At 37.1% G+C, this 54,389-nt stretch overlaps 1 protein-coding gene across 7 annotated transcripts; it reads left to right on the top strand.

The window, feature by feature from the left end:
• Window positions 1-5,720: 5,720 nt before the first annotated feature.
• LOC18442667 (putative ubiquitin-like-specific protease 2A) lies at window positions 5,721-54,140 on the top strand. Of its 7 annotated transcripts, none has more exons than XR_016046791.1 (17): window positions 5,721-5,839; window positions 6,006-6,182; window positions 11,995-12,350; window positions 12,415-12,526; window positions 12,643-12,695; window positions 17,962-18,159; window positions 18,318-18,396; window positions 18,676-18,784; window positions 27,281-27,364; window positions 32,029-32,160; window positions 42,343-42,543; window positions 42,658-42,713; window positions 42,796-42,880; window positions 44,247-44,346; window positions 48,644-48,763; window positions 52,139-52,927; window positions 53,111-54,140. XR_016046791.1 is itself a non-coding variant. In XM_088854822.1 (17 exons), the coding sequence occupies exons 1-17, from the start codon at window positions 5,788-5,790 to the stop codon at window positions 53,801-53,803; spliced, it is 3,045 nt and encodes a 1,014-aa protein (XP_088710948.1). In that variant the 5' UTR covers window positions 5,721-5,787; the 3' UTR covers window positions 53,804-54,140. The 7 variants fall into 7 exon arrangements, 4 of the variants coding, with proteins under 4 accessions (XP_088710948.1, XP_088710947.1, XP_088710950.1 ...); XR_016046792.1 differs by having other exon boundaries at window positions 42,796-42,933; window positions 52,139-52,597; XM_088854822.1 differs by having other exon boundaries at window positions 12,436-12,526; window positions 52,139-52,597.
• The last annotated feature ends 249 nt before the right edge of the window (window positions 54,141-54,389 follow it).

Genomic DNA, 54,389 nt, shown 5'->3' with positions numbered 1-54,389 from the left:
ACAACTCTTTTTGTGAATGACGTTTTCTTATTTACGTGAAGAGTAATGATCATATAGGACCCTCCCCTACCTATGTGTGTAAGACCCCAAATGATCATCATTAAAGTTGATACGGATCTCTAAAAAAATTATTACATGGGTGTGAGACTTGACTTTTCTATAGATCTGTGTCAAATTTAATGGTGATCCTTTAGGGTCCTATACACATGGGTGAGAGAGGGTCCTATATGATCATTTCTCTTACATGAAAGGTAGCAAATGCAACCGCGAAAACTATTTATAAACCCATAAAACTCATTTTCACCCAAAAAGAAAGGGATTTGGAGCTGTTGAAATGGTATATCCAACTTAGGGTATGTTGAAATTAAACGTCCATATTGCGTGTTGATCTGGCTTTCAAGATGGAGCACCGGTAGAAAATCCTTTAAAATTAAGTGCCTATATCCCCAACAAACAAACTTTCTCGATATTTAGACTTTGGTCGACCCATGAATTTACTTCTTGAAGATTTTATAGAATAATTACCTCATTCACTTGATTGACCCCTTAATATGTGAACTTCTCGTTCTGGATCTCTAAAATATCTTTTTTTTTTGGAGTTTATGGGCAAGAAACGTGCTACACACTGCCCCAAGTCAAGTGACTCCTCTTTGGTGCAACATAAATTTGTCACTATACTATTATAACATTTCGGCAAAGTACATAACAACATTACTGCCTTGTCCTCGTCTTTCATTTTTAAATTAATATTTTCAAGTTCATAAATAATATTGTTGAAAATGTTTAAATGATCAAAAACTTTTGTCGCCTCTTTCATCATTAAACTAAACAATTTTGTCTTTAATATAATAGAATGTTTAAAAGATATGTTTTGGTAACACTCTCTACTTTTTCCTACTAATAGTTTTTCGTCTATTCTCTCATTGTATTGAGTAAGAAGTTATTCACTAAACACAATCGGATTGTAACCATAATCCTAAGGTTTATTTCCTCGCAATCTTTGTTACTCATGGGTCCAGGCTTCTTTTACTTTCCGAACATCAATTTGTATAGTCATCGTTGGACCAAAAGATCATGAAATTGAGTTTTATATATCTCAAAATCATTTTTGCCGATCAAATTTCTTCACCTCAAATGGATTACTCACTATTCTCCCCAAAATATTGCACAAAACATGATGCTCTAGTACCACTTGTTGAGAATATGAATACTCGAAACCCCAAAAACGTTGGTCACCAAATATCACTCACTCAAACCTCAAGTAACACAAATAAGAGATGGAATAAAACAAAATCATAAACTGAAATCACGAACCATAATACAAACTTTATGTGGTGTACCTTATGGGGCTACGTCCACAGGTGATGCGGCCAGTGAGTATTCCACTATCAAAGTGAAATTTACAAGAGATATACAATGTTACCTCGATAGAGACAACTAGTGAAAAACTCATCACCAAAACCCTTTCTTGAACTCTCCCAAATGCACAATTGAAATATTATCTTTCATCCCTTGATTTTCCACCATGATTCTCAGCTTTGGATGCCAAAAAGAGTGCAATTTCGATATGTTAGGTCAATAATTTAAGAAAATAGAAAGATTGAGAAAGATGTCGCACATAGAATTAGAGCTGGCAGGCGAAGTGGAGATGTACAACTAGAGTTTTATGTGATCTTTGCATATCAATTAAGCTGAATGGCAAGTTCTATAGAACAATAGTGAGATCAACTTTGCTTTATGGGGAGGAATGTTGGGCGGTCAAAAAACAACAGACCACAGAATGAGTGCAGCTGAGATGATGATGTTAAGATAGAGGAGTGGCAAGACAATAAGAGATATAATTCAAAATGAATACATTCCAGAGAATTTTCGCACCGATAGACGATAAGATGAGAGAAAGTAAACTTAGGTGAGATGGCCACATGTGACGTAGACTTAGAATATCATATGTTAGGAGGTGCGAGTTCGTTCAAGTGGAAGGCTAAAAACAGTCAAAGGGTAGGCCTAAAATGACATAGTTGGAAGTAGTGAGATGACACGGGGACTTATGACTTCACTGAGGGTATGACCCTTAATAGAGTAAAATGACGGTTCATTCATGTAGTCGATTAGTTGGTAAAAAGCTTTGACGATGATAGTGATTCTCATATTTGGATGAGTCAAGAATGAAAGCAATCTCAGCATAAGGAGGGACACCACTTACCTAATTCACACCTTCCCCTTTCACTTTTACTACAAAGAAACCCTACATTTTTAGAAAGAGAAAAATTACAAACAAGAAAAATGAGGATGGCCTGGTACATCTTTTATATTATTCATCTTTGGGTAGTGACAAAAAAAAGCCCCGAAAGATATACAAAGACACATACCCCCCCCCTTATACAGGTGATTTTTATGACCATTGACAATCAACAGTACAACATCTAAGCTCGATTCCAAAAGAAAAAAAAAAAATCCAAATGGAACAATGGGATTTTCCAAATGAAACAATGGGATTTATGTATTTTTTACGTGAAATATGTCATCTTGTTTAGAAATAACACAATATTGGGAAGTAAGCTATCCTGCCACTCAAGGTTTTACTAATACAACTTGTCTTCAACGGTGCAACCCAAACAAGGTCCAATAATAACCGAAGTTTTCAATTATGCCACCCCATGCTATCCACCGTGTTGGGTGAGTTACTAAAAACATTGCCCCAAAATAATCTCAAATCTCGATATTTTTTTTCTCCTGAGTAAAGGGAAGGGCTTCGGTTTTTCATAGACTTTGTTTTTTTAATTAAGAAAACAAAAATATGTATAACTGGGCACTTTTATACAAAAAATTATATAGAGGTATATCTCAAAACTATAAATAATTTTAGTTATATTTTTTAAAAAAATTTGTACATTTCATGGCTGATGAAGATGATATGATAACGGTGGCTCAAACTTCATGCACAAAATAAACCCAATTTATAAACTACAGAAAATACTAAAAAGAAATAAGATGAAATTTTTAGAAGTATACTGTATGAGAAGGGCGACGATCTTAAACTTTTCCTTAAATCGTCCTAAGCCTGGGTGAAGGAGGTCGGTAGCCTTAGGTAAGTAGCTAATGTAGAACTTTGCCAAAACATTATGTGAATCCTAAATCTACCCTTGCTAGAGTAGAATGATGGACGAGGATTCGGATAGCCAACCCCAAAAAGTTAGGGATCATATTTGATGATGATGTTGGCAAGTATATATATATGGAAAAGTACACAAAGAGGCCGTTTATTTTTTGTACAAGGATAACACAATCACTCTTGTTCTTTGGATTTCAAATTGAGTGTTTATCGGTGTCATTGAAAAATCTCAACATGATATCTGGTGAGTAGGTGTGATTATGACCTCCTTGTAATAAAGATAAATGGTCTCATTATATACAATCCCTATATATCTCTAATAGAGTAATTTACGGTAATATCCCTTGAAATTATTGTTATTGAAAATCCCTTCGAAAATTTGAATTACCGTCTTGTTTTTTTCTCCAAAAAATGCCCTAACTTCGGAACATAAAACTCTGATTTATTTTTTTGCAAAAGTTGCATCTATTTTTTTTCCTCCTTTTTGAAAGCATCCACAGGGAACTTCAAATTTTTTAACATCCAACGCTCATCAAGATAATTTTGGATTTTGAGATTCTGAGGTGCTATTTGGAATCTATTGGAATGCACCAAGCATGTATGGTTACTGCATCCATAGGGAATTTCATATTTTCACAATACGAATACAAGAGCTTCAGATTTTGAGGTTTAAGAACTTTTCAAAAAACGGGATAAAATAACTTTAGAGATTTTGGTTATGAAGTTAAGGCACTTCTAGAAAAAAAAGAAAAGAAAAAAGAAAAGAAAAAAGATATGAATGTAATACCCAAATTTTCATGGAGATTTTTAATCACTGCAATTTAAAAGGATATTACAGCAAGTACCTCTATAATATAACCATAGAGAGTAAAGTATTGTTTTGCTCTAGAGATGTCAGTGTCAATGTTGTCAAACTCGCTTCCGGATCTTCTTCGGTCGGGTAAGAAAAATGAAACAATTCGGTATTTTGGTTGATTCAGGGAAGATTTCGGATTTTTTATTTTTAATTTTATATAAATAAATTAGATATTTATATATATTTTATATATAAAAATAATAAAAAAATTTAAAATATTTTTATATAGATATTTATTTGTTTGGGCACGGCAACACCGATATATGAAAATAATAGAAAAAATAAAAATTATTTTTTTTTAAAAAAAATACTTTTATATAAATATTTATTTGTTTGGGCAAAAGAGGCGGAAGTTTCGGGCAAATCTGCTGAATCTTCGCTTAAAAAAAATTCAACCATTTACTTTTCCACTCTAAAACTCGTCAGAGGAACTTACCAAAGCTACTTCTCCCTTCACTGTAGGCCCTACTCTCTATCTTCGTGAGCCATAATAAGCCATAATAACTTATTCTATCTCTTTAAGCCTATATGTGATATCTACGTCTCTCTTTACTGTAAACCCTACTATCTATCTTCTTGAGCCATAATAACTTATTCTCTCTCTTTAAGCCTATAGGTGATATCTTTAAAGCTGGTTTTCATAAAGTGCTCTATCTCAAACCCCTTTATTTCATTATGACTTATTCTTGCTAATCCCTTTTTCTTATCTGGACTTTTTCCTTTCAGCTGCTAACCTGAAGAGAGAAGCAGGAGAGTCGTAAGCCCTAATCCCTATCTGTCTAAACACTTATGTCTTTTTAATCTCTTCTAATGCCTCAAAATTTTGTACTGCAATTACCAAACCTTCTAGTTTACTAATCAAACTTCTTCTCATTTTTTAACTTGTAACATAAAAATTTTGAAATTTGTATCATAAATTTATTGCTTATTTTAAACTATATAGAGACATTTGAAAGACTTCTATAAAAAATAAATAAAAACAAAGCTTATAAAAATAAAAATATGTTATTTCAATTATATTATTCCGATGACTTATCATGTTGAAACCAAAGTCTAATCATGTTAGAAGACATGTGATTCCATGTAAGTACCAAACGAATGCAAAATAAGTAGGAAATGCTGTGACGATGATTTTAAAATGGTACAAGTTATTATTAAATTATTATTTTTAAATAGTGATAATGTTATTATTAAAAAATATTTTTGGAATGGTGGGATGATTACTTTAATTCTGCATTTCAATAGAATTTTGTGATAAAAAAGAAAGAAATAATAGGTTATAGGCAAGTGAGGGTAAATTATTGATACTGCATTTCTCATATTTCTTCAAGACATTAGCCAAACAATAATAATATATTTACTAGGTTGCATCTAAATACTATTCAAACATTAACCATCTAGTTGCATGTAATGTATTACGCGAGTAACATATTTAACATATAATATATTTCAAATTAAATGAGTTGGGGTGTGTTATGTCTAAATTGGATGACTCGGGGCCTTGATATGTCATGGAGTTCAATTCTTTTTTTTGGAACTTTGAGTTCCGGTCAATATCACACTTTGAACTACTGAATTTAAAATTTGAAGGAATTTAAAATTGGAGGGATATGAGTTATCTTGAAACTTGAAAGCAAATGATCTAATTTTCCTTTATTAGGGTACATATAAAAGGCGTTTTTTTTAAGACGTCATTGAAGACCAGGACTATGCCGGGACAGGTAAAGTTGAATTGTGTGATTCGAGAGTGATGGAAGCGTGAATTTGAGAGACAGAGAGAGAGAGAGTTGATGAGAGAGAAAGATTAGGGAGAAAGGTGATGCGAGGGGAAAGTTTCGTTTCGAGTTTCCCACAGCGCCAGAGTTCACCAGGTCCAAGCTTCTCTCTAAACCCTCTCTGCAACGCATATGACTCGAACTCCGGTGTAGTAAACCCTAATATCGGCATATTTCTTCCCTTTTGGCACCAAATCAGTTCCGGTTCGCGTTGATTAACGATTTTATTGTCCATTTACGGGAATCGCTCACTTAATTGCATTCCATGCCCTATTCATGAAGAGGCGCGGTCTATCTCTGGAGAAGGATTACTCTGTTTTCGAGTTCAATGACGAGGCTGTAGAGCAGCAATCGATCAAAGTCATGGGGAAATACGCTTCTCATCATAACCCTAAGGTCGATGAATCTGGTGTCACCAAGTACCAGTTCCTAGAATGTTGTAAGTTTCTTTTTCCTCTGAATTTACTCTTTTTTTTAGCTTTCCATTTTTTTTTTTTTTGCATTATTTTCTTTTCAACAGTATCTGATTCAAGCATTTTGTTTTCTGGAAGCGAATAAATTGAGCCATTCATCGTATATAGGATAAATTAGTTGGGTCATTCTTCGCTAAATTTTAGCCTTGCAATCAAAATGTCCCTCAAACTAGGTTCTATTTTTTGTTGGATAAAGTAATTAATTGGTTAAAATAGATATTATTGGTTTGTAGCTTTAAGTTGTCAGTAGGTGTTATAAATCTATTATTGTTTTATTGTTGTTGTGCATCTTTTTTCTTCTTCTAATTCATGTTTTTGTTGTTATTATTGTCCTTAATTCAAGGTTTCAAAAGACACTAGGTGGCCCCTAGGTGGCCGGCTTGGTGCCTAGCACCTAAATGGGCGCCTAGAACCTTCGACGCCGTGTGGTGAAAATTGTGCAGAACTGCAGATAGATGCATATATGTTCGTTCCAAACGCACATACATGCGTATATTTATGTAAATTTTGCAATTTTTTGCATTTATGTGTTGTAACTAACACCTTTTTCATACAAACATATCGCATCCTAAGAATAAACATGTTCAAAACTTCAAATCATAAAAAAATTAGTGAATTTTTTTTAAAAAGTCCAAAGTGTATTACAGTATGAGTCTCCAACTTTCCATATTCTATAATGACATGGACTCGAAGTCTTCAACAACTTTACAAGAGTTCCAAACCACTATTCTAGATTTTTCTTGCAATGTCAGATTTTTTTTTCCCAATTCATAGAGATCTCAAAATCAATAGATTTGGTGCTTAGATTCCGAATTTTTTTGACTTGGGGGTTTAGTATACTCCCAAAGGGCTCTAAAGAAAAAAACGTGGGTAAAAACTAACCCCAAATGTACCCTAGGGGCACTTTATTCACAAAAAAGGCGCATCCCGCCTATGCCACCTAGGCGGGTGCCCAGGCCTGGGTGTGAACCTTGGGGCCTACCAGCGCCTACCGTAATTTGAAACATTGTCGCTATGGTCTATTCTACATATGTTAAGCCACAATTAAGGGTAGTGACCCAATTTCATTCAACTTTTTTAGGATCCCATGGCGAGGGATTAGACGTTAGGGTAGGGTGCTTATTGAGGCGCCTTACAAAGTGGGAGCTTAAGATATTCTATACCCTATGCGGATGTGGGCAGATTATAGGAGTCGTCATAATTGAAGTTCATAATTTTCACTTTTGTAATTGGGATATATTCATGAGAATAGTTTTAATGGGATGAAAACCTCACTTTGCTTTATGCTTTTTTGTTAGACATTATGACACACACTTATGATTTTTTCATACCATTTTAAATCTATGCAAAAATTTCTATTTCACTCATGTATAACTTTGCTTTGTAATTGTATTTTGCATTGATATAATGGATGAATGCATTCCATGTATTCTCACAAATTTTGAAGATTATAACTTGACTAGAAACCTAATTTGTAATCTCAACATTTAGGAATTTGTTTTTGGAAAAAGAGTACACTTACCAAAAATGTGCATTGCACATACCTCTTGCTGGTCGTTGTTGCTGTTGTTGTTATTGCTATTCACGATTCATCACACATTTAAGATTTGTAGGCATTGGCTTGGCTGGTTTGATTGATGCATGATCCTATGATCACTTTGTTGAGTGCTATGACCTTAGCTTCTTTTGCATGTCTGGAAGAGCTCAAACTTTATTCGTAATCATTGACAATTATGATAAAGATACCTCTTATGTTTAGATATGAGTAGATAGATTGCCCTTTTGCGAAAATCAATGGTTTAAAGCTCGTATTTGTGCAGTTTCTCGAAAAAAGAAGAAGCTCATATTCGTGTAGGGAACTGAATAGAGACTAAGCCCGAGCTAACCGGTCTGACTCATCTGAGTCTCAATAGGACTCTGTTAAGTCTATGAAAAAATAATATTGTATGCTTGCGAACTGGTAAGACTTGGGTGGTTCCTGAGGTTTTTTTTAGCGGGACTTGGTGCAAATTACAACAACACTTTACAAACATATATGTTGACAATACCCCTGTGATATCAACTATAGATGGATCACGTGCACTGATAGGGGTTGGGGCATTTTTGTTATTTGTTTGTATATAAATTTTTTTATGGGGCCTAAGTCTAGTGAACCTCTTCCAAGTTTCATCTCAGAAGGATTTGTTAAAAATCAGAAAATGAGAAGTGATCATATACACTACTTGGTGAATGCGCCCAAATTGAATTTGAGCCATTTGGCCAATACCATTGAATTGGCTCGCCACCTCATTTTGTCTCTTATGTGTGTGTGTGTGTGTGTGAGGAGTGATTTTATGCAACAGTTTCATGGTAATTTTATAAGACTGCACCTTAAAAAAACTGTTAGGGGCATTTTCTTTGACCCCAAAATTTAAAATACATCATTTCCATCTTAGCGAACCATCTCTATTTTTTTTTAGAAAAATGCATTATAGTTTCTCAAATCTCTCACTGAAGGTCGCGATTCCAATTCCAAACCTTGATTTGGCAAATACTGATTAAAAATCTTCATGGAACCCTTTTCTGTGAAGTCTAGAATCCCGATTCCTTATTTTAGGAATCTAGATTCCAACACTTATAGAATCTCGTTGCAATATATATTGATTCTCAATTCCGCAATTGGTGAATCTCGATTCTATACTTGTTGAAACTGGTTTCCACATTTACCAAAATTCTCTTCTTTTTTGAGAAGTGCTATTTAGAAGTTTTCAAGGTATCGAACTACTCGAGCTCTACCTAGACACTCAATACTATGTTACAAGGTGTAGTCATCTTTTTTGGTATGAAATTACCAATAGAAACCAAAGTGGTGGTCCAAGTTCTCCATTTAATTCTTTAAGTATGCATTGTATTGATCCAATGGAGAGATTGCAACTCCAAGATGTTAGAAATAACGTAAACATGCATGTTAGTCAATGATTGACATTTAGACATGTATTCTTTCCCTCTCAGTTCTCTTTAGATTCCTAAGATGTCAAAATTTTGATTCTATAAATGAAGGAATCTTCGCTTCCAACTAGGTCGGAAACTCAATTCCAAAGTGCTAGGAATCTTGATTCCATCTATGTAGAGATGTCGATTATATTTTTGTTGAATCTCGATTCCTGAAAATAGGAATCTCGCCCCACAATTCCTCTTGTATGGACGTCGATTATGAAAACAGGAATCTTCGAGCCATCGACGATTCTTAAATTGATTCAGTTTCCGAATCGCTTCGGATAACTATGAAATGCACCCTTAAAAGTATTTATTTAAAGACAATAAATGTAGGCCCTCCATTTTGATGGGACAGTAAGATCTCGGCTTTAGGTAGACTCATTTTATTCCAAATTTTATTTATGGTTGTTTCATCACTGGATGAATAATTTTAAAAAAGAAAAAATTGGTTTTGAGTTCTTAAAGACCTATATCTCAATGTGTACCAAATGGACAGTCTAAAGTCATTGTTGGATTGAAATTCAATTTGACCTTTTATATGGTGGAAATTGATTTTTTTTTTTTTGGAGTTGATTGTTATGATGAATATATTGTATGTGTGTTTGCAAAATTTTGAAATACACCGATGCCCTTAACATGGTTTTTTTGAAGGAGCGATATGTTTAAACTTTACCCTAATTTCTTTAGGTGCCCTTATCATTAGCAGCCAATGAACAATTGAAATAAAAGAAATTAATTTTTAGTACTCAAAGGTTTATATCTAAAATGAACTGATGATATCCAACAAATTTTCTATCTCCTAAAGAATTATTTTTTCCTATTTATTTTTAATTGTTCATTGTTTTCAACAAAGTGTATGTGCAAAGTGCACGGTCAAACAAGTCCCCTGGATGTGTTTAAGGGACATGTTTTTTAGGATTTGTTGGGAAGTGAGCTAATATTGTTGAAATGAGCTCATGGATGTATTCCAGTCTTCCCCTTCAAATGACACAGGTTTGTATATGTTCTTAGCAATTGAGTTTCATACAATTTGTTAGCAACTCCGTGTTGTCGAAGAGAGAGAATTAGGTGGAGAGAAAATAATAAAATGACAACTAACTTATTCAATATTATACACAATTGGTCCTGTAAAATTCAAATTGTGCCCACCAATTATTATTTATTCCTTGCGTATTCATATATTGAAACTGATATAACAATTTTTAGAAGTACTAAAAGGTTTGTATAAGAGAATAGTGTCCTACATTACTTTAATATAAAATTTCATATGCAATCCAAGGTACAATGCAATGGAAATGAGACAATTACTTTCCATTGAGGAGAGTATGACAATATTTCTATATTTTGCATGGGAAAGCATGTGACATTGAACTTGGGGGTAGCATGCATAAGACAAATAGGCCAGGTGGAAAAGGAATGCTAAAAATCCTGGCTGAGAATAAGTGGGCCAAGTAATTGGCTGGCTTCACCAGCTAACTTGGTCGTGTCAACTTGAGTGTTTCTGGGTTGACTCAGGAAAGTTTTGACTGCAATCTTAATAACCACCTCCCTAATGACCCCGGTGTATAAATAAGTGACAATTTGCTTACTAAGTAGTCATGCATAGGATAAGTGACAGGGAAGACATGAATGGAAATTTGATCCTTCGAAAGAACATAAGGGTGAGAAAAAGTAACTGTTCGCCAAATTATCTCGGAAAGTGATGCTCCATTTCAATATGTCTGGTTCTATCGTGGAAAACTAAATTGGAAGAAATAATGATGCCGCTGGTATTCTCCCTATGCAGTGGATCGTGAATTGTAACTTGAAATGGCAAGATCCAAAAGCAACATCCTAAGCTACATAATCTCATCAGAAGCTGGTGATTTTCGTATTCCCCAATCACACCCTTAGCTTAGAAATCACATCGTGTTTCTTAAGCACAAATAATAAGCTTATCTCCCACGAAAACACTTTATCTTTTGGTAGGTCGATGAGTATCATGAGAATAAACTTAATTTGATTCTACAGAGCTATCAACTGACGGTCTGATTGGATAACCACAAATAATCTACTTTCTATATGGAGGGAATATATCTGATAAACCTCTGGAGCTGCAACCATGTGGCTCTATGATATTGAGCAAACTAGTTTACAGCTTGAACGACATGGGGTATTTCTGGTCTGGAAACAGCAGTGTAGAATAATCTCTGATAAATGTAGAGTGATCCTCAACTGATTGTGTTTGTGGTGTAAGATCTGCAAAGGTCACTTACCACCATGCATTGAAGATTTGATGGAGTTGGTATTTTAGTCTAAGGCAAAATTAAAATGGACCAGCATATTGGCCTCTATGTCATACAATTCTTTGTCCATTAATTTATTTTTCATGTCAAACAAATGGTTGTTTTGCACCTTGCGCTCCCAGAATATTATCAATCTGACATGTTAATGGGGCAGATTTTGGGCTTTAATAGAGTACCTTCTGAAGTTCATTATTGCTATTTTCGATATTTGTGGACTTCGGTTGTCTTCCCTTGGGTTGTTATGCCAATTATACATGTACTTATTCTGTCTTAGATGGATATGATGTGCATCCCCTTACTTTCTGCCAAGGCTTTCCTCAAGTATTCAATACTTGTTCTGTAGTATTTCTGTGATTAATAGTAGTGTTTCTTTCCATTATGTGCTCGATGTTTCCATTCTTTTTTGTTTTGTTGATGTCCACCATATTTGCATGCTTGAATTTGAAGATCACTTGCAATAATATTGTGTCTGCATTTTTTTCTCTCTCTAATTTTCTTGTATTTGTTTGTTTGGTAGTTTCCAAAACAAACAATGCTCCACAAGCAGGGGTGCATGATGGATGTTGCTTAGATTTCATGCCAACTGGTATTAGTGAAAAGTCTGGTCCTTCAGTTGTCTATCAGAATCATGAACTGTATACTGTGAACAAGTCGGGATTGAATGGTACATGTGAAGAAGCATCTCTCGGGTTGAAGGACATATTAGTAACTTCCTCTCAAGATATCAACGAGGCAGCTAGACATACTATTCAAGGAAATTACGAATCCGGAGTCTTTATGTCTCGAGCAGATTCTCTTCCATCGGAGTTCTTAGGCCTTGAAGTTCCTTGCAAGTATCCCAACCAAGTGAAGGATACACCACTACAAGCAGAGGTACTTAACTTTCCCGAGAAACTTATTTCTAGTCTTATTCCTTATTTGAGTGCTTTGTTGTCAGGTCTCTCTGGAATCTTTGCAGGAAAATTTGGTTGATGTGGCTTCAGATGGTGAAGGAAGCTTAATGAAAAGTTCTGTTTCAACTTCTGATTCCAATCTTTCGGGAGATGAAGGTTCTTGGATGCTTTTATGCTTTTCGATAATTAGGTTCTTGCATGTCTTGTTGCTTGTTTAAGAGTAAGTAGTTTGAATTACAATTTCCTTAACAATTTTCATCTTTTAATATCAGGAGTCATGGAACCTTCAACTTCAGATCATTGTTCGAGTGGTTATTGTGATAAGGTGAGCATTCTCGCTGGCTCTTCTTTTTTTGAGAAATATTGAATTTTGTATTTTTAGTAAAGAATAGTAGTATTTGTTCAAAATTGAATGGGGGCAAAAATAAAAATACGTATGAAAGAATAAAAAGATGTTGTAATGATCTGAGGCTTATTAACTAACCATCCTAGCATCGCCTTCCTTTGCTAAGGCATCAGAAACCACATTTGCCTTATGCCATGTATGCTTGAAAGAGACCTGTAATTGCTATGATTCGTAATTACTTACTCAAACAGCTATTCTAAATGCCAAGGATGGGTGCTTCTCTTGAGGTGCACCTAATAACATTCATTGAGTTCCATTCCCTTCAATGGAGGGGCCCCAATGGCAACCATATAGTTTTAGGTCCTCCAACACTGTTGTAGTGTTAGTTGGGGCCTACCTAATAATATTTCGATGAGTCCCCTTGCACCTCAATGGAGGGACCCCAACTACAATTATAAAGTTTGAGGCTGCCTCTGCCTTTGTGGAGTAAGTTGTCCTAATAGAACCAGAGAAAGAAAGTGAAAGGTCACCCAAATTGGTTCTGTAAATACCTCGAACTCTTGCAGGGCCTTGCGTTGCTGAAAAAGCACCCATAGAAGTTGAGTTAAATGGCTCCCGGTGGTTGTGAGCGACCATGGTTTTAAAATGCGGCCGCATAATGCGTTATCACTTATGCTCCGGCAACCACATTGCATGAGGCCGCATATGTGCTCTGGAGGGATGCGCTCGCATATGCCATGCATCCCTCCGCATATGCTGCCACATCCTGCATAGCTCGCATGGGGCGCATATTGGCCAGTGAGTGATGTGAGAAAAAGCCACTCGAGAAGGGGTATTTTTGACTTTTTAATCCCTGAAACAGGGGGGAAAGGGTTTTCGATAACCCCCCCCAAACTACCAAAAGCAGCCACATCCGTGGCCTTTAAATTGATCAAAAAAAAAAGTGGCTGAAATTTATTTTTTTGAAATTCTTAGATTTTCGTCTTGGTTGATCTTTGGTTGTTGATTTTGTTTTTTTGGGTGTTGATTTGAGGAGATTCTAGCAAAGTTTTAACAACAGATCTTCATGATCTGTCAAGGGATAGTGGATACATAGTTACTCTTTAATCTTCATAGACTTTTAGTTTGTATTTTGTAACGTTGAAGATTGTGGTTGGAAATTTGTGATTATGGTTGAATGATTTATGTAGCTAGTTTCAAGTTTCTAGGTTCTACTTTCTAATGTCTTCTATGATCTATCAGGGGTTAGTGGATACAGAATCCTGACAACTGATACTTTTGGAGTTAATGAATAAATTAAATACTTGCTATCAAATAAATTATCTCCATATTTTTTCCATGCATTAATTATGTTTTTAGATTTTTTAGAGTTTTTTTTAATATTTATTGGCCGCATCAGGGTGATGCACCCGCATCTGGACCGCATCGAGCCTCATTGCCGCATCGGCTCCCCCAACGCATTGGGCCACATCCCGCATTTTAAAGCACTGGTGGCGACCACTTATTGTATCTCGGAACATCCATAAGCCTTGTGCCTTGGTGATGCCCTAGTTTTCTATAAAATCCAATGTAGACCAACCAACAAATCCTTTGCTCGGCCCCAAAGATAACAATGTCTTTAATCTGGTCCTCACCCAATGCTTGCAAAGATTCATGAGTTAGCTCAAGCTAGAAGAACCGAACGGAAGTTAGAAAAGCGGCTCACTGAAATAGAGTGAGAATAGTTGCCAGACATTTTCTGGTCACACTCACTCCCATTCAAAGAGAAACAAGACAACAGCCATACCTAGGCAGCAATAGGGCCAGGATGAACAAGTGGTCCATTATTTCCTTCTCTTCTTTACACAATGTTTTGGTTGGGTAACGGGATACCTTTCCTCTTCATCTGGTCTACGGTGAGATCTTTCTTAGATATGTCTAGCCAATTGAAAGCCTGGATCTATTGGGGTGTTGGGGGGGGGAGGGGGGGGGGGGGTGTGCTCCAAACCTTGTTAGATGTCAGAGTTGGCGGGGGGGCGCTCCAAGCCTTGTTAGATGTCGGAGTTCGAAAATAGGTGTAATTCAACTTGTTGCACATATGGGAAGCCAAGAAAATACCCAAGGAGAGTGGGCCTCAAAGTATTTTGTCCATGCTCACCTCCAGGATGAATTGATTTTAGAGCAAATTACGTATGGACACTTTTGGGGGGAGTCAATTATCAAATGGGCAGTCATTTGCCCGAAATTATGAGCATCACCTTCTGTGCAGTATTTTTTTTTCCTAAGTTGCCCTCTGGTCCGGAAATTCAAATATCGGATAGAGGGAGTGCTAATTTTTGAAGTAAAAAAGCTGTCCGGCATTTCAATTGCCGGACAACTTTCCTCATTTAAGTTTTTTAGTTGTTCGTAGAAGCAATGGTTTTTTTCGATTGGAGGTTGGGATTTTGAGGGCTAGGTTTTGGACGAGGATCTTGACGAAGGGCATGGGTCCACGGTGTTTTTCAGCTATTTTTGGATAAAATTTGGAGAGAGGAATGGAAAGAAACTAGAATTAGTGGCTGGTTTTCTACGAGTTGGGGAAAAGAATTGGGTTAACGAGATTAGGGTTTTTTTCTCTGGAAAGTATTGCAAAGGCCTAGATAGAAGCTAGGATTTACTTGTTCACTTTGAATAAAGCTCAAAAATAGAGTTTCACTCAAGTTGTATTAAGAATTGAGATCTTCTTTAATGGCCAAATAAGTTGCAGAGGAAAGACACATAGCCTTCTTGTCTGGTTCCTTTCACGGAAAAAGTTGCAGAGGCCTTGGAATAAACACTACTTATTGCAGAAAAGTACCCCATGTGGCTTCAAGGCAATTGAAAGTTGCCGGAAAGTTGCTGAGGAGGTTAATTTCCGGTGAACACTCTGCTGGAAAAGTCACCGGTGAGCGAGGTTTGTTGTAGCATAGGGCTTATGAAGACTAGATCGTTAATAAGAAGGGTTGCAGTGAGCAAGGTTTGTCTGGTCGCTCCTTTGCCTTTGCACTTTCTCTTGCCTTCTCCACTACTGTTTCTCTCACTACTTTTGCTAGAGTGAGAAGAGGAGGGAGAAGAAGAGGGAGAATTTTTGTTGGTGCTGATTTTGTTGGAATGGCTGGTTGGGTTTTGGTTAGAGGGAGAGGCCATTTGCAGGGAGCAGAGAAAGGAGGTCTTTTTGTGAAATGAGGGTGCCTCGTTCTGAGAGAAGAGTAGAGTTGTCTCTCTATGGAGAGAAAGGGCGGTGGTCATTGGGGGTAAAGCTGTACGGCAATTGAAATGCCGGACAGCTCTTTTTCTTTTAAAATTAGCTCTCTCCCTGTCCGGTATTTGAATTGCCGGACAAGAGGGTAACTTAGGGAAAAATTGCCGCGCAGGGGAGGGGGTGATGCTCGTAATTTCGGGCATGACTGCCCTGTCCGTTTGGTAATTGACCCCCTCAAAAGTGTTTGTACGTAATTTGCTCTTGATTTTATTGAGTAGCTCCAAAAGCACTGTCATGTCCTGGATCTCCATAATCATGAAGGTTTTTTCTAAAACTCGGTGGCCAAAGCACTCCCCCAAGCTTTACATAAGATTGTGCTATTGTGTCATTGAGGTGAATCAATCAGCTAGGAAACATGTGTCTACATGCTGTCCCTTGCCCATAGGCCTCACACTATCTAATTTGTTCCCCTGATTTTGTCACGAATTAAGTTCTACATATAAATACTCTTTGAGCAGTGGCTATGCTCCTCCAGGTGGTGAGGCTTGAGCATTTGTCTGACCCTTAGATAACCAACCCAACTTATCTAGCCGAAGTTTTCCCTGAATAACCTCCTTTCACGGATGACCTTATTAACTGCAAGTTGCTGCTACGACTTACAAAGAAGGGCAGGATTGCACTCATTGAGGGTTTTTGTTTTAATTTTTATGTTGATTCCTAACCTGCCATTCCTCTTAGGTTTACAAAGCAGTTTTCAACTCGTGAATAAATTTTTTGTGTTCCCTCAGAGCCAGACCATAGGAAATCTTTCAATAGGTGCTCTAGTCTTTCAAGAATAGACATAGGTAACCTGAAGATAGACATTTTGGCTTTGATAAAGAATCCTGCCCCCTAGTGATAAGAATCTAGTTTTCCACGTTCTCAACCTCCTCTGTGACTTTTTGACCATTGCACTGGATTGTGCCTTCCTCATTTATACGTAGTGGCAAATTGAGGTCTTGTTTGGTTAGGGATTCAATCTGGCACCCCAGCTTGTTTGACATCATGACAAACTCACAGCCCATCATTTATTCTCGGTCAGATTTATCTTAGAACCCTATAGACATATCGAACGACCTAAGAAACAAGTGAAGGTTGTCCACTTGCTGATGTTCCCTGTTGCAAAAAACCAGGGTATCATCAACATACTGGAGGTGGGATATTATGGAGCCACTGCTAGAAGAGGGGAAGCCTAAAAAAAGGTTTTGGCTGTAGAGGTTGGAAATGGACTTGCAGAAGATTTCCTGCACCATGGCATAGGGAATAGGGGAGAGGGGAGGTGCCTTGGTGGAGACCCCTAATCGAAGGGAAGAATCCTGGGGGGACGCCATTAATAAGTTCTGAGAGGTGCTGGGAGCCAGGTTATCCATTCCCACCCATTAACAAGTACTGAGAGGTGCCGGGACCCAATGCACCCTGAAATCCTGTTTCTCCATTGCCACCGAACCCTGTACGCTCTAAGACCCAAGCGAGGAAATCCCACTGTACATGGTTTTAGGCTGTAGCTTATTCTTGCGTTTTTAGAATTCTCCATTTCAATTGTTGTTGTTCGCTTTGCTGTAACCCTCGAAAATCTCGTTGGTTAGTTTCTTCACCTTTCTGTTTTGAATGCATCGGCAGATGTATATTGGGTTTACTGATCACTCAGAGATGGATCAGTTGCTGTCATAGAACTGCAAATTACAGAAATCCCTTTCAATTTTAATTTGATCCATTTGCTGAAGTATTTTGGTTCTTGAAACAAAAAACCATCGACAATGTACTATGAAATGAACAACGGCAACTTTTTCTACTTCTTGGCATGTATTCTTCCCCTATTCTGGTGTTCCATACATTTGGAGCCCAATGTTGTTATTTGCAATTTCTAACTTCTCTTTTGTTTCCCTAAGCTAGAATGTAACACATGCTTTTCTATAGTTGATAATTTGTCTGTGGCTTATTGATTATTTTCTTGATTAAATTTTGGTTATTCTGTGCCTTGACTGGTCTTCCTGGTGTAATTGACAGGGGACTGAATGTTCAGAGGTTGCCTTTACATCTGATTTTGTGTTTTGTGGGAAGAGACACTACCAAGATCCACGGTTGACTTTCTTTTCTGAGTGTATTAAACTTGAGGTTCCTTTTGCTAATGGAAATGATGCAACTCTTAGCTGGAAATGGGGGCTTCTTGATATTTTCTCAATTGAGTATAACTGGGTCGAAAGTGTAGGTTACACTGTCCCGTATTGTCCTGTGTGACTTGGATTTGTTCTATAGAATTTTGTTTCTGAGTTAGAATTTTGTTTTTCTTTTTTGGTTAGAATGAGAAACCCTTGGATGGATTGAATAGTGGAAATTTCATTTCTTACATGTTGGTTTGTCAGGTTTCAGCTACTTGGCTCAGACTTCACTTAAGCCCCACAGCTATGACGGATGGGGAGAGTGTATGGGATGCTTCTGGTGGTGTGTTTTCTTTTTCTCTTGGTTGCTGTTGAGGCTAGTTAAATAATTGTATTTCATTTGCAGTTTGATAGTAATAAGTGGAATGCTTCTGTTGGTGTATTTTGTATTTCTGTTCTTTTAATAGCTTAAGGTGAATAATGGATTTTATTTATGCCGTTTGAATGTTATTAGTTGCAGAGCTGTTCTGTCAGTTATTATCCGTTGTTTGCTTCCCTGCTTCTAGTTCCATGTTAATTGTGTTGTGAGAAAGCTAGTGACCTGTCAATTTTTTTGACTTAGGTGTTGTCAAATTGATATTCGCGGTGAATGATCCAAATTGGTTAGAGAAAGTGCACATGATTACTTTTCTATCTGACAGATACAAAGATATTTGCAATGCTCCTTATGAGTAAGTTTTCGGAATTTGATCACCATTTCTTGTTTCCTGATGCTTCATTATGCAGTTTGTATATCTTCTACAAAGTTGTGCTGGTCGGGTCACTTCGAGTATTTTTCACTTTACAATTGGATTATTTTGTAACATCGCATGTACAAGAATACAATGTTACAAGAATACAATGTTACAAGTATTAGTATTTTTTTATGAGAGACTAATTAATGTTTTGGAAACAAAATTGTAAACCACATAATTTTAATACGAGGAACTTTTATGGAATTTTGATATAGGGAAATCAGTTCTGCGTGTTCCCACGTAAGTGTCATGATCATAGTTTCATGCATAGATCAACCAGGGCAATGGCATTCTGTAGTTTATTTGTTGTACCAGTTATTCTGTGGAAGCTGTCGTTCTTTTAATAGTATTCCTGAAACTTGATTTTCTGTTAGCGCTGTTTTCTCAACTCTATTCAGTTTCCATGTGAGCAAATGTGTGTCCAGGTTTGATTATTGATGGTTAAACTTTCTCATTGGCTCTGATGGTGCATATTGTTTTTCTCTTTATCCCTTTACAAATTCTATCTTTATTACGATGCTTTTAATGTTAATATTTTTGGCTCCCTGATGTTCTTGAATCTGGGTATGCTTTAGTAGGTCTTTAATATCCATATGAATATGCATACTTTCTGTGCTTTATGCCTTATATTGATATGAGACCAGAGATAGATCTCAGCGTTGATGAATACCATTGATAGATTTTGGTGGTTTAAGGATAAAATACTTTTCCAAGTTTAAATTCTGTTCCCATTCTTGTCATAGCCCTACTATCCCAATTATATTTTGGGAAAATGTCTTTATAATGGTTAAACCATGCAAAAAACCAATGAGGTGGTTAAATCAACAAATTTACCAACAAAATGGTTACTTTAGGTACCCCACATGACTTTCGGGAGAAGATGCTCAAGTTGCTCTTGTTCAAGTAAGGACATTTTGGTATATGACAAATCACTTGGGCCAAATTACCTAAATACCATTACTGGTTCTGAGTTCCAAACCCATAACGTGTTTTCATTAAAAAATTTTTTTCCGGTTTTGGTAAGCACAATAGGGGGGGCATTTTGGTAATTTAGCTCCACTTAAGTCACTCGAGCCTTGATATATAAATAACCCTACTTGTTTTGGGTTCTAAACTTGAAACAAAATTTTTTAATGAAAAAAACATGTGTCGAGTTTGGAACCGAGACAAATAAGGGTATTTAGGTCATTTGGCTTGAGTAGCATAAGTGGCCTTATTACCAATATGCCCTTACTTGTCCAGGATTACAAGCTTAGGACAAATGTAGTTGGGAATTTTCTAATAATGCCCTCACTTGTCTGGAGTTCCAAACCTAGGATAGAGGTAGATAGGCATTTCTAACAAAATAATTGAGGAGGTTCCTAAGTGAAATGATTTTAAAAAGAGACCACTTTATTGGCCAATTAGTTGATTTAACCACTATATTGTTTTTTTGATGTGGTTTAACCATTTCATTGATATCTCCCCCTTTATGTATTTTTTCTGGGACTCCCTTACTATTGAAATCCTATGGTGCATGTGTATATAGTAAAAAAAAAAAGTCGTTTGTTTGTTTAGTTATTGAGATTTCTTCTAATTTCACCCTATTTTATAATGAACATATATATGTAAGGGTCTATTTTATAGCACCCTAATATCCTTATATCTTTGGATATTATAGAATCAAATATATTTTAGATCTGAGAAGTTTATGAGCCCCGTTTGATATAATTAAATCATATCCTTTAAAATTCAGATTATATAATGCCGGTTTAACCATTTCATTGATATTTCCCCCTTTATTTATTTTTTCTGGGACTCCCTTACTATTGAAATCTTGTGGTGCATGTGTATATAGTAAAAAAAAAAAAAGTCGTTTGTTTGTTTAGTTATTGAGATTTCTTCTAATTTCACCCTATTTTATACTGAACATATATGTAAGGGTCTATTTGATAGCACCCTAATATCCTTATATCTTTGGATATTATATAATCAAATATATTTTAGATCTGAGAAGTTCATGAACCCCATTTGATATAATCAAATCATATCCTTTAAAATTCAGAATATAATGTATCAGGGGGCATTCCATTTCTCCATTCTAATATTTGTCTACACCCTCTCTACTTCTTTATCCCCCAGCCTCCTTCCCAACAATCTCTCTCTTGACATTCCCATTGTCGTCTCCATGTCTTTGGTGACCTTTATCTCACCATTGTCATCTCTCTCTCTCTGGTCTTGACCTCCCAACCCCTTCTCTCCAAATTGTGTGAACCTAGAGGAAGAAGAGGAGAAAAGATGAGGGTATGGATCCCAAAAACACAACACCTTTCGCCCTATCTCAAGTGGGGTCTCTCTCTCTACAAGAAATGCATTGTGTACCAACCTTTCTCTTTCCCAAACCCTGCTTTCTCCTCTTTTCAAGAAGATGGTGAGTGATAGGATAAAGGGAGATATCAAGTGAAGATTTCTAAGGCTTGAAGATGCCGAAAGAAACTGGAAGAGCGAGGTCGCGATATTCCAGTAGACCTATTTCATGTGAAGCTGTTACGGTCCGTACTCCAGATTCTATCATCACTGCCCATATAGCCAATTTGCAGGTTAAATATGTATGCAAAGCATGCTATTAATTGTTCTTTTCTTCACAGCACTGCTCCATTATCAATCAAACCTAACACCATTGGTAATACTTGTATGGTTATTGGCCATACGAGGATGATCCCACATGCTTTTGGTGTCCCTTAACCTCCAACGTGCTTGACAACCATTATTAAAATGGCTATAAGAAACCAAGATTCTAAACTTATTGAGTAGACATGCTTGGTAACATGGCCACGGCTAGAGAGTTGTTAAATGAAACGCCTCAGAAATTTAGTTCATGTAAATGCAGGTTTTATCAAACTCAATAAAATTTTTGAAATAGGGGTCGATAGTCAAATAGAGATAATAAAACTTATATCAAGATAATAAGTAATTAAAAAATGTGGAAAGCTAGTTGTGCCTTTTATTCATATTTTCAAAAATTCAAAGATAAAAATTCAGTTTTGTCAAACATACCCTAATGTATATAATATATTCTGATCAGTGATTAAAAAATCGGTGATTGGGAATCGTCCAAGACCATTCTGGTTCTTGGGCTGAATCAGTCTTTTATAGTAAATAATTTGTTATATGAATTGATTTTACTTAAAAATTAAGTGAGTGTTAGTGGTTAGCATGGGCCTCAAATGAAATGTCCGAAGTTTGAACCCTGGGATGTGCCCCTTTCTTTAATATAAATAACTTTTTTTTTTAAAAAAACACAGATGTTCTAGGGATCAAACCTTGACCTTTCGGTAATCACCCACAAGCTAAAACCAATACAATGTTGCAATCTTTTTGGTTATGACATGCATTGCATGCTATCTTAGCTTTTTGGTTTTGTCGGATCCCTGATCCGGATCGGGATCGGTGCGTGGGGGATCCACCCCACATATCTTTTTTTTTTTTTGTCAACATTGATTACGATATATGATATCATAGGGAACTCACATATTCTCCCGTAATGTGAAGTTGCTACACAACAAAGCCCCTTTCTGAATTGGCTCTATTACCAAATGACTTTATTTTTCTCATGGGCCCCCAAACATGCTTTTACAAAGTAGTTTTAGACGAAAATGCCCCTACGCTCTTGTTTTCAAAGTAGTTTTAGATGAAAATGCCCCTACGCTCTTGTTTTCTCTCTATCTTCTCAAAACCTCTAGTGATTCTATCTCTAGAAGCCTAACTCCAGCACTAAAGTCAGCAGAAAATCCCCCAGTCAATCCTCTCTCTTCTCTCTTTATCTATTCTCTCTCTCATCTTTCCCCAAGATTCTCAAGTGAAACATGCTGTCGAAAAATCATATGGCCAGTTGTGTTCCCTTCCTTTCATTGGAGATGTATCATTCCTATCAAAGTGCCTATTGCTCTCCTCACTGTTTCCAAAAGCGAACCTCCCAGCGCCTAGGCCTAGGCGGATATCCTTGGGCGCCTGCTCGAACCCGCCTAGGCAGCTGCCCAGGGCCTGCGCCCCACCCAGAGGTGGAAATGTAGCTCCTTGAGGGTATTTTTGGGTCATTTTTTTAATACTTAAAGGGGTAAAATTGTGGGTTTTAGGTTCGTTTGAAACCTAAAACCCATTAGAGGCTATTTTAGAGAGATAAAACCCCCAAAAAAAAAAAAAACATTTCTACTAGGCCGCCCAGGTTCTAGGCGGCCGCCTGGGTGCTAAGCGACCTGGACCCCATGACTGCCTAGGTGCCGCCTAGCACTTTTTTATACACTGACTCTCCTTATGTGTCTTAGGCCCTAGGGTGACTTCTAAGAGAGAAAGATGGCCTTTGATGGGGTGGTTTTCGAGGTAGGGAAGAGAGAGAAACTAGAGTTCTTGCATCTTTTGTAGGGTGCTAGGATTTCCAAGCTAGAGCTTGGTGCTGCAATTAAAAGGAGGGGTGCCGAGGGCTTATGTGTACAGAGGGATCCGGTAGCAGGTGTGGTGGCTCCATGAAAGCCCCTGCAAAGGCATTTTGTGATCTGCAAAATCAAGCTAAAACGCCTCAATTTTCAGGTGCCATCATCATCAAGCAATTGGATGTGTTCTTTCTCGCTCTCTTCCCCCTTATTTCTTTATCTATTTGGGTTGTTGCTACTCTCTTTCATTCTCTCGAGTGGGTGTGGTGTTATTAGGATTGGGGTGAGTGGCAGTGTTTTAAAAAACGGTCTGCCCAGTGCCTAGGGCCGTAGGCCCCTTATCGCTTCTTTAAGTCGCCCAAAAGGGCAAAGGAGGTCATTTTAACCCCCAATATTGTATAAATATATGATGGGGTCCCCAAAGTGAAAAAAACGCCCTCGATCTCTATGCTAAATGTATTTATGAGAATCTAAAGTAATTTATGAGAATCGAAAGTATTTTTTTTGGATTGAAAAAGTTTCCTTTTCTCATTGAAATTATTTTTAGGGTGTTATTGGAGGTTTTATGGTTTATTTTGTGGTATGGAATATGGAGAATATGAGAGTTGGAGACCTTACATTGTGTATTAGACTTTTAAATGTTTTGTACGTTTTGAAATTTTGAACAAGCTTATTCTCAACCTGCGATATGTCATATGTTTGTATATAAAAATATATGTTGCAATATTTTCAAATGCAATAAATTACAAATTGACACAAATATATGCATAAATGTGTGTTTGGACAGCAAATACACGTATATATCTTAAAAATTTGTACTACAGGACGCCCGAGGTTTTGGGTGCCAGTCCGGTCGCCCTAGCGTTTTTTGAAACCTTGGTGAGTGGGGAGTCAAAGGCATGGTAGTGAGCTTTTAAGAGAGGAGGTAATGAGGTTAGATTGTAGAGGGATAGAGAGAGATAAGTAGGACATGTTGGTTTGTGCAAAAATCAAAGCTTGAGTTGGAGGACAGAGGAGGATTGGGAAAACAATGGAGATTGGGAATGTAAACAAAAGTCTCCCCTCTCTCTAAAGATTGCTGCACTGCTTGGCACGGTGTAAGAGAGAGAGGGGAGGAAATAGAGAAAGAAGAAAGAGAGAGAGGTAAAAGGAAGGAACATGGAGAAGGAATGGGGTCGTGCAAAATGAGAAACAAAATGTATGGAGGCCGAATCTGCCTATCCCATATATTTACTGGTGGAGATGAAGAGACTGAAGAGAGATCTGCACTGTGAGGGAGATGAAAATTTTGGGGGCAGAGAAGTTCTTTTACATTACAGGGAGGTGGGAATTGATTATCTGTTTTGGTGGGTGTTTGAGAGGGCCTAGCCAAGAGTGAGAGAAGACAAAAAGAGAGTAGAGGATGCTAGAGATATAAAATGGGAGAGTACAAGGGAGAGGCTAAAGAATTGGAGAGCAGAGACATTTTTGTCTAGAAGTACTTGAAAAAAGCATGTGGGGGGTTCATGCTGGAAAAAAATAAATAGTAATACGGTATTTGGTGATAATTTGGTAGTGCTTATTCATTAAGGGGTTTGTTGTTGAGTACCTTTATCTTGGGAGTATAGTGTAACTTCTGCCATATATATTTATATATATAGATATATATGAAGAGACTACAAAACACTAATGGGCAAAATGAATAGTATTTCGCCTATAGGCACGGTGCTGTCCGATTTTTTCGGACGGCGTGGATTAAAGACCGTCACGGACATAGCATGTCCGTGGCGGTTCGTCACGGATATAGCATGTCAGTGACGGGATTTTTTATGCAAAATTGATGCAAAAAATATACGTGGACCGCCACTGCTCCCGTAGGTCCGTGGCGGTTTTTAGGAAAAACTGTAGCATGTCCGTGGTGGGGGCGAAATACTGTAGCAATTCGCCTTTAGACGTTTTTAAGACTTTTCCATATATATATATATATATATATATAATGTTATCACACGTTTAGAAACCATCTTTGTAGCATTTGTTTGATCCCAAATTTTACATAGGCACTCTCTTCATCTCGACAATGAACCCTAAAAAAATAGGATTCATTTTGCACCTTACATATGGTCAAAATGAGCCCCCATCCAATAATGAATCTCGACCATCCGTTAGATGAATTTTAAGATCTAGGGCTTTGGGAACTCAAAATCGGTTTTTTCTTCTATAATATTGTTAATCTAATTATGACAAAGCCATCTACAAAAATTGGAAGAGGAAAAAGTTCCTTCTAAGGCATAGATCTAAGTATCTTACCAAATGGATGACCCATATTAAGTAGGTTAAAAAAACACTTTTTAGGGAACCTTTCTTCTTCTTTTTTTTGTGATTGTTCATCAAAATGAAAAAAGTTCAAAAATTGGGGTCAAACCAATGTTCAAGAAGACGGGGGCAGCCGCCGAGATGGTTGGGGTTCTCAACCACCTAGGTGGGCACCTAGTAACCTGGGCAGCCACTTTGTGGAGAGGCAAGCAAATATTACTTTGAGAAAGCCGCCATGGTGAAATTGGTAGACACGTTGCTCTTAGGAAACGATGCTACAGCATCTCGGTTCAAATCTGAGTGACAACATCCTCAAACGCCAAAAGGGACACAACAAATCCTATAATGGATCCCATCAAAATAGAATTCAATTTCTTATTTCTATTCTAGAAATGAAGGACCTCCTCCTTTTCCTACACAATTTTCTTATGATATTCGTGAATCGTGGCTTTATAATCATATATATATTCTGGGGGTGCCCTTAGGCCCCTTCTAAACATGTGAAGCGCTCTGGATGTAGGGCAAAAGATGATCCTTGCTCCCTCATCTAACAACTACGTGCTGATGTATTCTATACTTTATCGAGTTGCATTGCCTTGTTTGTTGACGACCTTGTATTCTATTTCTTTTATATTTCATGTTTTAAAATTTTGTGAGTAGTTCAGCAGGGAATGGATCCCCTAACTGTGGTAGGAGTGGAACTAAAGACATCAGTTTGTGGTGCCCCTCCTCCCTTACCACCTAGCCTTGAATCCATTCCTTTATTTTTTCCGTAGATATCATGAATATAACTTGATTTGTCTTAGTAAATATATGAGCTGCATCTTGTCATATTGTGTTTTGGCCTTTAATTATTTGTCTGGATTGTCATATGGAATAAACTCAGATATGGTTTGATGATCCTTGTGAAATCAAATGCTTTGGGCCTTCAGTGATCCCAGCAAGATGGTTTTCCTTGCCTGTAGAAACCTTAATGCCTTGGTTTTCACACTAAAATGTTGCGTACCTTCAATATTAACTATGTACACATGTATAGTACTTGTGTGCAGTGAATTAGATATATGAATTGTACATTCAGCACTCTGATTCTTAAAGTTTGCGATTGACATAAGGGGCCTACCATTTAATTAGCCTTGTTGGTCTTGGTGAAACTTCTATCATCCAGGCTACACAAGGTGTCTGGGTTGGCTATTTCCCGCCACAGTGGTTCTTGTGGTGGAAGGCAAATCCTTAATAGTGCTTTTGTCGTTCACTAATGTCTTGACTTGAAAACCCCAAGGTTTCCGGGAGTTATTTGCGAAGTAAACTTGGGAAAAGATTGTGATCATGTCCATTGGGCTTTTGTCTATTGTATGCTCCATCGAATGGGTCTTGGGGAGAGGTGGGGGAGATTTATGGCTGCCTCTTTCCCTGTCCCGTTGTTCGTAATTTTGATTAATTGAACCCCTCTGTGGTTTTCTTCAAATGCTTTAGTGGCCTCAAGCAACATGATCCCCTGTCTCTGCTTCTGTTCTCCACAGTGGCTAACGTGTTTTAGTTGCTTGTCATGATTCTAGACTTTTCAGTCCCATACTTTTCTCTCTTATTTTGGTGACATGGATCTGAAATAGCACTATATATTTGACTTGTATATTTTGTTGCATGTAAGTGCCAATATCGATATATATATTTTTTGAACATTATAGTTAGCAATGAATTTGATGAAATCCTTTCTCTTCCTTTTCTTATTTAGTTCGGATTGCAATAGCGAGAAGATTAATGACGATGATTCCATGGGTATCCAAGCAGAGATGAGCAATAACCCGTATTTAACTAGGTGAGTTGGGCTAGTTGCGACATTCTTTTATATTTTTGCTCTTTTATTGGAGGATGAAATGTCTTCAGCATTAGTTTTATGCGGCATGTCTTTCTGGAGTTCTCAGTGATTGAAATCGATTCTTGCTGCATGTTTCATGCAATGCATCATGGTGTCATTGCTGGTTTTCAGAGTTATGATTCTCATGGCTACATATAGCTGTTAAATCTCATTTCAGAGAACTAATAGTTTCCCATCTGTTTTATTCCATTCCATTATGCACATGAACTAGGGCCTCATCTTTCCTTTTTTTTGTTTTCTTGTTTGTTGTCGAAACTTCTCTCTCCTTAGTTATTCCTGTACTTTTACTCATACTCATAAATCTGAATATTTTCCTTTATAGTCTTATTCAGTGTTTAATAACCCAGGTTATTTCCATGAACCAGCTAGGATACAAGGCAAGCCGACTCGCCGAACACCGAATCAGTTTGGAGAGTTTTTTCTTAGAAAAAGCTGTTTTTTAAAATGAATATCCACTGTTTTTCTAAAGACTTGACAGACCCGGCAGACTTGGGACAAACTCAAGACAGACTCGGATTTGACTTAGTGGGTACCGAGTTGGAGTCGTCAGGAGCCAGCAGGTCGCTGGTTCCAAGTGACTCGGGCAAGTCCAAGTTTGACTCGTTGAATTTTCTTTCACTGATCTTGTGCAAGATAAAGAGACGTGCATTGCATGATGCTGCCAAGTTTGCAATTACATGGAAACTAATTTTTTATTGTTCAATTAATTGAGAACTTATATATATATATATATATATATATATATATATATATATATATATATATATATATATATATATATATATATATATATATATATTTATTCCCTGATTTGACTCATTTATGTTCACTTTTATGATTTTTGATCAGTTTTATATATATTAATCTACGCTTTGTTATCTAATTTTTTCTCATTTACTATTTATTACAATAGTTGTTTAATCTTTTTTCATTTTTTTGTTTCTCATTTAATTTTTTTGTAAGTTAAATATCATCCCTCTTATTTCTCCCTTTTTTCTTTAATTAATAATCAATATGATGGAGGCCAAAATTAATCCTTTTTTTTTTAATTCAATTTTAAACGATGTATATTATAATTTTAATTTTTTAAGGATTCTAGGGTTTTATAATTTTTTGTTTACTTCATGAGTACTACTCACAAGTAGTGTTCACGAGTACTGTTCATGGGTACTGTTTATGGGGTACAACTGTCATTCCGAATTTTAAGTTTAAGTTAGGAATATATAAGGTCAATGTATTATTTGTTTGGACACTTTTGTAATTGAAACGTTAAATTATAATATATAAGAGATTATGGGGCCTTGAGAGGGTCATTCCATATAATTTTTAGAAATTGAAAGCTTAGGCTTTTGGAACCCTAGCTTGGGGTATGGATAGGTTTCTTCTACTTGTACTTGTATTTGGCTTGTTCTTTGTTTATTTTTTGGTTGCCTCAAATTCTTCTGCATTAGATTGGTATCAAAGCCGTTATCTGCACGAGAGTGCTGCAGCAGTGTACAAAACGTAATGTGGCAGGTACGAACAATACTGTAGCATCAAGTTTTGATAACCTAAGAGGGGAAGCTACAATGGGATCTAGGGTTTGCTGATATTTGTCAAAATTTTGCCAAAACAACGTATTGCTGATTTCAGCAGTTTTTTATTTTTTATTTTTTATTTTTTTTATGATTATTTGCTGAGGTTTTGTGATTTTGGTGAACTCATTGCAGCGAGAAGTGGTTAGAAGGGGGATTTTCATGGATCCGCTCTGTGATCCTAGAGATGACATAACTGAGGAACTTGAAAGGCAAGCTCAACAGCTGACACAGCAGTTCACGAGCCTCAATAATGGGCTAGACGATAATCTTGCAGCCCAAGAGGATCTCGAATGTCCTTTTCAATGTTGCGTTCTGCGTGGGGAGTCAAGTGTTAAGGATAGTGATAAAAACCCTAGACATTGGGAATCTAACTCTAGGCTTTTTTATTTGAAGGATGAGATTATTGATTTTGATACAGATTGCATCGAAAATCATTAAGTTATAGATTGGGATTCACCACCATTCTTTGATACATACTCTGATGAACAACAAGATCTCTTAGGAGATCCGGTTTATGATAAGGATCAAGATGATGATGAAGATATTTTGGGAGAGGGTACAGAATATGGAGAGAAGGCAACAAGAGGACTAATCCAAATCATGGCCTTTGAAGATCTCATTAATATCAAAGAGAGAGCATTTGAAAAATTTAGGGTGTTGGAATCAGAGAAGGGCATATGAAACGTGGTCAACTCATAGACTGCAAATTGTGACCCTGATTATAGAAAGTAAGGAAAGGGATATTGAGAAAAGCTCTAAAGACCAGAAAATTGAGTTTGAAGTTTCCTACATGATTTTCAATAGGAGTTCAAGTAGAGCCGTATTTGATAAATTTACATAGATTCCTCAATATACATATCAAGATCCGTTTCTTGAGGAATTCTTCTTACCACAAATAATATTTGAGCTGACGAAGAAAAAGAAGGTTGAAGAAGGCGGTTTTGATGGTGAATTCATCTTAGCACACTTCAAAACTCGATGATGAGTTTTCTCCAACCAGGGGAGAATGATGGAGCAAAATATTATTCTTATTTTTTAATTTTATTTAATTCCAAAGGATATATATTATAGTTTTAGTTTAAGGGTTTATTATGATGTGCGTTCTCCCGCTTGGGAAGGTGCTAAGGTGACCCACCCTCCAAGTGCAATGAGGGTAGTTTTTTTTTTAGTTTTCTAAGGATTCTAGGGTTTATTTTTTTAGTTTTCTACGGACTCTAGGGTTTTATATTCTTTGTTTACTCTTGAATTTTAAGTTTAAGTTGGGATATATACGTCAATGTATTATTTGTTTGGGCACTTTTTGTACTTGAAACATTGAATTATAACATATAAAAGATGTGTAGGGCCTTGAGAGGGTCATTCCACATGATTTTTGGAAATTGAAAGAGAGAAAAGCTTAGGCTTTTGGAACCCTAGCTTGGGGTATGGAGAAGGAACCATAGGTTTCTTTGACTTGTGCTTGTGTTTGGCTTGTTCCTTGCTAATCTTATTATTTCCTCAAATTCTCCTGCATCACAATGAGATGGGTTTTAAGGTTAGTTCGTTATTATCCCTTTGGCCAATCAATTAAGAACTACACAATCAAGACAATTGAGATAGCAATATAATATCTTCCTTTTTTTAAGGTGAGAGCGATTGGGGCCAATAATGTCATGGGAAAGATGTTTTGGCAAATGCTTAGAGGTAGGAGTCTTGTTTTCCATATTCTTTTTATTGAGGTGATTTAGGAAATTTAAGAATTTTAAAGTAGTAATTCTTGTCGGGAGAGATTTTAGGGAAATTAGATGGAAATAGGAGTCATTAAGAGGAATTTAATAATCACACCTCCATTTGTTCTCCCTTTGCATGATGGATTTCTAGAGCTCATTGATTATCATAGAAGATATTTGGAGCCTGTTCCTTTCAGAAATTATGACGGGTAATGTGTCCTCTTTCACTTTGGAAGGCATATACTTCAACACAAGGCTTCCTTCAGGAAGTACCTTTTCCATGGAATGAAAGCGACCATTTGGCCTCTTTCGTGAACCCACTTTATGATTTGGGAGGGAGCCATCAGGCTACACTCTGTGCCCCGACCTGGGGGGAGAGATGGTAGTAATGGCTTCTTACAGCAGAGGCCCCTATCAACCCTTGCTATTTGCCCATTCTTGGGCATAGAGATCCATGGAGGAGCAGAGCTGTTGCCCCCTTGTCTTTATCAATAAGGATCAAATGAGGTCCAAGTACTTATATTAGTTGGTAGCTCTTCAAAAATTAAAGTTTCCTAATCAAGCAGAGCTAGTGGCAATTTGGTTGGTGGATAAGAGTTTTCGTCATGCCTCTTGGCATTGCCTTTTTTTTTTTTTTTTAAAGGGTGTCCTTTGAATAACTCATGTTGATTGTTGTTTTAGTCCTTTGGATTGAGATTTTGTTTCTTTTAATTTTTTTCTTGATATGCTGATGACTTTTGAAACGTAGCCTTCTTCATGGTTCCTGATTTCCCACTTCAAGCATTTAGAGTTGCCAGTTACTTTTATTTGTTATTTATTGATTTTTTATCCCTACATTATACAAATTATGTAAGCAAGCTTCATCATCATCATCATCCAAACTTTTATCCCAACTATTTGGGGTCAGTTACATAAATTCTATTACACCATTCTGCTCTATAAAGGGCCATACCCTCAGTCAGACCATAGGTCATCATACCTCTTTTCACTACTTTCATCAATGGCCTTTTGGGTCTTCCTTTTTCCCTTTTAGAGCCTTCCACTTAAACCAAATCGCCATTCCTAAGTGGTGGTTGATGCTGCACATGTTCATACATCTTATCACCTATTAGAGCTACCCCTAATTATTCATTGCAAATTCTTTCCTTTCTTGTATTGCCACTCAAATTATGTAAACAACCTTATGCTTGGAATACCTCTAAGCATAGAAATTAGGTCAATGGACTTGTGATTTCTTGTTGGTTGTGCATCGCATATGGTAGGTTTCTATTTATGTTTCTGATTCCTTCGTATGTTTTAACATCTTTTAAATTTGTAGGTGCAATGAGCCTTTTGAAGATCTAGTTTATCCTAAAGGGGATCCTGATGCGGTATCTATTGGTAAGAGAGATGTTGAATTGTTACAACCTGAGGTATTTGTCAACGATACCATCATTGACTTTTACATCAAGTAAGTGGTTTCAGTTAATTTTATGTATTTCATTGGATTATGCTATTTCTTGATCATATTTGCTTATGCTTGTGGACAGTTGCAACTCACCTTTGGTACTGCTGGATACAATTTTAACTATCTTCTTTCAAGAAATGTGGCTTTGTATGTCTGTTGATAATATCCAGGGAATAATGCATCATCTTTATTTAACTATTCTCTTTTAAAAAGCTAAGTACTGCCTATTTTAAAATAATAAATCAATAAATTTGATTTATTTCTTATTATAATCTATGATCATACTGCGCAATGACTGCTGTTTAACTTTAAAGAGCTTGCAAATGCTCTCAGTTGCATTTGTTGTTTCAATATTTTAAATCATTTTCATTTTCTGGTTTCACCTCGTCATCTCTACAAGTGCTTTGGTATGTAGGAGTAGGGAAAGGTTTGGTGTATTGCAAGAACTAATCGTACATGCCTTTTCATTCTCCTTGGCTACTCAAGTTTTTTATGCTATGGATGGGACAGTACTCTTGCGCATTTTAGAGGGGGACCTTGTAGACGTACTACAGGAAATAGCACAAGGGTACACCGAGCAATTTCCTGGATGTGACTAAGGATGCGGTGTAGGGACCATTGAGTGACTCCCATTCCCAACGTTTGTGCAATGGCTCCCGAGGGCAATCTTTACCGGATCATTGGATCCTTTGAATATGAAGATCTCTGTGGCGTTAATTGTGTGCGGAAGGTCCCATGTTCTCTCAAAACATTCCACTGGGTGCCAGCCCCAGATTTTTGAGCCGATAACAAGGGCCCTTTATTAATATTGGTGGAGGAAAAGTATTTTGTCAGAACCTCATCCTCTGATGGAACTTCCACTACCTCATTTCCCTTCTCATCAAGAGCCTCACATAAGAGAAGATTGTTGTCACCCTGTCTTTGATGATCCCTTGCTAGCCAACAAGAAGCGTTGCCTTTTCAAACACACCACACACCACACATTTCGGATCAGAATAGCCTTTAGATATTTTCAGTGTGTTCCAAATTCTTACCTTGCGACTAGCAAATCCTCTTCTACATCAGAAGCACACCATTGAGTGACAGCACCCTTTCCAGGATGTTGAAGTAGGAAAATTCATACAAAGTGTTCCATTGATATGCTGTAGTTGCCCTTTCCTTAAAGGTTTAATATTGTTTTAGGTGCCTTTTTCATGGATATTTGGAGCTGAACTTTCAATTTATAATTTAAAAGCAAGTTGGGTTTCTCTGGATATACTAGTATCTCCGATCATGTGACAGGGGTTGGGTAACAGCATAAGGGATATTATTAACTCATGGTGTGTTTGATCTCTTGAGAGGCTATTTATTTTAGGGCCTGTTTGGATGCCCTTGTTGTCACGAGCCATTCAATCTTTAGATAAAGATATGTTAAATTGTTTGTGACATATCTTACAAACTTATTGACGATGGATTCATAGTTAGATTCTCGTACAAATATCAATCTCTAAAGACTTGTTTCTACTTTATACAGAATAACTTTTTGGGTATCCTATATGCCGCAAATCTTCAGCCCCATTGAAACCACCCTCTCCCCTCAGCCCATCAAAATCACTCGCTCACTTGGTATCATTAAAGCCCCTCACTTTCTTTCTCTCTCTCTCAATTTTCATCATTACACCCCACGCTTTCTCTCTTCATGGAACTCCCTCTGCCCCATCAGAACCACTCTCTCAGCCCTATCAAAACCATTCTCTCTCACAGCACCATCAAGACCCTCTCTCTCTCTCTCTCTCTCTCTTCATGGTACCAAGTCTGCCCCCATCAAAACCTCTTTCTCCTTAGCCCCATCAAAACCACTCTCTCACTCAGCACCATGAATCACCCCCCCCCCCCCTCTATCCTACCAAAAAAAAAAATCTAACAAAAAACAAAAAAAAAATCTCTGTTCTTCTTCTTCTCTCTCTCTCTCTCTTAATGGTAACCCCTCTACAGATCTTCAGTCCCAACCCCCAGTAAGTTTCTTGTAACCATAAAACCCTTTCTCAGTTCTTTTATACTCACAAAATCCACCTAAAGAGAGAAAGAGGGAGTCACCAAAAGCAGTAGCAAAACCAAAACCAAAACCAAAACCAAAACCAAAACCACTAGAATTCCTCTTTCTACTATCAGCCCCATCTAAATGACTTGCCCTAGGAACCACTCTCTCACAGAGCCCCATCAAAACCCCTCTCTCTCTCTCTCTCCTCATGATACCCCTTCTGCCCCATAAAAACTACTTTCTTTCTCTGTAACCTCATCAAAACCCTTCCCCAGTCGGATCAAAACTTCTCTCTATTCATGATACACCATTTACAGACTTCAGTCTTACCAACCATTGAAATCGAGACTGAAGGAGTCACCGAACTAGTAGCAAAACTAGAATGACTATTAAAGCCAGCCCATGCTGATGATGGTTTCCTTTGAGAAGTTTTCAGATGGCTTCAAGGAGTAGCTAGATTTTGATGGTTTTGAGAGGGGAAGTGGTGGTTTAGAGAGAAAACAGTCAAAGAGGAGAAGCAGGGGAAAGTGGATGATTAGAGAGAGAACAAAATAGGAGGGGAGGCGGAAAGATGCATCCACGGAGAAGGCCAGTTTTTTGGAGCTTGTGCCTACGTTCATGTGACAGGTAATCGAGGGGAAATTTAGAGTGTGGTTCTGGTTTTGACTTTTTAGGGGGAAACGGGAGTGTCTTGCATTATTGTTTAGAAAAGGGAAATAATTTAATGTCTAACCAAATAAAATATAACAATAACCTCGTCTATAATGTTGTTGACTAACAACTGACCGAATAAACAACTCCGGATGGGCCAAGGTTACGAAGGGAGCAGCCATCAGAGTTAAGCTTGATGTCCGGGCATCTCTTTGGAGACCATCTAAGGTAGGCTACATCAAGCTTAACTTTGATGGCTGCTCCCTTGGCAACCCTGGCCTGTTTGGACTAGGTGGCCTTTTACGTTCCACTGAGGGACAGACCTTGCTAGCTTATTCCTGCCCTATTGGCCTAGCGGATTCAACTCTAGCTGAAGCCCTTGCCTTATTGGAAAGCCTCCAAAGACTCGACAACACTTGGGGTCCCAACTTGGAGGTGGAAGGGGACTCCAAGAACGTAATCTGGCATTTAGACGACATCTTTGATGAGATATCCAGTCGTCTTGGGGTATCTCAATCTCATGGTGTGATGTTTTTCAGGAAGCCAACTCTGATGTCGATCGTCTTGCTAGAGAGGGAGCCTATTCTAACACCCCGGTGGGGCTTTAGATTTTATGGACTCCCACCTATCTCCTTGGAATTGTAATCCTTCTTTTGTATCGTTCTTTGAACCCTTTGTGGCTGGAAAGGGTGCTTTCTCAGAAGGCCTCATTGTATGTACATTTTATTATATATTAATACAATTATTGTCAACTTTCCTAAAAAAAAAACCAACTGAATAAACTAATTTTGAATAAATTAGTGATGCAAGAGGTAATGCCTTGTATTGTTTAGTTTTTTCAATTAAAACTCAAGGATGAATTTTTGGGGGATTTTCATTTTTATTTTTCTGGCTTTTATGAGGATTTTATTTATTTATTTATTTATTTATTTTAGGGTCTTTTAATTTTTTTATGATTTTTAGGAGCTGTTTGGAGAAGCATTTAATAGTACTTGTGAAATTATATATTTTATTAGGGGTAAAAATGTCATTACAAATTTTATTATAATTAGGGCATCAATTTCAATTAGAGTTAAGATTTCTTGGGGTCTAACTAAGATATTTATTATAAATAGCTATTGGAAGAGGGTTGTAAGGCAATTCACAGGACTTTGAAAAGTGGAAAAACGTAAAGGAAGCTTTTGCTCCCTAGTTAGGGTTTTGAGGAGGAAATCATGTTTCTCTTTAATTAATGCTTGTGCTTCGCTCGGAAATTTTTTAATTTTTTGTTTTCTTTGTCAAATCTCTACATTAGTTGGCATTAGAACAGAGGTTTCTTCAACAAGAAGGCCAGGGAACTACATCCAACGCTAGGTTTTTGTTGATTTCAACCAAAATTTTGACTTATCTCAGCCTAGGTTTTGCTAAATTGAGCTTAGAACTTGTTGAATTCAGTTTAGGGTTCGTTGATTATTTGCCTAGAGTTAGTAATTTTGGTGAACCCATGGCAACATGCAAGAGACGATGAAGGGGGGGTTCATGGATCTGACCCGTGATCTCATAGATGTGGTGATTGAAGACCTCAAGAGGCAGGTTCAACAACTTACATGACAGCTTGGGCAAGATGGGGATATTTCTGCCCATGCGGATGTCGAACACAACCCTTTTCACCGCCCTGCTCTGCATGTGGAGTCAAGTGAGGAGGATAGCGACGAAAGTATGGAGAACATCACGTTAGAGTTTTCAATGTGAAAGTTGATATTCTCTATTTTGATGGTAAGCCTCAACCCATAAACTTTATTGATTGGTTAACTATCGTAGAAAGTGATTTTGATTACCAAGAAGTTCTTGAAAATAAAAGGGAATTTCTTTCCTGAGCACTTGATGATTGTCGTGATTTCATGGTTGATCCAATCTTTGATGAGGAACCTTTCGATGGAATTAGTGTTTCTGTCTTTGATAGGTTGCTATTGTTATTGATAATTTGGTGGTTGATATCTATGAAGAACAAGATGAAGGACTCCAGAGAGAATCAATAGTTGAAGTTGTTGGTTCGACCATTGAATCTAGTATTCGTCTCATAGATGCTCCCTTGGCCTATTCTAGGGCTAGGTCAAGGCAATTTCAGTAGGGTTATATGGCTGAACTGATACAATTTTAGCTACTGAACTCGATGTATATGTCACGGTTATTCTTTCGACATACATTGACCTTTTCCTCGATATGTTCTCAAAAGAGTTTGAGTGGATCAATTGATTGTGAAGACTAATGTTCACTTTCAATCACAATGGTTTTATCTTTATTGGACCAATAACCACAGGCCCTAGGATCCAAGGCACAATGTCCAATTTGAAGAAGATAACGATTTTAGTGTAGGACTGATCTTAGCATATTTCAAAGTCTTTTATGGATTTTAGGTTTTTATTTTTATTTTTATTTTTAAGGATTTTAAGAACTGGTTGGAGAAGTACGTAGAGTACTTATGGAATTTTTTATTTTATTAGGGGTAAAAAAATGTTTTAAGTAAGGTCTTTATTATAAATAGGAATTGCAAGAGGGTTGAAAGGAGATTCACACGACTTCTGAAAGGAAGAAAAAGGAAAAGGAAGCTTTTGGTCCCTAGTAAGGGTTTTAGGAAGGAAACCCTGGTTTCCTTCAATTGGCGTTTGTTCTTTGCTTGGAATTTGTTTAATTTTATGTTTCTTCATTAAATCCCTACATCAATTAGTATATGTTCATGGAGGTGTGATTTGGTTCATGTAGAAGGCTCTAAAAGGGCAAGGAGATGGCTCAAAGGCCATGGATATAAGTAGTGAGAAAAAATATGGTGACTTTTGGTCTTACTGAGGGTGTTGCTCTTGATAGAGAAGAATGGAGAAAAATGATTCATGTAACGGACCTCAAATAATTGGGATAAAGCTTGGATGATGATGAATTAGTGTTTATTCATAAAATAATTATTTGTCATCCAATCAAGCCCTTAAATCAAAGGGGTAATTGTTAATGCATTGTGCATGATTAGATGGGATGAGGGTTTGGCGTGGTAACATTGATTATAGGTGGTCTTTTTACTTTTTTCTTAGGGTATCTCTTTCAATAAGATCAGTGTTTTAAAGCAAGGACTTGGGTTGGAAGTGGCTGGTATCCTGAACTTTAGTCAAGAAACTCGACTTGGCCAAGTCTTAAAAAATTGAACTGTAGAACGTTGGGAGCCAGCGAAACATGGTTGATTCCCAAGGTTTTTCTTCAAGACTTGGCAGCCTGCTGAGTCCGAATTTGATCACTGCAATAAAATAGCTCCAACATGCTTCGTGTTTTGTGTTTCGTTAGCCTGTAATACTCAAAATTGTTAGTGGCCTTTGGTGGGTCCTCTTTCCTTGAAAGTGCTAGGCAGGAAACCAGGGATTCCAGTTTTGATTAATTTACAAACTTTAGAGAAAAAACCCTTACTTTTTCCATTATAGTTTTTTTATAACATGAAAATTGATGCATTTGTTTAAAGCGGTGTTCTAAAACTAGGACACCCCCCCCCCCCCCCCCACAAAAAAACAAAAATTCTTTTCCCCTCCCTGCCCTGAAGGGTTTGGTGTATCTAACTATTCTCAAGAGTCGAACCAATTTCAGACCATGCCATGGAAGGTTAGAGCTGTCAAATGATTTGCGTACAAAGCAATATTGCAATAAAGGACGACTGCGATTTTGCCATAGCATCCATGCACTTGTTGTCCCTAAGCACGTCGTTTATCAGTATTCAGTAACTGTGAATCTTATCATTTCCACAATGGCCACGTGAGCCACAAGATCCTTTTATTAGTCATCCAAAATCCTTGTCCATATTGACTCAGCGGACTTTGCCATGCTTTATATAGCTCGCGCCACATTTGAGATCCTTTCATCTTTATTCAACACCATGGATGTCAAAGTATATTGAGGAACATCCCCAAGAAAAATATGCTGCCACATGTTTATAAGTAATATTTTGAAAGTTGAATGGGTTAAGGCTAACGGCCGAAGTTGTCCATGTCTCTAGAAGAATTAATTTTATTTCTTCAACAGATTGAGGATTACAATGAAGAGAGAAGTTGGGCCATTTGTATCAGGATCATGGTATTAGTATAATGATTGTGGATTAGAATAAAGAGAGAATTAGAGCATAACCATCATATTAGTATCATCATATTAATATAGACAGGAACAAGCTCCTTTGAACTTTTGGACTTTATGTTTATCATTTAATATTCGATATCTTAGGTCGGTAATCCAGGAAAATGGAGAGATCAAGGAAGATGTCGCACATAAAATTAGAGCTGGGTGGACAAAGTGGAGATGTTCAACCTGAGTTTTATGTGATCGCCGTATACCAATGAAGCTGAAGAATAAGTTCTATAGGACAACTACGAGACCCATTTTACTTTTTGGGGTGGAATGCTGGGTGGTCAAGAAACAACATACCCATAGAATGAGTGTAGCTGAGATGAGATTGTTGAGTGGCAAGACAAGAAGAGATAGAATTCGAAATGAATACTTTCGGGAGAATTAGGTGTTGCACCAATTGGTGACAAGATGGGAGAATGTAGACATAGGTGGGCTGGCCATGTGTGGCATAGATCCAGTACAACACCTGTTAGGAGGTATGAGTTAGTTCAAGTGGAAGGCTCAAAAAAGGCAAGGGGTAGGCCCAAAAGGACATGGTTGGAAGTAGTGGAAAAAGATATGGGGACTTATGGTCTCACCGAGAGTATGGCCCTTAATAGAGCAAAATGACAAACCATGATTCATGTAGCCGATCCAATTAGTTGAAAAAACGCTTTGATGATGATGATGATGATGTTCATCATTTAATAAAATAAATCCCAAATACAAGTCCAGATTTTTTGTTTTGTTTCGATCGCTTGCCCCTTGTCTAGATTTAATCAATGGTTGGGCTGCTATGGCCTCTAGCAACAACTTTCGGGTCTCTTATTTAAACTCCCAATACTTTTGTACCTCTTATTTAGTTTCATTAGCCTGCAAAATAAATACGAAAAAAATGGGCAGCTGTTAGGGGCTTATGATAATATATTTGAAAGTTAATTTCTCATAATTTGAGAACTGTTTGTGGGAAAGAATGACTTAATCCATCTTTTTAGGAGGGACTGACCATGGTTGTAGCCCCTTCATAATGCTCTTGGAGATGGATCGAGTACCCAGGCTCTGCATGGTCATCTTTAGGACCTCGATGGTTGACCTCAATGACCAATATGACCGTACATGATACAAAAAAACGATTAGTACCCCTCAAAATGATCCTATTTTTTGAAGCTTGAATTCGACAGTCCGGTGAAATGGATTGGCATAGTAGGAGTTTTTCTTAGCCTAAATCCCTCATATATCCTTTGATTCCAAATTTCATTATTCAAAATCCCAATTCACATGCTAGGGAAACCCAGATTAACCTCGATTCTGTACCAGGGGAGCCCTGGTTAAGGGCACTCAAGGATGTACATTCCAAATACTAGGGACCCTGGGTCACTTGAGGACCTTAATTCCAATGCTAGGGGAGGCCTATTTAAGGGCACTTCAGGACCTTGAATCCAATACTAGGGAACCCTGGTTTTAAAGGCACTTGAGGTCCTCGAGTTCATTACCAGGGGAGCTCTGGGTAAGGCCACTTGCGGATCTTTGCCTTTCAGGTAGAGCTCAGCCCTGAAAGATTTATCTTGTGATCCCAACAAGTTGGGAATGAGATTCCTAAGATTGTGATTGTAATCCCTGAATTATATGTTGGACGGTCTGTGCTCCCTACCATATGGATTTTCTAGTCTTTCACTATCCCATGCTAACACTACCTCTCCTGGAACTGCCTCAACAACCATGACTGTCGTGGGGAAATTGAGGTCTACACTTAAAAAAAAACCACACATCTTATGTACAGTCTTAAACAGGAAAGTTCTTTATATCATTATCTGCATAAGACTTATTCTGACTTTTTGCTACTCTCAATTGGTATAACAATGATTTATTCAATATTATTGTATCATTATGATTACTTATTCAATATCAGGTTTCCAATTTTACTGGAAAGCATAAGTTAAACTCATTTTTAATGTTCAAAGCATTTAGAAAGAATATAACTTAATTTTATCACATTTTGAGGCAAATTACTGATAGAAGCTACAATGAGTAGTGCACTATAAAGTACAAACTATAGTTTCTTTTATTGAAAATTTAGCAAATCAAAATTTAACAAATCAACATCTCATAATTAATAGAATGTCCTCTATAAGACTACAACAGCAGACTTTACATTCAAACTCTGAAATACTAACTGTAGTCCATCGATCAACAATATCTACAGTAAGTGTGTTATTTCTCTTGGGCATTCACATCTAAATTTACAGATCAATTTACCCAAAATTACACTTGTCCCTACAACTTCAAACAAGGATTTCAAGCTTACCTCAGCCACATTACTCAGCCTTGTCCGAGTGGGCGCCAAATTATTATTTTTTCATTTGTAAAAGAACAGTTACAAATATCAAAAAATTAAAAGAGGTAAAATACATCATTAGAAGAAAGATGAAAAAACTTTATAATATCAAAAAATTAAAATAGGTAAAAGAAATTATTAGAAGAAAGATGAAGAAACTTTATAATATCAAAAAATTAAAAGAGGTAAAAGAAATCATTAGAAGAAAGATGAAAAAACTTTATAAAAGATGGTTCATTGAAACATTTGATTTAGACCTTGAATATTTCAAAAAGTTTAAAAAGGAAAAAAACTTTGAAATTTCCTTGAATATTTCAAAAAGTTTAAAAAGGCAAAAAACTATGAAAGTTCCTATACCATCTTAACAGTATCAAAATCATCCAAAAACCTGATTTCGTGCTTTCCAATTTTTTGCATTTTTAATATTTTGTCTTCTTTTTTTTTGCGGGTCTGTGAGTTGCCTTGGAACTCGCTACAACTTAGCCTCCACCTTAAGCTGTGGCCGAGTTACTTGGCCAAGTCCAAGTGGACTCGGCCGATTTCTGCTCTACTGATTTCAAAATTCGATTCTTTTATCCTTGTATATGCCAAACATTGAGTACATGTTCCTACACGGACACAATTGCTAGTTTCCATTTGAAGTGCCTCCCTTACTGGTAGTGTTTATCCACATTGCCTACAGTCAGGTGCCTATGTGCCCAGACAGGCGATTTTGAATACCATGAGTAGAAATTACTTGAGTATTGAATGAGTTAAATATGGTAAGCATAGATCAATGTCATGCGTGTTAACTAGAAATTTGTTCTTGATAATTGGTGACCTGAATGAGACCCTTCTTTTTCCTTTGAACCTCAGGAATAGGGTCTACTGTAATTTTGATTAATGAAACATGTGTTGTTAGTACCTGATATTTCTAAACATTTATTAGGAGTGCTGCACTGAATTGATTATAGTATTGCTAGTTCCAGTGCTATTAGTTTTTTCAATACTTTTTGGCTTATCTGTGTATTGGGTTTTCTAGAGTATGAAGTTGTGGGATAATAAAAAACCTTGTTTTCTCTGTCAGGTATCTTCAATGCAAGCTTGAAGAACATGATAAAAACAGGTTCCATTTTTTTAATAGTTTTTTCTTCCGAAAGCTAGCAGATCTGGACAAGAATCCTGGTTGTGCTTTTGAAAGCAAGGCAGCTTTTCAGCGCGTTAGGAAGTGGACACGCAAAGTAAACATGTTCAAAAAGGATTACATTTTCATACCAGTAAATTTCAAGTATGACTTATCATTCCTTTTAGTAAATAACAAATAAAATAACCATCTTCCTTCCACTCTTTGATGATAATTCTTCATAATTGAAGCCGTTCGTCGCTCTATCTTGAAATGCAGCTATCATTGGAGTTTGATGGTTATCTGTCATCCTGGCGAAGTAGTTAAATCAGAAGGCAAGTTTCCACAAAATCATTTTATATAATATTTTGTTTCCCGCTTGTTCAAGGGAGTTAAGGTTTATATGTTGCCTTTTAGATGACAACGATCACAAAGTTCCTTGCGTTTTGCATCTGGATTCAATCAAAGGAAGCCATAAAGACCTCAAGGATCTTGTTCAGGGGTAATATATGCTTTTCCTTGACTGAAGTTTGATAGCCAAGTCCGAAAAACGTGGTTAGATTTCCTGTCTGGATCTCTTAGTAGACACATTGATAATGGCTCTAGCTTTAGTGGGTTTTATCTTCTTCAAAATCCTTAGTGTTGTTGCCATTTGGTGCCCTTCTTTTGATTCATCATCAGCATCACTTTTAATAGTAATTATTCCTTGATGAAAAAAAATACAAATTTTTTTTTTTGATGCTGTAATGAATTTTAATGTTTGGTACTGGATTCTCATTCCTGATATGCTATCAAATTAATGTATTAGTAGCATAGTACTGGTTTTCAAGTAATACAGGTCAATTTTCCTAGTAAACAGTGTAGGAAAAATCGAGTGGTTCAAACCGGAACCGCCCAGTTTCGGTCAGTTTTAGTGAACCGGCAGGGTATTTTAAAAAATTAAAAAAAATATATAAAATCCCAAAAAATAAGAGATTTTGTTATAATGCATTTTTTTAATGTTTTTCATCATTTTGGCAAAGATTGGAAATTGTTTTGGCCAATAATACTTATTTTTTATTTTTCTCATCTTTTTTTGAAAATTAAAAAAATAGCCCTAAGTGCAAGTCGATTCTTTGAAATCCATTTTTTTCATTATTTTTCAACTTCAGTTAGATGTGCTTTGTTTAATCGTGCTTTAAATATACTTTTCATATTTTATTAGATTTTGTTTTGAATTTTTTTTTAACACTTTTTTGACCACCCGGGACTTGGCTGGTTGAACCTGCCAGTCTACCGGTTAGTACCGAGTAACCGCTTCTTGCCCCATACCCGGTTAACCGCTCCGGATCAATTTTTTCTACATTGCTGGTAAAGAAAGGCTGATTGTGTTGCACGCATTGTAGGCATTGGTACCTGTCTAGTGCTCTATTTGTCTTATTGGAATCTTTTTGAAGCATTTTTTTTTTACTGAAGAATGAGGAATGAGCATCAAAATATTTGCAATGTGAATGAACAGCATAGAATTTGAGAAAGGCAGTTATGGATTCCATTAAACTTAAGTGAGTTGCATGAATATTGAAGATGTCTTTTTTAGTAACAAATCCTGACTGAAAAGAGTGGACTGAGAAAAGAGTGCACATCATATATTCTTTCTCCTGTCAAGTGGATTCGTTTTGCTTATATGCTGTACATGTGCTATTTCTCTCCCCCACCCTCTCTCTCTCTCTTGATAATTTTATATGTGTGTTGTTTTCAAGTAAAGTGTCAAGTGGGGTTTTCTTGAAGGTGTATTGTATTAATGTATGAGAAGTGTGAGAAGTGCATACAACCTTGAAACTGATAATTGAATTATCACATTTCTTGTCATTATATTTTTGAAATTGCAGTTATCTTTGGGAGGAATGGAAGGAAAGGCACGCAGAAGAAAAGGAATCATGTGAGAATGCATTAGTGAATTTTTCAAACATGCGATTTATACCTCTTGAGGTATATTTATCCCTTTATAATTTGGCTACTACTTTTATATTGCATCTGTAGTTTATGTTCTTGATTGTATATCGTTAATCTAGAAGAGTTCTTTGGTTAAGTCTGGGCGTCGGAGTTCCTCGTATTAAAATCGTTGCGAGGAGCGTGGTTTCCCATTTCGATCTGCACAATAGAGTAAAAGGGGTGGAGGTTTCTTTCGAAGTCATTTACAAAAGGAGTCTTAAAACTGAAGTTTTGAATGTTTGCTTTACATCAAGAGGTGTAGACAAAACCATGCCTTGTTGGCCACTGTAGGAATTTTAGGAATAATGCGTTGCAAAGAATTATGTACCCTTCACAAATGCAGCCTAAATGTCCAAAGTCTTAACAAGTGGACATAATAAGAGATTCAGGTAATGAACAAAGATAATAATGTATGTGAAAACTCAAGGTACGCAATTCGCAGTCTGCCAAAAGCAAAAACTCTGAACAAAAAAATTGTAGTGGCTTATGGAAATCTCCCATTAAGAATTGATGGGAATTCATTGTGAACTCTTGTGAATTAAGCCATCGAATCATTTGAAACATGACAATCATAATCCTTAGTGAGAATACATGCTAAATTAGGGAATACAAAAAGAACCCTTTTCTTTTTCAACTCCCAGTCTCCAATGAAGATGGCATGAGTGCCTATTTTATGATGATGATGAATTTCTTGTTCTGGAATGAATCAGGGCCCCCTCACTTTTGAATTGAATGGAGGCCACAAGTGTTAAGGACTGTGAACAATCTTTTTCTTTTCTCAATATCACGAATAAAATCGCATGAACGATTTTATGGAAATCTCCCATTAAGAATTGATGGGACTTCATTGTGAACTCTTGTGAATTAAGCCATCGAATCATTTGAAACATGACAATCATAATCCTTAATGAGACTATACATACTAAATTAGGGGATACGAAAAGAACCCTTTTCTTTTTCAACTCCAAGCCTCCGATGAAGATGGCATGAGTGCCTATTTTATGATGATGAATTTGTTGTTCTGGAATGAATCAGGCCCCCCTCACTTTTGAATTGAATGGAGATCACAAGTGTTAAGGACTGTGAATAATCTTTTTCTTTTCTCAATATCACGAATAAAATCACATGAACGACTGCAAGAACCCAAGCTTGAAACTCTCCTAATACTCCTGGACAATGCTATAAATATATCTAACCTTAGCATGAGAAAAGATCGCTTAAAATGGTCGGATTGCTTGTGGAAAACCATCCTAAATTCAGGTGTTATCTACATATCACTGCTAGTGTTCTTGCAATCAGTGTGAGATTGACATGAAGACCAAGGTCTTGGTGGAGAGCAGAAACTCACACTATCTTGTTCAAAGTCTCAGTAAATTTGAGCTCTCAATTAATCATTTCAAAAATGCGAATCGTGAATATTGCATTGAGTTTTTTTTTACCCGTAATTCCGTAGAAGGTTCTGATTGCTCATGGAGAAGCTTATTAGATTCAGATGTGAACTATATATTCCCAGTGTTCGCACGATACTGGACACTCTGAAAGGTGAGATGAAAAACAGTGTGTTGAAAGAAACAGATCAATCTTGTTCAAGTTGCTGCATGATATATTATTGATCCAAAGAAATTGCTGCTTCTTACATTCTGTGTCCCCACTGGATCTGGAAACTGTATTTTGCCTTGTGCTGAACCTATTCTTGGCTGTTATGTTAGAGTATGTTGATATATGACAATAATGGTGAAAGCTGTGGCAAATATGTGAGCCAAAAAAATATGGTTTTGGCAAATGTGTGTCCTCATATTTAGATTGCTTGATTTAATGAATATTCCATATCTGTTTAATGGAAATATCAGTCTAAAAACCCCTAAAACACTGAGGATAGGCATTATCATCTTCACCATAAGAGATAGGGTCTACTCATAGTTTGGTCTATGCTCGTTTCAACATTTTCTTGTGTCTGGCATTGCATTTTATTGTTCAAACATTTAGCAATTTCTGAGTAAATTTTTCTCGCCCTCCAACCCATGGTTTTCTGATGAGCAGCTGCCTTCAAAATTTAGTTGTAAGTAGGCCTTTTAGCCGCTTTATGCACTGGGCATAAGGTATAAAAGGGCATGTGGGTGCCATGACTGAGACTGGGTTGGTACTCTTATGGTGATTCTTGGAGGAAGTCATGGATTAGCTTGGGTCCTTTCTCATAAGAAAAGGTTTGCAAGAGATGAAGAGGTATGTGCAACTTGGGTAAGTTCATAGGTTGCATTTAGGTGTCAGTATGTGTCAGACCTCAAACCTGTACAACATATTTCATCCCTATTCCCTAGGCAAAGTTGAAAAATTCGACCTCCTAGGCGGGTCAAATAGGCGCCGTGCGTCTAGGTGCCTGCCTAGGCTCTTGCCTTAAGGTGGGCGCCTGAGCGACATCTCTTAGGCAGGGAGGCCAAGGGCCGAAAAATGCCCTTGGATGATTGCATTTGACGATTTCCCCCCCTAAAAAGGGGGGTAAAAAGGGTTCAGGAGGGTATTCGAGTCCCCCCAAAACCCCTCTTGTGCATCCTAGAGAGAGAAAAATCTAAAAAGTCTTGTGATTTGAAATTTTTGGAAAGATTGAAAAAATTAATACTTTTCCAATTTTCTTGCAAAAACAAAAGTTATACTTTGAGATAGTTTTTGGAGCTTGGAGTGGTCGCATAAGAGGACTTTTGGTGACCAAAGATCACCGATTTGAATTAGGCGTTGGTATTTTTTGGTATAATGTATCATAATTTGAACCATTTGATATTCTTTTAATTTTTTTTTTCTTTTATGATATCTTTACTTGTTTGTAGTTGAAAGCTTGAAATGTTTGAAATGTTTTGTGAATATTTCCTGGTTTGGACCTATATTGAATTCGTATTGAAAAGCTTAGTGCAATACAAAATTTGAATTTAGGATTTGATATATATATATATATATATATATTATTATTCATTATTATTATTATTATTATTATTATTATTATTATTATTATTATTATTTTTGTATAATATGTCATGATTTGATATCCTGTTGTTTTTTGTTTTTTTTTTTCATATTTTTACATGTTTGTAGATAGATTATTTTGTGAATTTACCAGTATGGGCTTTGGGGGTGCTAAAACTGCCCTAAGAACTCCCTAAGGGCCTAAACCCCGGCCTTTTTTGTTATTGTGTTGGGGGGGGGGTGTTGGTTAACCTGTCTGGGCTCCTGCCTAGGCTGCATGGCCTCATCCATTTTTTTGAACATTGTCCCTAGGGTTTCATTTAGTCTGTGAAGGCAGCTGTGGGTTCAAGAGGTGGACATGTTGCTCATGGGGGCATGGGTTTCAAGAAGAATGATCTGTAGCCACATGTTTTTTTTTGTCGAGGAGTTTGTCAAGTTTGAGTTCCCAAGTTAAACCTTTTCTCAAAAAAAAAAAAGTTTTGAGTTGCCTGCCTCTCAATCGTATGCTCATTTTCATGGTTCAATTCAATATGGACAACTGGGCTACTGACGCATGTGCACTATAGGATCTTTAATGACCTCTCCAATGGGATTTGATTAGTGATGATGTGTTGTGCAGAATGGAGGGTGATCACAAATCTAGGTTGACTAGGTCCTGAATCCATGCCATTGGGATTTGTTTTTTTTAAATCCAGTAATCTGCTATATGGGTTCCATTTACCCTGAGGATGCTCCTATTCATTGGGGTTGGTGCGACATCTTGTTATATTGAGCATTTAAATGCGAGTTCAGATACTTGAACTCTACTGGACGTCGATGCTCCTCAGACACACAATAGATGGGGGCAATAATTTACATACACTCCGTAGTCTGAGTAGCAGGCTCTCCATTTATCATATTACTAAACAAAAGAGCTCATGAAATTTGAATGAATGAGAAATATTAAGCCAAGAATTGTGGTAATAAGTAATGAAGAAATAGACTAAAAATATTTGTCATGATATATTTGTTATTCCCATCTGTGTTTTGTTTGATGCCTATCTGTGTATTGTGTAGCTTAGTGTTCTACCTGGTGATTTTTGTGTTGATTTTAATCCTTTCTTTGTCCCTCTCGTGCACTGTAAAACTGCTTTTCAGTTATGTCAGTTGACTCAGTTCTTTTCTGCCATCAGCATTATGCACACAAGAATGACATTCTTTGCGATGAGCATTAATATCGCTTGTATTTCCTTCCGTTCTCTTAAAATTCATTTTTCAGTATCAAAATTGGTTACCTTTTCTCTGTTTCTGGAGAAACATGTATCATGTCATTTATTCTGATTTCTCCTTTTACATCCAGCTACCTCAGCAGGAAAATTCATTTGATTGTGGTCTCTTCTTGCTGCATTATGTGGAATTATTTCTTAGGGATGTGCCAACGAATTTCAGTCCCTTCAAGATAACTAAATATTCCAATTTTGTAAGTATAGTCTCTTTATAGAAGACATTTTCATAAAAATAATGTTCATAATATCTTGATATATGATTATTTGTTTTCTTCTGTGCAGTGGCAGATGTATTTTTTAATTTAAATTTGTTATTTATTATGATCCATTGAACTTTGAGTTGCTGTGAATTAAATTCACATTTACATCCATAATTTTATATATCTGTTAGGCTTTCTGATATATCAGATATCCATCAAGTGAAGCCTCTAAATTAAGTGATGAATTTTGAGACAGACACCATTTCTTCTTGAAATATATGCATAATTCCTTCGCTTTTAATACAATAAAAAATTCTGAATTAGCACAGGTTCCCAGAGCCTGATGCATTGCTGTTTGGAAAAAGAAATTGGTCGAAAGCATTTTTATTGCTAGATATGAGAATTCATTGGTGTCAATTAAATCAAATGTTTGTTTTTTACATTTCGCGGTGATACCTGTTTGGTTGTAAAACGTGCAACTATACATAGGCCTTTTACTTCTGATCGTCTATCAGAATTCAGAAACAAAAAAGCCTTGATGAAATTTGTCACATACATCATGTAATGGATATGAGCTTTTTTGCTTGTTTTCTTTTTAATTGGTGAATGTGGAGTTGAATACATCAACTAGGATGTTGCATGTAAACATGTAAATCAGCAGTTTATTTCTTCCGTGTGTTTTTTTATGTGCTTAAAGATCATGTTTCCTTGGCATGCTTTTACTCCTCAAAATTTAGACATCACATGATTTATACCTGCAAAGTGCTAATGACATTCTAGCCACAAAGTTTTTCAAAATCATCTTTTCAAATTATATCATTGTATTAGCTTGTGCATTCACATTAAGAGCTCTGGGGGGACGAATTTTGCTGACCCTATTCACAAACCAAAGCAGTCTGACTCGGACTCACTGAGTTACTCAGGCTCGACAACCTACAGAGCCCAGAACCCCTTTCAAACTCATCCTGAGAGTACTGTAGCGGTACTTGCCCTAGTTGCTAGTAATGCCTGAGTTAATATAGCTACCAACGAAAATATCTCTGAACAAGGTTCTAGCACCATGCCAAATGTGTCAGAAAAAGGAGCAGAGCAAATGAAGTATGTCCAAAAGTGAGCACCCCTTGGATTGCTACCAAAAACATCATCGGATTTCAAAGTATCTCGATTTAATTGAGAAATATTGGGCAAGTCTAGCATATTTATACACAGTAGCAGGATCGCTATAACTTACTCCATCAGGCTCATACTATAGCATCTCAACAATTTTCTCTCAGACTCAGTGAGTCCACAGAAATTTGCCGAGCTGAACATTTTTAGAGAGGAAAAGGAAAAAAAGGAAATGTGCGGGGGGAGGGAGGGAGAGGGTGGAAATCTGACGTCGCTTTCTATCTTTTCACTGGTTTGAGCTCCGATTGCACTCAAACTTCACCCTAGGCATATTTTTACCTCCATTAGGGAATCAAAACATCAGATTTGGAAAAAAAAGGAGGAGAATCAGATTCAAACTGGGATTTGGCCAAAGTTGATTTCTTTCTGAACTTTTGCAACCCTAGCTCGATCCACTTTATAAATTATAGGTCATTAAATATTACCTTGGTTATCATATAGTATCATTAAATATGTGCCGATTAAATTATGTTTTCATCATTCTTCATTTTTTATGTAGTTCATCTTTATTTTGTATATTTTGTATTTTTTTTTATTGTTCCTATTCTTTAGTTTGATTTAACTTTGCCTATTTTTTGGGATCTTTTTGTGGTGAAATATCCTGATTTGGTCAGGACACAGAGAGCCTACTTAATACTCACTCCGGGCACCTATTGAGTCCTAGAGCGAGTTGGGGTTTTAAAACACCGAGCCAAATACTTGAAAGGTTGTTATAGGTACAAAGGTGAAGTTTTCTTAGAAGTACTTGAAAGTTGGAACTGGAAATTATACATTGCCTACTGGGCTTTTGGGCTTCAGGGGCTTTTAGGTAGTGTCTGGCGGACTCTTTGGATTTATTAGACATTCAATTTGTAAATACTTTTGCCCTCTTCATTTTGATGGCGCTGTTTGGAGCATTTCTGCTTTGATTGTGTCGTGCATTAGCTGTAGTTTCAAATGAATGATACTGGACATCTTTCATATTTCCCTGGAATTTGAGAGTTGTTATTATCTAGGTGCATCTTGGTTACCCTATAGGATTATATGTACGACGTTTTTCTTGGATCAACTTATGGAATAAGGCGGTTGATACACCTATTTTTGCTGCATTTTAATCATTCAACTCCTGATGGAAAACTTATTCTAGAAATTTAGTGGGTGGAGTTTATGTATTTTGACTAATTATATGCCATCATTTATCAGATGTTCTACAGTTGGTCAATCTCTGCAGTAACTCCAGACAGATAATTCATGTCCTATTGTATTAGTTAGGTCTTTATCATGGAATCCTTATGTTTCTTCATTCGATCTTCCATTTGTGGCTTTTGTCAGCTCTTATTGCACGAGATACCCAAATATTAGATGATCTTCCATTATTTGTTGAATGTTTTTGGGAGAATGTAGTGCTCCTTGAAAAAAAAAACATGCCATATTTTGTTCTTGTCAAGTGCAAAGTCAGTATGATTAGATATAGTTGCATTGCTGAGTGAATTTGTAGTCGTGATCCTGTTATGTACCACATTTTGGTGGATATGATTTTAGTGTCACCTCACCTCTGTCCTTTTATTTCATCTTTCATGGCTGTGCTTTTTTGATGACGGTGATTACCTGATGGCATTATCTTTGAAAAAGGGTGAATTTTAGATTTGTCTCACTAAGTCCTTAGATTAGAGATATGCATAATCAGTTACTGATGAAAAAGTGGCTGATTTAGATTTGTTTCACGAAGTCCTTAGATTAGAGACATGAATGATGACTTAGTTAACAAACTGCTACTTTGTTTTCTTCATACTCCAGTTTAAGGGGAGGTATTTGAGATATGCAAGTACATTTGTTAATATATCCTCTATTTGTGTAATCAATTGTAGTTTGGCTTTTCATCCATAAGGTAATTTGATCATGTTGCATGTTGATTAGCTTAATGATATTTGTTGTTTTGCTCAAACTGATGATAAGTTTAGCCACATGCAACTCACAGATTCATCGTTTATATTCCTCATGCCCATGTTTTCTATTTGTGGCTGAATGAAATTTAGTCATGGAATTCCTTATCAATGTACTTTTACATCAACTGCTTAAAATGGGCATAGCTTTCGTTATATGTGGTCTTAATATGGTAACTATTTATTTATTTTCCTTTTTAGGCATTTTCCTTTTGCTGCCATGTAAGTTGGTTGTAACAAAAGGATTGGTTGAAAATACCATACTGGTTCTTCTTTTCAGCTTACAAAGGATTGGTTTCCTCCTGTCGAAGCTTTCTCGAAGCGCTTTCATCTGCAGAAGCTAATCTATGATCTCCATGATGACCATATTCGAACTATTCCTCCTTCACACAGCTCTTCAGATGATGAGTCCACTGGAATCGGGGATACTGAAGTTGGAGACCAGATTATTGATTTTGTAACCGAGGAATGTGCTGGAGCTAATCTGTGCCTTGGCAATTCTTTTCACTCCACAGTTGAAGCAAATGAATCAAGCAATAGCAACTTACTGATAAGTTTGCCCGTGCATGATGGTGTTGTTGGAGATGAGGCATGCCTCCATGACAACGCTGGTGGGACAATATGTGCTGACTTTCTCATGCATGATGCTCCTTGTGCTACATCCCCTGATGGGCAAACTCGACCCTTCCAGGATGCCTCATCTCCGCCCCTGCTTGATTGTGCTCTCAATCGTCTCAAGGTAAGTATTATAATCTTTAATCACGAAACTCTGATGCTGCATTTGGTTTCAAAACCTTCTATTGAATCATCAAAACTACCCCGCTTTCCAGAGTGCATAGTGGTTCTCTCTTTTTATTTTTGTGAGAACATGAATATTTATTAAAAAAGCTGCCTACAGCAAAGGGCCTTAACTGGTTTTAGTTGGTCTCTTTCTCTCTGGCTCACACGCTTTTGAGTAATTAGCCACCCTACTCCTTGTGGACATCCTCCATCCATTCCCAATGGCGGATAGTGGAGATTAACAGCCGAAATATGAATGTAGGTCGAAAGCCACTGTCCGTTATAACAGGTGAATGTCTGTCAAAGGTGGATTTCCCGGTGGCATACATATTTATTATATGTTAGTGTTGTATGGCATGCCAAAAATAAAAGTATTTTTCCCTTTTTTTCCATATTTTAGAATGCCAAGATCTCCCCGGTACCTTTCCAATAACAATCAGACTTAGTTATCTTCTTTCTCCACTGTTAATAGGCTTATATTGTAGATGGTAATGAGCCCATGGAACCCGAACTTGCACTGTCTCCCACTCAGAAACCGGTTCACATCGCACGTCCTGAAACATCCATAGCATGCACTGAGGACGTCATCTCTGGCTCAAAGGAATCACTCCAAATCCAAGCCTCTCCACCTCACAATAACCATTTCCCCCAACCTAGTAAATCAGCCTGCTCAGCTAGCTCATCAAGCTGCGGTTCTCAGGCTGTCTGGCCACCTCATCAGCACAATGTGGACCCCACTACCCAAGACCATGAACGAGCAGCAACAGTCCCTGCCCCCACCTCAACTGAAGACCATGACTGTGTTCCCTTGAGCCCAGTGTCAGTTTCTAGTGAGAGGGCAAGGCTCTCTGTGACTGAGGCCTCTTTCCTTGAAGATGATAACAATAACCATACAGTGGCTGAGAGCAAGGAGAGTGGGGACTCATTTTTCTCTTGCCCAGATAACCTGCCTGCCCCTCCTATCCGGGACCCCGAGCTGCCAGAAAATGGGGGTTTATTGCCAGGAAATATAGATTCTGGCAAAGATTTGACTGGAAACGATGACTGCATGGAGATAACTGATGAGGTCTTATCAGAGGAGCAGATGAAGATGACTAGCCCTAAGCGGATGAAGCTGGGGTTGGATGTGGGTCCTGAGAGGCAGGCATTCACAGAGACTGGCTGAGAGACAGGAATTTTGATGCTTTTCCAACTCTTTTGGAGTCTTTTTTTGGTGGCGGGGGGTTGTTTTGTACATTCTTGTATCTGACACGGTATCTGATGCAATTTTGGAGCAATGATTTGGAGGCTTATTCATGGTGCTCAAATTCGTCCGAGAAAGACGTTAGTTGTTGCTCGGGTTTGGCTAACCCTCTCTCTCTGTATCATATCAGTTTCATCTGGTTTGGCAGATTTATGGTTTACTTGACTGATCTTGTAAAAGTTTCTGACGCATTGTAGATTATCGCATGGGTTGATGACTAAAGGTTTTGAATAAAACTAAACATAAAATTTATTTGAAATTTTATGACCCAAAAATAGGAAAATCAGAGGCGCATGAATAGAAATTATGTTCTAGTATTTATAGAATGCTCTCTCTCCAATGTTTCTTTCTTTTAGATATATTCCTTGTATTCTCTTCGATTTTTGTGAATTGTTTCTCTTCCATTATCTTGTTTGTGTTTATCTTTTTAAAGCTCCTTTTACCTTACCCCAAGCTCCCTGTCTTTCAAGATCTCCTGTCCTACGTTCTCTCTAGCAACAGGTCAGTC

This window comes from Amborella trichopoda, chromosome 13 (genome assembly GCF_054954075.1).
Source record: "Amborella trichopoda isolate Santa Cruz 75 chromosome 13, AtrichopodaSantaCruz75HAP2 v2.0, whole genome shotgun sequence".
NCBI lineage: Eukaryota > Viridiplantae > Streptophyta > Magnoliopsida > Amborellales > Amborellaceae > Amborella > Amborella trichopoda.
Note: the sequence above shows the minus strand (reverse complement) of the source record. Positions and strands in the feature narration are given on the sequence as shown.

What these genes read in the sequence shown, in the direction of transcription:
- LOC18442667 (XM_088854821.1), top strand. Translation starts at nt 5,788, where the DNA reads ATGCGAGGGGAAAGTTTCGTTTCGAGTTTCCCACAGCGCCAGAGTTCA. An exon ending in CGAGTGGTTATTGTGATAAG is followed by an intron (nt 12,696 to 17,961) that starts GTGAGCATTCTC and finishes TGTAATTGACAG; the next exon opens with GGGACTGAATGTTCAGAGGT. An exon ending in CTCAAGGATCTTGTTCAGGG is followed by an intron (nt 42,881 to 44,246) that starts GTAATATATGCT and finishes TTGAAATTGCAG; the next exon opens with TTATCTTTGGGAGGAATGGA.